Source organism: Arachis stenosperma, chromosome 4, assembly GCF_014773155.1.
Source record: "Arachis stenosperma cultivar V10309 chromosome 4, arast.V10309.gnm1.PFL2, whole genome shotgun sequence".
NCBI classification, from domain to species: Eukaryota; Viridiplantae; Streptophyta; class Magnoliopsida; order Fabales; family Fabaceae; genus Arachis; species Arachis stenosperma.
In genome coordinates, this window is record NC_080380.1 from 106,914,307 (window position 1) to 106,986,395 (window position 72,089).

A 72,089-nucleotide genomic window follows, 5' to 3' on the forward strand; every position below is an offset into this window, starting at 1 on the left:
TAAGGATTTATGTCAAAGTATTCAAAACCACCCATCCAACAATGGGATTTTATAACAAAAGCTTCTTGGCAGAGTCCCAAGTCTTTAGGGAAGGTTAAACTATATCAATTCTTTAAAATTCATTGAAACTCTTAAAATCATAAATCCTCGGTTCAAGTAAATAAAACTGAATTTATTATAAAACCGATCATACAAAATCACAAGTTCCAACCCGGTCCAAAAATCAACTCATTTGAAACGGAACCGGTTCATTTGAATCAAACCACTTTCAGGTTTCTTTTTGGAACCCATTTTTCCAACTCTTCCAAAATGCCTCAAACTTGATTACTCAATCAAAAGTCTAGGTTCCTTTAAAAATCACTAAAAATCCTTTTTTATATTGAAATCAATATTAAAGCATCATTCTTTCCTTCAGTGATTCAAACTGTACAAATAGTTCATTTCTAAATGAGCTGAACTCAACGCATAAAGTTCATTAAATAAATTAAGCTTGAAAACATAAATATTCTCTTAATAAATCAAATAATACAATTTCTCAAATCCAACCCTTTTTAAATAACTTTACAAACAAGAGTAGAATTTTGTAGAAATTTCGGCAGCACCTCCCCTAAAACTTGGACTTTTGCCACCCGGTTCGGGTCCCAACTAAACCGTTTCTCATCCCTTTTCAACAGCTCAAACCAGAAATCAGTTTAAAGCAAGCTAAATCCAACAATCGCCTCAGTGGCGTATCTCAAGGATACCATTTCAAAAACAACTCAATATCAATCAATATAACTCATTTCCAAAGCTTTAAAGAAACGGTTCAATAACAAATTATTTGTCCAAAACCAAGTCAATTAAAGTAAACCAGGCTGAATTCAAAAGTGCATTCGACTTTTCAAATCATCAAATAATTAACTCAAATCAAATCAATCCTCAACGGATTAAACTCAGATTCAAATCTTTAAAGAATCAACTTCAAACATTACATTTCACAAAGCCGCACAACAATTCAGCCAAACCAACATCCATAATCATTCGAGTCAAACAAATAATACATAAGGCAGATACAATCACCAAATACACAATATCTCACATCAGTATCCATATGTAATAATTCCAATACATAAAACATAGTTTTTGAAAAGCGCCCCTACCTCAAAACGCAATTCCATAACCCAAATGCCTCATCAAGTCCTTTCCGTCTCAAGCCGAACTGACGGCAACCAAAACCTCAGCTCCAAGCCACTTTCGCAACAGCCTCAACACTCTAATCGCAACATACAACAACCGAAACTCAATCGTATAGCAATTAACGCCACAAACCCCAGCGTGAGATAACAGAATAGTAACCAAAAGACTTTCAAACCGAAAATGCTTACCGAACCGAAGGAGGAACGGCTGAACCAAAACAGCGGCGGTCTCCGAACCGATTCGGCGGCAGCTTTAATCTTGACCCGCAATAACCAGAGCTTGACCCTATGTTACAAAACCTCAGAATCTGCGGCCAAATATAGCAGCATATTGATTTTCAAGAGCTCCGGAATGAAGATGCTTACCGTGAGAAAGGATTGAAGACTGAATCAAACCGCAGAAGTTCCGGTGATGGTTCCGGTGGCCACAACAGCTTCTCCGGCAGCCATACACGATAGGAGGCAACCCCTGTAGCAGCTGGTTGGGCAGAAGCTCAGCCTGAAGCTCCGGCGGCCATGGTGGCAGATTCTGACGGCACGGCAGCAAGGGCGGCGGAACCACCCACCATCATCGTGCGACCTCTCTCTCTCCTTTGGACTCTCTCCTCTGCGACGGGAAGGGCAGCGACAGCCCGGCTCCTGACGCGTGGCGGTCCGGCGCGGTTCCAGATGACAGAGGCGATAGGGAGCACTGTGGGTTCAACAAACAGCGGCGGTGGCTCCCCGTCTTGCCTTCTGTTCATGTTCTCCCTCTCTCGGACCAGATCGGCGGCAGCTGGGCTCATCAGCGACGGCGGCGAGGCGACACTCCTCGCGACGGCGTCCTCCTTCCTCGCGTATCTCCCCTCTGTTCACAGACCTCCATTAACGGCGATGGCGAGGACCTCAACGGCGGTGACAAAGCGACTCCGACGGTGCACAAATCTTCTCCCTCTCGCCCTCCATTTCTCCCTCACTCTCCCATATGGCCACAAACAGCAGTGACAGTGCCTGTGGTACCCACCGGTGTTGCTCCCCCCTTTTTCCTTTTCCCTCTACAGCTTGCTCTCGATCTCTCTTCCCTTGCTTTCTCTCATTCCCATACTTTCATTTTCCTTTCTTTCAGTGAGCTGAGTGTCTGTGTTCAGGGTAAGGAGGTTGCGACTGCTGATTGGGTTAAGGGAAGAGAGCAACAGGTTAGGGTTTAGCTGGGGGGTTAATTTGGTAATTTAGACAACAAGAATTAGGGTAATAGGGTTAGTTTTGTAATTTCAAATAAAGGTAGGGATAGTATAGTAATTAGATATAAATTCTAATCCATTAATAAGAATGTATAAAAATACTATTTGCTCATCAATTTTACAAATTATTTTCAATAAAATGTCCCCACCAAATAATTAGAAATAATATACTCATTTTCTTTATTTTCCAATATAGTAATATCAATATTCTAAAATATTAATTATTTAGTCCAAAATCATATAAAAATCCTTATTATTTCATAACTATCAACCTTATACTTTAAATATAGAAAATAATCCAATAATTATAAAATTGGATAATAATCATAACTTATCTCAAATCCAATAAATCAAAACTTGCCTTAATTATCTTTAATAAAATAATCTCTGAAATTAAGGCTATAAATAACTGTAGGATTTGAGAGCTGATCATAATAAGACTTTTCAAAGATTCTGGGTCTTACATTCTACCCACCTTATAAAAATTTTCGCCCTCGAAAATTGATACAAAATGAAAGAAATTCTATAACGGTTCACCCTCGAACACGTTTAAGGAAGAAGCAAAAATATCTCAAAATATAATCATATATACGATTTTCAAATACTTTGATTGTCATAAGCATAAGGATGTAAAGGTAGGAGTGTGATTGCAAAGCAAACGTTTCAAGGTAGGCTCAATGCAAAAGATAACATGGGTCAATTATGTGATAGAAGGGCAAGGCATCAAGGCTATCAAACAGGATGGAGTTAAAACGACGCGCTTAACCTCCGCACACTAATCTCATATCAACCTCAAAGTTTCAACTTCCCAATTCCATCAAGCACTTTACAAACCCCAATTTCGATCGTTAGCCTGACAACCACAAATCCGTTCGCAAGGAACAAAACGCCTACAACTCATACGTTGCACACCTACCGCTTCAACTTCCGTATACACATCACGTCTTAAAGAACTAACATATCGCGTTACTACGCCTACAAGTCGCACGTGATATCAAAACAATTCTCGAGTTTACTCAGAAGGATACAAGATTTAGAAAGGAGAGTCAAATGTCAAGGATAGTACTCATAGATTAGAAAGAATATATCCAATCCCAGACAAACAAGGATGCTCAAGCAATGAAGTTTGCTAGAAATAAATCAATTGACAACTTCAAAGATAACCCTTGGATCAAAGAAGTTCAATAGGATCAACAAGAAAACCAGCGCATCAGTTTCAAACAAACTCAAACCGAGTCGATGAAGTATGAGGTTTACAGAAGAGAATATTTCAAACCCAAGACAAAGCCCACAGAACTCAAGAGCACGATTACAAATACTTTCGTATACATTATTTTTAAAAGAATCGAAAAACTTGCAAGAAAGTCACCTCGCAGTCTGAAAGAGAAGTTAAGCAACAAACATCCTTCAAGAGAGTAACAAAAGCATAAATGTGGCTTTACTTCAGTACAATTTCATGTTGAAAACAGATCATGTAGAATTTTAAAAACGAGGTGTACACAAGTTTGGATAAAGGCTAAAATATCTTCTCAAATATTTTAGAAAAATAAATAGGTGCACAACTTAACCAAAAGCAGTTCATAAAAACTCGGAAGTAATCAAATGCTTGTTCATAATTCTCAAAATTTCATATTCAAACAAGCGTGTATAACATTTATAGCAAGTACAAAAGAGGAAGTTAAACTCTTTTTAGAAAAGAAACTCCGAAGTAAAAATTTGCTTACAATTTGGTAAAGGAAATAAGTGGTGCGTTACAAACGAACCGGTTTCCTCTAAACAAGGAAACTTTTCAAAACCTCATTTAAAATAGCGCATGCCAACTTTAAGAACAATTTCATCAAAATCGAATAATGGTTTCACTCTCAATCAAGTAACAGGGAATAGATTCAGTTTAGAATTTCTTCAAAGAGAATTCAAAACTTCTTTAAAAATTCAAAACAAGACTCCAAAAGTATAGTTGAAATCACCATTTCAAAAGGATATTCAAGGATATTAGGATGTACTTGAAAAGGAGTCAAGCCATACAAGAAAGGATCTTAAACCAAAGTAGTTCAAACAAGATTCACTAGGCATGAGTCATCAAACAAGCTTTCAATTGATCCAAAAGAATATAAAAGTCATAAGGAAAAGACAACTCAATTATTAGTAATTTCTCAAGGATAAATCTTTAACTAAAAACTTTTGTAAAGATAATGAGAGGATATATAAATGATGCACTAATTTGAAACAAATTAAACTGACTCATATAAGAATGAGATTCACCAGAGAAGAAAAACCAAGATCAATGGCAATGCTCACAAAATGTAAAAGATTAGTTAAAATAAAGTCAAGTATGACATTCATAGAAATGGAAGGTTTACTAGAGGATTTAGTCCGTTCATAGGAAGAAAGCTATGAGTCCAACATTTTCAAAAGAACAATAATGGCATAAACCATATAGCCTGCTGAATCAAACTCAATTCAAAATGAATTAAGTAAAGTTTATCAAACGAAACTCAACCGGGATAAAAGCGAGGAATCCCCTTTCTTTCCAGAATTTTGAAAAACACCCCAAATACATAATCAAATGAGGACGTGCATTGGAACTATAGTAAAATTGCTAGAAAGTCAAACTGTAATTTTAAAGTAAATGTAGTTCCGTAAACCAGTAAAAGTACAGGCAAGATAGTAGAGATAAATAGTTGTTAAACTGTATAAGAAATCCTCAAATTCCACATGTGTAGATAAGTATATATCAAATCTTTGCGCAACTTTTGTGAAAATCTCAAAATTAGCTGTAATAACTGTCAAATAAGAGGAAAACTGAATCAACCAGTTCTTTAAGAATGAATTCGGAACCCGAAGTTAAAAGTCACAGCACGTCAAGACAAGTTCAAAACTATATCAAGGAATATTGGAATCTGGAAGGACTCAAACGGAGAAAGACAGATGCAACAAGGATTCCAAACAAGTATATGCAATTGAGATCAAACAAGAATGCATATGAATAGAGAAATAGGGTGGAAGCATCAAACTACTTTTCAAAAGGAGTAGCAAACAAGAACTTCAGGTTAGGACATGAAAGAACAGGTCGACTCGAACAAAATCCAAAACACACAACTGAATAGCCTCGAGAAATAGTTTCCAACGTTCCCAAAACCCGCGATTCGCTTTGCTCAAAACTCGTATATCGCCTATGATAACCCATTAGTGCTTTCATAGACATAATTCACTAGTATTAAGCCGGCTAAACTTAATACCAAGAATTATGCAATGCAAGACTAACGGCGTTAATCAATAGACCGTCATGTGCATAAAGCTCTAATTCTCATCATTCGACAAGACCTAATACATGACAAACGCTCAGAGCATGCAATTGAAGCATAGTCGGTCCATTCCTCAGGCTCTACAGGAAGGACTGCTCTGATACCATAATGTAACACCCTAACTACCAAAGCTCACGCTTCCGGCTGCGCAACTCTGATAGCTCGGACATTACGACAACACTTATACTATTTAATACTAAAATATGAGCCTGTTTGAAACTTTAAACCGCAAATACCGTTCCCAAAAATGCTTTCGTTCGATAACGTACATCCATAGAAACCATACAACTTACAAAAACTCATAAAGAGTACATCCATATATACATACATATATAAATAATATTACAGACATTAACCAATACAATTCCTATCCCTCTTACAAAATATATCAAGATAAAGGCGAGGGTACAATAATTAATAATCTAAAGCAATACAGAACATCACAGCAATAACTAAATAAATTCTTCGTAACTTCTGCGCCCAAATCCTGAAAGGGGAAAAATGTAAGGGGGTGAGAACATCATCCTCGAAAGGGTTCTCAGTAGAGGGTTTTTGGGAATTACTGTAATAGGATACATGAAGATAAACCGTACCAATGATTAATAACCGTCCTATGCCTCTTTTCAAAAATAACGGTTTTCAAATAAAGTACAGTCAGAAATCTTTTCTGAAAGAGAAACTGTTCAATTCTCAAAACATCAAAGCATTTCAAAAGGTTTATCTATACTGAACCAAAATAACCTTTCATATCTTATTCCGAACCAGAACCACAAAACCGAAATCAACCATCGGTCCATCTCATTCAACCACGGCCCTAGGCCCAAACAATCCAACCACAACCAATCCACCACAATCCAACAGAGTTCCATATGCAAACACAAGTAGGAAGACGCAAACACAAACAAACAGTTATTGCAAGTAGAACAATTAGCAGTTAATCACATAGGCAAACCAAGTACAATATGCATACCCAAACAATGTCACATAGATGCATATGATGCATGCCTGTCCCTAGTGGCTGATGATATCATCTGTCGGTTACCAAGCCAACCCGACGTGTCCGGTAGCTAACCCAGACACAGTCTCTCTGTTGCGCATTAATATCATTAGAGGGTATATGCGCCCTGTCGCCATTAGAGGGTATCTGCGCCCTGTCGCCATTAGAGGGTATCTGCGCCCTGTCGCCATTAGAGGGTATCGGTGCCCTGTCACCCTTACAACCAGAGAGAAAACACAAGCATACTCGCTTACAACTTTCATCTCAGCCATTCGGCTTAAATTCACAAATCATTCAATTGCATACATGCACATATATTCAACCATGGATCACCATCCATCTCAGCCATCCGGCTCACGGTTCAATCCAGAACCAATCAACTTATCGATAAATACAGCCCTTCGGCTTAAATTCATAATTCATGACCGGCCATACGGCTTATAACTCATTCGATAATCAGCCATAAATCAATATCACACACAGCCATTCCGGCTCATAACAAAAACAGTACTTCCTTCATTTAATATCCTCAAATTCATAAAACCGGCATTTAAGCCATAACTCATTTTTCTCAAGCCATTTCACTTTGAAATCAAATTTTAACTTTTTTCAGCCTTGGCTTTAAAGATCTCATTTCCCAAATCATCTCAGGCTCATAAGCCAAATTTACTCAAAGTGAGTTCTCTTTTTAAAACAAAGCCACTCTCGGCATTCTCTTTCCAAAACTTCCAAAACCATGGCAAGTTAAGGATTTATGTCAAAGTATTCAAAACCACCCATCCAACAATGGGATTTTATAACAAAAGCTTCTTGGCAGAGTCCCAAGTCTTTAGGGAAGGTTAAACTATATCAATTCTTTAAAATTCATTGAAACTCTTAAAATCATAAATCCTCGGTTCAAGTAAATAAAACTGAATTTATTATAAAACCGATCATACAAAATCACAAGTTCCAACCCGGTCCAAAAATCAACTCATTTGAAACGGAACCGGTTCATTTGAATCAGACCACTTTCAGGTTTCTTTTTGGAACCCATTTTTCCAACTCTTCCAAAATGCCTCAAACTTGATTACTCAATCAAAAGTCTAGGTTCCTTTAAAAATCACTAAAAATCCTTTTTTATATTGAAATCAATATTAAAGCATCATTCTTTCCTTCAGTGATTCAAACTGTACAAATAGTTCATTTCTAAATGAGCTGAACTCAACGCATAAAGTTCATTAAATAAATTAAGCTTGAAAACATAAATATTCTCTTAATAAATCAAATAATACAATTTCTCAAATCCAACCCTTTTTAAATAACTTTACAAACAAGAGTAGAATTTTGTAGAAATTTCGGCAGCACCTCCCCTAAAACTTGGACTTTTGCCACCCGGTTCGGGTCCCAACTAAACCGTTTCTCATCCCTTTTCAACAGCTCAAACCAGAAATCAGTTTAAAGCAAGCTAAATCCAACAATCGCCTCAGTGGCGTATCTCAAGGATACCATTTCAAAACAACTCAATATCAATCAATATAACTCATTTCCAAAGCTTTAAAGAAACGGTTCAATAACAAATTATTTGTCCAAAACCAAGTCAATTAAAGTAAACCAGGCTGAATTCAAAAGTGCATTCGACTTTTCAAATCATCAAATAATTAACTCAAATCAAATCAATCCTCAACGGATTAAACTCAGATTCAAATCTTTAAAGAATCAACTTCAAACATTACATTTCACAAAGCCGCACAACAATTCAGCCAAACCAACATCCATAATCATTCGAGTCAAACAAATAATACATAAGGCAGATACAATCACCAAATACACAATATCTCACATCAGTATCCATATGTAATAATTCCAATACATAAAACATAGTTTTTGAAAAGCGCCCCTACCTCAAAACGCAATTCCATAACCCAAATGCCTCATCAAGTCCTTTCCGTCTCAAGCCGAACTGACGGCAACCAAAACCTCAGCTCCAAGCCACTTTCGCAACAGCCTCAACACTCTAATCGCAACATACAACAACCGAAACTCAATCGTATAGCAATTAACGCCACAAACCCCAGCGTGAGATAACAGAATAGTAACCAAAAGACTTTCAAACCGAAAATGCTTACCGAACCGAAGGAGGAACGGCTGAACCAAAACAGCGGCGGTCTCCGAACCGATTCGGCGGCAGCTTTAATCTTGACCCGCAATAACCAGAGCTTGACCCTATGTTACAAAACCTCAGAATCTGCGGCCAAATATAGCAGCATATTGATTTTCAAGAGCTCCGGAATGAAGATGCTTACCGTGAGAAAGGATTGAAGACTGAATCAAACCGCAGAAGTTCCGGTGATGGTTCCGGTGGCCACAACAGCTTCTCCGGCAGCCATACACGATAGGAGGCAACCCCTGTAGCAGCTGGTTGGGCAGAAGCTCAGCCCGAAGCTCCGGCGGCCATGGTGGCAGATTCTGACGGCACGGCAGCAAGGGCGGCGGAACCACCCACCATCATCGTGCGACCTCTCTCTCTCCTTTGGACTCTCTCCTCTGCGACGGGAAGGGCAGCGACAGCCCGGCTCCTGACGCGTGGCGGTCCGGCGCGGTTCCAGATGACAGAGGCGATAGGGAGCACTGTGGGTTCAACAAACAGCGGCGGTGGCTCCCCGTCTTGCCTTCTGTTCATGTTCTCCCTCTCTCGGACCAGATCGGCGGCAGCTGGGCTCATCAGCGACGGCGGCGAGGCGACACTCCTCGCGACGGCGTCCTCCTTCCTCGCGTATCTCCCCTCTGTTCACAGACCTCCATTAACGGCGATGGCGAGGACCTCAACGGCGGTGACAAAGCGACTCCGACGGTGCACAAATCTTCTCCCTCTCGCCCTCCATTTCTCCCTCACTCTCCCATATGGCCACAAACAGCAGTGACAGTGCCTGTGGTACCCACCGGTGTTGCTCCCCCCTTTTCCCTTTTCCCTCTACAGCTTGCTCTCGATCTCTCTTCCCTTGCTTTCTCTCATTCCCATACTTTCATTTTCCTTTCTTTCAGTGAGCTGAGTGTCTGTGTTCAGGGTAAGGAGGTTGCGGCTGCTGATTGGGTTAAGGGAAGAGAGCAACAGGTTAGGGTTTAGCTGGGGGGTTAATTTGGTAATTTAGATAACAAGAATTAGGGTAATAGGGTTAGTTTTGTAATTTCAAATAAAGGTAGGGATAGTATAGTAATTAGATATAAATTCTAATCCATTAATAAGAATGTATAAAAATACTATTTGCTCATCAATTTTACAAATTATTTTCAATAAAATGTCCCCACCAAATAATTAGAAATAATATACTCATTTTCTTTATTTTCCAATATAGTAATATCAATATTCTAAAATATTAATTATTTAGTCCAAAATCATATAAAAATCCTTATTATTTCATAACTATCAACCTTATACTTTAAATATAGAAAATAATCCAATAATTATAAAATTGGATAATAATCATAACTTATCTCAAATCCAATAAATCAAAACTTGCCTTAATTATCTTTAATAAAATAATCTCTGAAATTAAGGCTATAAATAACTGTAGGATTTGAGAGCTGATCATAATAAGACTTTTCAAAGATTCTGGGTCTTACAGAGTAGGCGTCCATGAAGCTCAGATACCAGTATCCCGCCGCAGCATCGACGAGTGCGTCTATGTTAGGGAGGGGGAAGCAATCCTTTGGACAAGCTTTGTTGAGGTCAGAGTAGTCTACGCACATTCTCCACTTGCCGTTGTGCTTTTTTACCAGGACTACATTCGAGAGCCATGTCGAGTAGTCTACTTCTCGTATAAAGCCTGCCTCAAGGATGCTGGCCGTCTGCTTGGCCACCTCCTCTGCCCTCTCCGCCGACATTTTTCTCCTCCGTTGGGCTACTGGACGCGCTTCCGCCTTGACGGCTAAATGATGCGATATGATTTTTGGGTCTATGCCCGGCATGTCGGCCGGTGTCCAGGCAAACAAGTCCCTATTGACTCTTATCATTTTGACCAAGGGCTCCTTTAGCTCGTGCGGGAGGTTCTTGTTGACGAACGTGAATCTTTCCTCTTCGTCGCCGAACATGAACTTCTCCAGATCTCCTTCTGGTTCCGGTCTGGGTTTGTCGTCTACTCTGGCATCTAGGTCGGCCAGGAACACGCCGGACGCCTCCTTGGACTTCTTTCTTAAGGAGAGGCTGGCATTGTCGCAAGCGACCGCCGTCTCGAGGTCTCCTCTTACGGACCCTATAGATCCGTCATCGGTAACAAACTTCATGACTAGCAGCTTTGTATTGATTATGGCCTCGAAATCGTTGATCGTCTTTCTTCCCAGGATGATATTATAGGCGGTGGAGTCTCGGAGGATCGCGAACTCGGCCATCGCCGATCTTCGGCCTTGGGATTGTCCCAATGAGATTGCCAGGGATATTACTCCGTCTGGTTTAATGAAATGATCCCCTAGCCCAATGACCCCGTGTTGGTGAGTCGTCAGATCGGCATCCCTTAGTCCCAGTGCGTCGAATACATTGCGAAACATGATGTTCGAGTCCGCCCCCGTATCAACAAGGATGCGTTTGACGAGACCGGTTCCCACTCGGGCCGTGATGACCATGGGTGGATTTTCCGGGGCGTCGTCGAACCATTGGTCTTCTGGGCCGAAGGAGACGAGTGGAGGCTTCTTAGAGTTTCGCATCGATGAGGAGGAGATCGACAGTATCTTTGCGTCTTTCTTGTGTGCGGATCTGGATCTTGGTGCGGCGTTTTTGGCCGTCACTACGTTTATCACAGTGAGGCCGTGATCTCCGCCTTCTGGCTCTGGTCGCCGCTTTGCCGAACGGGTTTTGCTTTCTTCGTCTTGGTCACGATAACGTCTCCTTGGCTCCCTGATAAGGTGGGAGAATGCTGCTAGTTTACCTTCCCTTATCGCTTGTTCTAGTGCATCCTTTAGGTCAAAACAGTCCTGCGTTAGGTGACCGTAACCTTTGTGGTAATCGCAATAGAGGTTTTTGTTCCCTCCAGTGCGGTCCTTGAGTGGTCGGGCCTTCGGCAGGATTCCTTTCTCGGCTATTTGTTGGTATACTTCTACGATGGGAAGCGTGAGTGGGGTGTAGTTGGTGAATTTCCCGACTCGGGGGAATGTCCTCGGTGTCTTGCTTGGCGCCTCTTCCCTGGTTTGTTCCTTTGGCCTATCCCCGTGCCCGTGTTGCCGGGGTTGATTGTAGCCGGACTGCCGTTTGTTGGCAGCCACAACTCGGCTGACTTCCTCGTCATTTATGTACTCTTTGGCTACCGTCTGGATCTCGTGCATCGTCCAAACCGGTTTCGTGGTAAGGTGTTTTCGGAAGTTCTCGTTGAGGAGGCCGTTCGTTAAGCAAAGACTGGCCACCGAATCGGTTAAGCCGTCGATTTCAAGGCATTCGTCGTTGAACCGATCTAGGTACCTCCTGGTCGGCTCTCCTTGTCTCTGAGTTACCCCCAGAAGGTTGATCGGGTGCTTTGCCTTTGCTATTCGTGTTGTAAATTGGGCCAGGAACGCGCGGCTGATGTCCGAGAAGCTGTAGATGGACCCCTGTGGAAGGCCGTTAAACCACCTGATCGCGGGTCCCGCTAAGGTTACCGGGAAGGCACGGCATCTTACCTCGTCCCCTACCCCCTCCAGATTCATCCTGGCCTCGAAGGCCGTGAGGTGTTCTAGAGGGTCTTAGGTTCCGTCGTACCTCATGTCCGTTGGTTAGTCGAAGTGTTTCGGCAACCGGACTTCGAGGATAGATCGGTGGAATGGGGTGGCGCCCATTATCACAGGTTGTCGTGTCCTCGCGGATCTCCCGTCCCCGTCTTCGCGATCTCGCGCGGCTCAGCGAGTTGACCTTCCCCGGGAATAGATGATCGTGTCATTTCGTCTTCTCGGGATGGGTGATTCCTCGCGCGAGCTCTCCGCTTCCGTTCGGGATGCGGAGGTACGCCGCGGGTGGCTTCGGTGGGAGTCTTCCTCTTCGCTTTCGGGGGATGGGGTGTAGCTGGGATCGGTGGTTCGTCCGTCCTACTCCCGGTCGGCCAACTGTCGTTCTAGGTTCTGGACCCTATGGCGTAGCTCCTGCATTATTATGGCGCTGTCGCCGCCCGTTCCCCCGAAGGGTCGTGTTCTCGTGCGCTGTTCTGTGTGTTGTCGGGGGGACCTCCGCCGCCCCCTTAGTGAGGGGACGGAGGCTGTCCCTTCCGCTCCGGCTCCTCGAGCTTGGTCTCCGGGACCCAACGCGACTTCCATTCAAGCATTGTCCCCACAGACGGCGCCAATGTTCGGTAGTCGGTTGTCGGACAAGTCGGGTGATCCTTTATGCGGGTGATAACGCGTCGATCGTGGAAGTGTTGGGCTTGGATCTGCCGGGTAGCCGAGCTCTCGTTATGGGAGGAAAGAGAAAAAGGGGGGGTGCCACCTGCAAAGACACTCAGACGCTCAAGTCAGTTGGTGTGCAGGTGGGTAATGTGACAGGTGTAAAAGTGACGTACCTTGGGGGAAGGGCAGGTCCTTCCCCATTTATACCGTGTCAGAGGTGGGCCATGCAAGGACAGGCCCACCTTCCTCGAAACTTCCTCACAGCTGCAGTGGAGAGCTGTCAGGGACGCGTGTCCGGGTCGCGTGGTAAGCTGCATGCACCCGACCGCTCGGGTCGGGTACTCATTGGATCGGGTTGACCCGTGGTAGCCTGGGCCAGGCCGTTACAAAAATTATATTTATGTAATCATCATAATTTGACTTTTGAACTTAAAATCTCAGGATATAAAATTATTGAATTATTTAAATTTATTATTAAGAGTATTTTTTTCAAATTCAAAGATACTCTAAAAGCTTGAATTTAAAAACAAACTGTATAGCAATGTGTTCTTGCAGCTTATTAGTCCAAGCTATAGGTCGGTAATCCGCGGGACTGGTCTCTATAATTCCGCTGAAACTCCTCAGACAATATGGGTACCTGCTAAAGAAATTCCATCCAAATTAGTATTTTTTTTAAAGTGAATTCTTTAGTAGTAATCAGGGAATAATAATTTTTTTTTATTTCACTTCCGACAACCTTATATTTGACATCCGAAATATAATCTGTCACAAAATGTGAGATATTCAGCTATAACTCGAAATTCATATATAAGCCAGTAATAAAATATTCGTAAAATTAGAGAACAGATCAAGGATCCTAAAATTCAGAATCAAGAAGAGTATTGACGTTTGCAAAATAAGCCTTTTTCAATTTTTTTTGATAATTTCTCGAAAGACATATCGAAAAGAAGGATGCATAAATGACATATATTTATCAAGAAAATAAAAAAGTGACCGTCTATATATTTTTGCGTTTATACAGTACACTGCGAAAAGAGGGGCCTTGAATACTAGAACAGAAATGAATCGTATAAAATTAAGAGGTAAGATTGTTTTTGTGGGAGAAACAAAATACAGAAAAATATCAGATACGGAAGGACACGAAGAAGATACGGCCAGAAAGTGACAATTGATATGCAATGATTTGCCAACCGCAATGAGAACGAGAAGTGGCTCAGAAAATCTCAAATATTAACATAAAAAATTTGAGGAAGGAGAAAACGGACCAAGATCCACATATGAATGGGTGGACAAAGAAGGTGAAAATATCTATGGCGAAGGAAAACGTGGACTGGTTGTAAAAAAGTTCAGTAGGTGGAACGATGACGGCTATATTGACTTTAGGTCCTTGAATGAAATGGTTGCGAAGAACTTGCCTCAAGTTATATACGAGAAGTGGGAGCGTATAAAGCTCTTTTGACTTTTGACAGTTTATTGAGTGCTGAAGAGACATACTCGTTCAAAATGAATAGCCTGCTACAGTTATTTCATAGTGTATGGAGGTAGGAAGAGTCGGAGCGAAGTAAAACTTGAAGAGTGTAGTTATAATGTTTTGGAGTTCCGTTACATATATGGTCAGTGGATACTTTCAGTGTGATAGGAAGTCAATGGGGTGAGGTAGTTGCGTGTGATAAAGTGACGGAATCGTACATGCATTTCCTTCGGTGTCGGCCGTATGCAAATTGATACCTGTTATGGATGTGATCAATGAAGGGGTTCATATCACAATAGGTACTAGTGATTTTGATGTATTGATAAAAAAGGTGGGACATGAAACATATGGATTGCATTGTAACTTGAAAATATGGGGGATGGTGTTGCAAGATGTGATTAACGTAAGAACGAAACAACAAGAGATTGCATAGATATAACTATAAGGCTAACAACGCTAACGAAACTCAATAGATTATGGAGATTAGATAGCGGAAGTGGTTATAGAGGTGCTATAGGAAGAGGTTAAAGATGAGGTTAGATTGGTAAATTCATATTTAATTTTGAATGAGTGGAGTTATGATCATTCAAGACTCTATCAAAGAAAATTGGTAACATATCAATCATTTTATTGCGACATTGAAGGCAGTGTAGATTTTGTGGGATATCAAGTGAGCAATGAAGTGCATTATGAAATTACTGTTTTATAAAACTATAATTGTAAACATAAGTGGTTAGAAAAGGAGGTTATAGTGGATAAAAGAAATAAGATTAATATATGGACAACTAATGAAAACATTTGCAATAAGAATGACCTAGGCCAAGTAAGCTCATTAGAAGGGTAATGCTGCTGAAGAGTCTCTTGGGCCGAGTCCATTGCAGTTGGATCGGGTTAGAAGGGAACTGGTGAGATGTAATGGGTCTGCCAAAGTTACTTCGGCGTCAAGGAGTTCATGCGGATTGTGGGACACTGGTTTAACACAGTGTGAAGGAGACACCCGTATTGGAGGAGCTAGAGTAGCGCATGGTGGCAGAGGAGTTTTCAAATAGTTCTCTATCCAGCAGTTATAGACAGCGGACCGGACTGTTTTACTGTCGGTTTCCAATTGAACCGGTTTGACTGATTAGTCCGGTCTAATTTTCAGAACCATGGTATTTTGGATGGAATCATGTGAATTCTTTTATATTCGTCCAACCAACGCTAACACATTGTTTGGTATAAAAGAATTTGGAGGGAAAGAAAATAGAAGAGAAGAAAATGGATAGAAAAATGGATTTTCCATTGTTTGGGTAAAAAAAGAAATTGAATAGAAAATACAAAAGTATACGTGACCCATATTAAAATTTTCTCTCCAAAGTTGCAAAAAAAACTTGGATTAAAGTGAAAAAATGGATAAAAATACATATTTGCCTTTTCAATTTTGTATTAGAAAAATAATTTAAATACATTAGTATATTATAATTTATATATAATATATATAAGAATATTAATGTAATTTCACTTGAGTATGATTTTCTCTCTTTTTATTTTTGTTTTCATCCAACAAAAGAAAAACTCCATCCTACTCTCTTTTCTTTTATTTTCTCTTCATAAAAAAATTAATTTTTCTTTTTTCTTCTCATTTTCATTCCTCTATTTTTTTCTTCCATTTTCTTTCCTCCAGTGACGGATCCAGAAAATTTTAATAGTGGGGCAAAATATATATAATATAATGAAAATTTTTATAATAAAAATATTATGTGTACATAAAAATCAGTTATCAAATTATTCATTAATTGTTAGATATTTATATATAAATATATGTATTTTTAATTTGTATTTTTTATTTCAATATGTATACATGTGATTATTTTTTATGTACATATAATATGATTAGTCTTTAAAACATATAATTTACAAATTAAAATACTAAAATAGTAATTTAAATGATAACAAATAATTTAAAATTGGGTAAAGTATACTTTTATTCCTAAAATTTGGCAAAAATTTTAAAAATACCTCTAAGTTTTATTTTGTTTCAGTTTTGTCCCAAAAATTTTTATTTGCATCAAATATACCATTGACAGCTAAATTTTCAAAAAATTTAAGACTAATCTAACAATAATGCATGAAAATTATGCTTGATTTGCTTGTGTTGAGAGTTGCTCTTATGAAATTGTTATTGAATTAGTCTTAAATTTTTTGAAAAATTAGCCGTCAGGGGATATATATTTGATGCAAATCGAAAACTTTTGGAACAAAATTGAAACAAAATAAAACTTAAGGGTATTTTTGAAACTTTTGTCAAACTTCAGGGACAAAAAATATACTTTACCCTTTAAAATTTTATTATTTAGGTTTTATATTTTAAAAAAATTGAATAATATTTTTCTTAATAATACAATCGAAATATCTCTCTTTTTATGTAGAATAATACTACATATTCAAGTTTTTTGTTAACTAAGTCCAACCAAATTAGTCTAAGATAACAAAAATCAGTTATGACTAACATTATTCAAAGTCTTATTGTTTAACTTGATTAGAGTTAGTTCATAAAAAAACTTGAATGTATAGTATTACTCTTACGCACGCATGCACGCATACACATATATATTTAAAAATTTATTTTTCATACAATTAGAAGCCAATTTTTATTTAAATTCATAGTTGAAAAGTTCTTTCAATTAATGCAGTTGTTACAGAAAAAAATAATTAAAACTAATATAAAAAAATAAATAATACTCTTTCGAATCAATTTTTAAAAAAAAATAATAAATTTTATTTAAATTGAGAATTGATCATTCTAGTAATATCTAATATAAAATTCTTAAATTGATTATAAAATATCAAAAATTAAATAAAAAATTATTGTGAGATTAAATTCAATAATTTAATAAGAACAAATAAATTTTATTATTATATACTACTAAAAAAATTTTAAATTGTAATAGGAACGCCCTGCTTAATGTGTAAAAGAGGCAGTAACTAGCCTCGAAGTATGTCAACTTACCCTAGTCTTTATATCTCTTGGACTAACTCTTTTAAGTGTTGAAATTTTTTATAATACTCCTACCAATCAGTACAAAGCCAAGATTCAATGGAAGTTTCTGTTTCTCCTTCATGAAGGATTCAAAGCGTGGCCACAAGCCCTTTTTTTTAGTGCACACATGTGCGTGTATGCCTACACAGGCATATATATATATATATATATATATATATATATATATATATATATATATATATTAACTTGCATATCAATTAGATAAATTATAAATTAGCAGGTTTCATTCCCAAAAAGAATATGAACTAATTTTTTAAAATTGTTAGTAAAAAAAAAATTAAAGATTTGTTGTATTTTAGAAAAATGTTATCATCATTTCAATAGTAACATAGTGTAAGAAACCAATATCTCTCTAAAAATAATAATTCAGACATGTCTTAAAATCTCACTAAATTAAAGTTTGTTATTTTTTTATTCATCATTTTTTTCACACCACGATGTATAAACGCCAATCGTCAAATATATCATACATATAAACGCCATGACCATTACGCCAACATTCAATGTATTATAAAAGGATCCCGCTAGGAAAACAATGAAATTTGTATACAATAGCTATAATGGGCTCTTTATTAAGCCCAAATTAATATTAAAGCAGAAAATTAATCCTAATTTTATTATGGTTGTTTACTTTAACATACTACCATATTTTTACTATTTACAATTTTCTCCCAAATCTCCAATCCATTTTATTTCGCTGATTGTTTCCCCATATCCCCAATCCCTTTAGTTTCGCTGATTATTTCCCCATATCCCCATTCGCCATTTCTCCTCCCACTATTCAAACCCTCCTAATTTCTTGCAGAGACCCGTGAGAGCGTTAGAACCCTGAACCCCGCAACCTGCAAGCAAGGAAGGTCACAGGCGAGCAAGTGACTTGTTCGTTGCCCACCAGCACGGCGCCGTCGCTGAACAACCTGCATTCGCTGCAACCCACCTGCCGGGCGAGAAGTCGTCGATCAGAACAGCGGCATGGGAGATCTCACCGCCGAACTAAACATCTTCCGAGTATTCCGCGACCGGGCCCCGTTGTCTCTGAACAAAGAAGCAACCGACCTTCAAGAAATACCCGCCTGCTACTGAACGGGTCACCGGAAAGACATCGAACATCTTGACCGGAAGAATCCTAACCATCCAAGGTAAGTGGGTGAGGTTGTTCAGTTTCTGATTAGTAATTGCGGTTGCATGTTTGATTAGTGATAGATTTTGTTGATGAAATACGTGATTAGCCATGGTGGTATAGCAGTAGGAGCCATTTTTGTATTTAGTTTATGTTGTTGAATTTCTTCATGATTTTATTTTAGCGCGGAAAAGGTCAGAAAAATTTGGGATCATGTTTATATATGAGTTAATTTTGAATATTTTTTTGTCTTTTTTCGTGTGGACCATGTACATGTAACGTGACATATAATGGCTGACCATCGTTGAATATTGGTTGATATTTGTTGGATGATTACTTTAATAGAAATTTGGATGGTTAGTTTTGCAAATTTTCTCCATCTTTTGATCAGGATTAATGTTATTTTTATATATGAATGAGTGGAGATTACTGTAATGGTTTATTCCAATTTTATCAACTTTGACAACAATACCAATGAATGCTAATTTAAAATTTCAAAATGTGAAATTGTACTGGGGAGTGGCTTTGATAAAAGTAGTATTAGTATTGGGAAAATGCAATAAGAATAAAGCACGTGTAACCAAAAATTAAAGGATAGAAATTGTGAGTTGGTCTAATTGCATTTTGGATAAAAAAATATTTATGATGAATAATACAAATTATGTCTACTTATTAGATGGTAGTGGTCTTCATATATTAGTTAGTTTTGTTTTAATTGATTTAATTGGGAGTATTTTCCTAATTTTTAATTTTGTGTTCGCTTGCAGATTAGTGAGTGTTATTGTCTTTCAGATTGATTGATTATTATTGTTACAAAGAGCAGTATTTTGTAGTTGTTATGTCTTAGCTTCATCTCCAAGCTTCCTAGAATTGGATGCCAATTTGTTAGTTGTAACCCACTTTGATTATTGTGCCCTCTTTGTTCTTTATCTCGCTAAACTCTATCATTTTCTCTCTAGTTTCTAAATCAATAAAATGGTGTGCCATATACTAGTCCTATATCTAGAGAATCTAGCAATAGAGAATTATTCATTAGTGTTTTGGAGATTTCGCTTTCTTTTATTAAGGTTTTATGAATTGTGAGTGCCTTGTGACGAGGATAGTTGTGGTTAAATGGGGTCTGATGAAGCATTGCCAAACTGAAATAATGTGATGGGAGTTTCTTGTGGATTTTGTATATATATATATATATATCGTGGGAGTTAGGGAATGTTATATCAGCCCATTGATTTTTGTTGCTCATGATTCATCACCAGCACTATATACCAGAACTAACACTTCATGAGAGTCATTATTTGATCATGTGATTGACTCTTGAGAATTGTGTGGTGTATATGTTTACTATATACTTGCTCCTTCATATTACTTAATCTTATTCCTATGATTACTTTGTATGTTGTTGATCTTATTTATTTATTTATTTGTTTGTTTATTTTTTCATATTCATTGGTCCTGGTTATTGGATAAAATTAATGTGGCTGACCTTGTTACTTACTTTGGATGAACAATCAGTGTGTGATTTTACATGACAATTTTGGTATAATTTTTTTCACAGTGTGAATTCAGCACGACAGAGCACTGCTAGATGCTGGCATATTAAATTACATGGCTTGCATTATAAACAGAATTATTTTCTTTTCTGCAATACGAAAAATTATATATGTATTTCTTTTGTGGCTTTCTGAAGTTAAATTTTATCCACAAATCTATAAGTTTGTTGGTGTGCTTGATATAATTAATGATCAGTCCATGCATAAATTTAACCAGTGTTATCCATATATGCCACTATACCAAATATTTAGAGAATGTCTACCAATTCAGTTTGCTTGGAATTCGATTATCTCTGTATCAAGACTTCACATTTTTTAGTTCACTCCCTGTATACCATATTCTTAATTTGGTTATCCTTATTACATGGCGACTTTGGTAGAATTTTTCTAATGGAATTCTATCAATTGTGTAACTTTATTCATATAAAACAGGTTGAATGTTTAATATCATTTGGTCCATAAAATAATTGAATGCTCGTCTTTGAATTTTTTTATGTCACTATATATATAGTATTAACCATTTTTTTATTATTAACTGCCCTTGGAATTGATTTTGAGACCATCTTGGATTGTTGCTCGAATTGAGGGTAGAACGAGAGTCGAGTGTTAGAAGTGAGGGGATTTTGTTTTATTTCTTTTCCTGTAAGTAATTAGTGATTGCAATAATGCAGCAAGTTGAAAACAACAACTACAGCTGACCAAGCAAAAGACAAACCTATCTCTAAACCGGCCGAAGACAAAACCAGATGGGTAAAAAGATATCCCGTTGATTACAAGATTAAATGACCATATATGGGTATTTATTACCACCTTCTGCTGATCCATATTTGTTTTGCTCAACAGAAACTAGTGGAGACGCGTTGCTCACCTTGCTACATTAACAACTTATTTACCCAAGGGGGCAATGCGCAAAGGCAGGAAGAAGTTGCTTACTTAAGATTAGTTTCAATGAATTGAACTACCACATTATACTGAGTTTACCTACTCCTGAGATGCTTAGGGATTTGTTTTTGTTAAATTAGAAAGACTTGATTCCAGGACATCTTTTGTTTTTCTACAGTACAATGATTTATTGGTTATGTTACCTAAAAATTATCTATCTTTTTCTATATATTAGAATCCCGGATTTATCAAGATTTTTTGGTACAGTTGGCATAATTGTGCATGTTGAAATAGGTGACAACTAACCATCCACCAATATAGCTAAACTGAACATCTCATACCTTATTATACTGAACATCCAGTTTAACTAGATAAAATTCAAAACATAACAATAAAGTGCAACATAGACAAGTACTAACGGGTAACTATCCATGCTTAGAGTAAAAATGAACATCTGATTACCTATGGGAATGAACATCCACTTTAGATCATTAAGAATACTTGTAAACAGTGTATATAACAAACAGCTACGTACCAAAAGACTATACAGGGAAGCATGTAGAAATAAGGTACAACTTTATTAAACTATCTGGTATATTACAGAATAACCACCAAATATACTCGTTATGCATTAAGTATACACGAAATAAAAATAGTAAAATGGTTTGTTCTAACTAATGAAAAAAGGGTTCTTGCAATTAATAACATATGGACCTTTGCAACAGCTGCCTTAGAACCTTGAAACTAACATGAATCCTAAAAACACAGAGATGAGAAAATATACAATCTCACAACCTCGTCCAACTAATCCCACTTTTTGTTGAAGAAGCTTAACAAAGACATGAAACCACCAGCTTGTTCGGGACCATTCAGGCGAGAAACAGCACAATGGTTTATATCTTGAAGTGTGTGCGGACGAACCACCTGCCAAAAAAAAAAAGAAAAAGTCCAAATAGTTATGTTATAGGATAGTATTTACCAAATAAACAATGAACGTTGAGATTAAGCCAAAGATATACCGGGGGTGAATTCTTTTGTTTTCTCCGTCTTGAATTCTTGATGGACTTCTCAAGGGCAGAGCCAAGCCTCTTACTCTTTGGTTGCAAATCCAGCTTTCTTTGCATAGATCACATAAAAGTCATGCACCATCTGTAACTGAACAAACCGCATTTCAACTCTTGGTATCTCGTCTTCTTGTAGGTTACCATGATCTGGTAACTGTATTTTATATTAATCCGAAAGAAAAATTAAATACCATTAGTTATCAAATCAAACATGAACATTATGACTACACAAAAGTAAGCTATTCTACAATACCTCATCACCAAGCTCCTTCTCTTCACTTCCAACATCTGTAACATCCAATAACTGCGTGGCCTAAAATTCCAAAACAAACAGAGTAACCAAAAGGAGGAAGATCCTTATCAAAACTCATTTCAATAAAATCTCTAAAACAATCACCGAAAACACATCAACGGCTACAAATCCAGCTAAGAGAATTATTTTTTCATTTCATGTATTATTTAATTAATTTCCCCCCTTTATTTGTTTTTTTTTATTCAATAAAAATCATGAGGAATTATTTACTCCATTTTGGCTATTATTTAAGGGCTTTAATCACCCTTTAGTGGCTTCTTTTTTTACTCCATAAACAAAATTATTTTAATGTATATTTACATACACACACTTTTTTCTTCAGATGCAGGAAGAACATAAGCACATCATTCATTATAAACCACTCAAATAACTTCATAATTGGTTAATCTATGCAAATTCAGCATAAACATAACCATATAATCCCATAAGCATGAAAAATATTAAAATAACATGCAGAAAACATATGAGCATATAACTAAAAAATATGCAGTGAGCATATAACCATATCATTACATGATTACAACACTCATATAAGCATTCCATGGTTAGCATGTTGCAAATACAAGTAGCATTCACTTCAATTCAGTAAACAAATTTAGCCACTGCATCACCCTATGGTTATTTATTTTATATACTTGCATGATCATCATGTAGGGATAATATACGCACACTTTAGATAAAAATAAATTCATATAAGCATACCAAAAAATTAAATTATGATATCCCATCATCCATATAAGCACATAAGTCCCAGATAGAATGATTAGCAAATAAAGATGCCATTTAACATGAAGACAGCTACATTCATATAAAAAAACATGTACGAAAATATGCTTCCTGGATATAATCATATAAACATGCAATAATTAATTAATTTCATCTAATCCTCAATGCATGTAATGATACCATTAAATATAAAACAAACATAAATTTCTTTGCATCTCAACTCATCGATTACACTTGCATGTTTCAATAACCATACAATTAAAGAACTCATTTACATTGTGACTAAACATAAAAATTACACTCAAAATAAACATCCATGGCAGAATTTGAGGATCCTAATTGCTCACCTTGTTCGACTTGTGACCGTGGCCTGCGACATCACCGGCTAAATTTTCTAGTTCGTCTGATAAATTTTTTGAAATGTCAGAGGCTACACAAACTAACGGTTCAACTATATCGACCTCCATTAATGAATTTTGGCAAGGTGATGTGCATAAAGGAGGACCCTCACTTGAAACACGTTCTTCTTGTGATTCTGCCATTTTGAAGGAGTCAAAACCGGGTGCGTTCTGTGCGGAGGAGAGGGCGGCGCTAGTTGTGGACTGTTCGATGGTAGACGAAGGAGAAAGCCAATCAAAGGGACGCAGTGCTGGGCAATGGACTGCTCTGGGAGCTGGAAAGATACGTATGGGGCAGCCGCTTGATCAAAGAGGAGATGACACGGGGAGAGAGATTCTCGTTCTAACCTAATTATTTGATTTGTTTCTATAATTAAGAGTGATTCTATTAATTTCAAATTTCAAATAAAAGATAATATAAAATTAATTAATAACCCATAATTTATTTTTAATTTCAATTAAACCCCCTATTGTACACATTGTACAATAAATCTATTGTTTCCTCATACTTTTCCATTATAAAAACGTTATATACATATCAAAAATAATAATTAAATCAGTATTATATATATTTATAAATAAATATATTGAAAAGAGTAATGTTAAAGAATCAAAAGGGTATTAGCCAAAAATCAGTTAAAAAAGTTTGGGTAAATCAAAAATTTATACGAGTTAATATATATAGATGTTTCTTCGGCTAAGTATTAGAATGTTTCTTTTTCATACTAAATGGATGTTCTTTTATATATTTTTTGAATTTTTTTGTATTACAAATGTGAATGTCTCTATTTCTTTAAAATTTCATAATTTTTTTTAAATTATAACTGAATATGTCATTTTTTAAGTATTAGGATGTTTTTTTTCATATTAAATGAATATTTTTTTTATATTTATGTAATTGTTTAAAAATTCCTTTTGACTAAGATTAAGTGTGTAATTTGCAGTCAACACCCTTCTCTTCAACCACCCATTCATTCTTTTAAAACCACATCCGAAACTAAATCCCCACCCCAACCGAGAGCCTCCCTCTTCTGTCCGTCCACCTCCCTTCATCTCTTACACTTCTTCTTTTGTTTAGTTCAGCCCAAAAAAAAAAAAAACCAGAAACGAAAAAAGAAAAATTTAGCATTATTTTTTATTTTCTTTTATTTAAATTTTTGCATCTCTTTTTTGGTTGCTGGCGGTGTCCGAAAATACATTGTTGCAGTGCTGGCAACAAGTTTTATAGACTTTGCGGTAGAGATTTGGACGAGATGATAACTGACACTTTGCAGCATATACTCCATTACAAAAGAATGAGTTTCGATGAGACGGTGAAAAGGCAGAAAAATTCTGAAAGAGAAAGAAATTTGTGTGTAATTATTGGAAGTGAGTAGATTAATATAAAAAAAATATTTTTATAATTTTAATTAAATTTAAAATTTAAAATTTAAAATATTTAAAATTAATTAATTATTAATATAAATTAATATAATTTTATTTAATTTTTCGCTAATAACTTTTGGTTCATATACTTTTCCTTGAAAAGTGATTTTGGGGACTAATGAATAATGATGCATTACAAGTTAGATAGGAGAGTTAATTTCTTCCGTGCAATGCATGTGCCCATGACTCATGAATCATCACATAATGCAAAAATAAATAAAAAAATAAATAAAGTTGTGGAGACTGTATTCTTGGACGATATCCATATCCTCATCTCAGCGTGAAACATCCTTAATAAAGATCTCTCTCTCTCTTCTCTCTTCTCTCTGTCTCTCTCTCTCTCTCTCTCTCTCTCTTCATAAACTTCTCTACATTAGTATCTGTGCTTTGATCAGCGTCTTTGATTCTTAGTAGATCTAGATGGAGGAAACTGAGGAGAGCCCATCTCAAATGAACAGGTTTATATATGGATCTTCTAGATCTTCGTCCCTTCTTGCTTTTGGTTTTCGTCTCTGTTTTCATTTTTATTTTTCGTTTCTTCTCTTTATTTTTCTGCATTATTATGCTAAGAAATTTGATGCTAATGTTGTTTTGAATCAATTATGGTATATCAGAAGCTAGATAAATGATTTTGTTTTTGCTTAATTGAACTTAGTAAGTAAGTAAATAGATATTTGTAGCTATCATCTGTTTGAGCAGAATTTTATTTAATACCAAAGGTTAAATGGTAAAGTAATTGTAGATGCAAGTGTTTTAGATTGCATATTGGTGCACAATATATGAGTTTTACTGTTCTGTTCAGTGAAAATTCAGCTTCAAACTCCAGAATTGTTCTATATTTTGGGGGAAATATCTCCTTAAAAATTCAATCTATGAATTACCCCTATTTTTCTTATAAGACCTTCTCGGAGAAATAATTACGAATTTACAATGCTTTGTTATGGAGTTCAAGAATCCTTCACTGTGTAGAACTGGAACTAGTAGATAAAAAAACCATTAGTGTGCACTCAGCATAACTTAGAGTGATTTTCATTTTTAGTACTTTTTGTTTTCAGAATTTCGTAAAGGAAAAAGAAAAAATAGTAAAAACAATAAAATCATGTTATTTGTTTTTACCTTTTTTTTTCATAAAATGTTTCAAACAAAAAACACTGAAATTGAAATCGCAAACCAAACACACCCTTAAGCTTTTGGAAAAGATGGTTTATAGTTATGACATAGAACAAAAGCTTATATGGCCAAGATGTTTTACGCACTATCCACACTTCAAGCCCAAACGAGGCTCTTATGTGGGGAAGTATATTAGATATATAATTATTGTGTCTCTAACCAATTGTTTAAGCATTTTTGATAGATGGTTCTTGTCAAGAACCAATAACCGATTTTGAATTCCAAGTATGTAATTCAAGAAGCCTGGTTTCTTGAAAAATAAATGGCAGCTATAACAATAGCCTCTTTTTTACTGTGTAGGGATCAGCTCATGAATCAAACCACTAAATTGGGTTCTATCAAAAAGGATTTTCAGAAAGTCTATTAAAGATTTTGAAACAGCTTTTAGATTGTTCAGATTATAACTGATTATTTCTTGCGACGATTCTAACATTTTCGGTGCTGTATGGTGTCAGTTGTGGCTAGTGTTCTCAGTACTTAGTGATTAAGCTTTTCTCTTAACACAAACTATTTAGTGACTAGGGTATGTTTGGCTACGGTAAAAACTGTTACAGAAACTTTCATCGACGAGAACAATTAGGAATTTTACACATCAAATTCATCAATGAAATTTTTACCCTCTTTCAGATAGGTAAGTAAATTTGACCAATGTTGCATTGACAAAATTTGAATGATTGATAACAATATATAATTCAGCTGAAAAATGAAATTGTGTAATTTCTAGTACCATTGTTTATTTCATTCTTTTTTTTTTTTTTTATCATCTTATTGTTTCATTGTCCTTTGATTCTCATTGACATTTGTCTATTCTTTTAGACTCCAGGTGGACGGAATGTATGGTATCAGTTTTGCTGAGTTTAACAAGAAAAGAAAACTTCAGAGTGATCAATTGGATCTAGTTAGACCAAAACATAAATGCTGGGTTGGGAGCTTCTGTTCCGAACATGCTTCAATGTCTGATGAAAATCAAGTTTTAGAGAGTGTGCACAACCAGATGGTCAAGATTCGAACAGATGCAGCATTCCTTGATGAAAGGTCTGAACCTGAATCCGCAAAAGACAGCAATAGTTTTATGGAGGATTCTGATACTGCCATATCTGTGAATAAAGAAGCCAAACTCGATGCGGACACTTACCTATATGGTAGGCCTTCCACTTGTTTTGTTAATTGGAATCACCATAATATTTAGGATAATCACTCTCTTTGCATGTATCAACAGAAAGAGAAGGTAAGCTCTAATGAATAAGGATACATATGTCGACAGTTAATTTTCACTCCATCTTATTGTGGATCTTATTTACAAGTTTTCAATGATAATAAGGAGCACCTTCTGGAATTAGAAAACTATGCAGGCCATGCGTACTCGGAAGATGGTAAAGATGGCGCAGAGCTTGCCATAGAAGAAGAATTCGAAGATTTTCTTTTGTCTAATGGAGTGGATCCCAACATGTATGTCCTTTCATCTGGAAGGCGGAATGTCAACCGAGGTATATTCAGCATGCTCAAGATAGTTCTTGCTACAATTTTCAAGATAAATTTCTCCTCTAGATATATTTGGTTAATATTGTTAGGTTATGTTTGGTTGAGGGTAAAAAGCTGGTGAAAACTTTCATGGTATTTCTAAATTTACACATCAAACTCATAGGTGAAAATTCAAAAATGCCATGTGCACCCCAAAAATCAACTACCATGTATTTGTGTATAAATCCATGTGTTGTGTAACTCATTTTCCATGTGTATTTTGTATTATAACATGTATTTTATACGAGTGACCATTTTGGTGGCTGGTTTTTGGTTTACATCTAATATGGTTGGTGAAAATTTCCACCACATTATTACTCCTCAACCAAACATACCCTTGGACTAATTGCAAGGTTGAGACATAATAGTACTCTGGTTTGAATGCAGAAGCTCAATCAAGCACAAGGCCACCAACAATTGATCAAGAATTTGAGGAGTACTTTTCCATGCTTATGCTTTAGCATAGCACTTAGCAGGAGGTTAACGATAATAAATAAAGGGTATAGTCATTTGATGTATATATAATGGTGAAAATGGCTATTGTATGTATTTCTTGTATGAAGATTTACAAGACTAATTAACCTTAGGCAGCTTTAAAGTCTTCATAAGACAATGTGAGCGTTCTTTTTTAAAACTTTTCCTCCTCTGTTTATTTCCCTCTTGATTTCCTTGCTGCTTCACTTTCTTGGCATCATTTTATATGATCCCATTTTTTATTTATTCGTTTCTTTGGTATAGCCGTATAGTTTTGTCTCTTGGTTTCCTTAGCTTCGTTATTTATACCGTGGACCACGATTTGTAGAAAAGCGTGGCCTCTGTTATGTTATGTTGTTAGAATAATTGTAAATGCAGCAGAATTGAAAAACAGGGAAAAGTGAAGACCTGAATTATCAACTGTATTTTTCAGAATGCTCATTAGTTCAACCCTAGCTATAGCAGACCTTTTTATATATACAGCAGATGAGAGTCATAGGGATAAATAAAAAGGAAAGCTCAGTCTCGTGGAAGAGAAGAAACTGAGCTTAAAAACAGAAATAACAGTACAGTAGTTATAAGTTTGTTATATTAGTTTGTTTCCTATCATTATCATTAATACCCCCCCAAACTTAGAGTCCTAGGTGCAAATACTCTGAGTTTGGCTCTGAATTTAACAAAAAGAGATAGAGAGAGAGGCTTGGTTAGAAGCTTTGCAATTTGCGAGTTGGAGGGTGTATGAACTACTAACAATTGTTTCTTGTTAACTCGTTCTCTCACAAAGTGTAAGTCCACTTCAAAATGCTTGGAGCGACTATGAAGGACTGAATTTGCTGCAAGGAGGACAGTACTGAGGTTGTCGCAATGGTTGGAGGAACTCTCAATTCAAGGAGTAAATTGTGCATCCAAATTGTATCTGTAGTGGCTTCAGCTAAGCATCTGAATTCGGCCTCTGTGGATGAGCGACTTACAGTGCTTTGTTTCTTACTGGACCATAAAATTGGATTGCAACCAAGATAAAGGCAATGTCCACTTGTGGATCGATGATCCTTCAGTTCAGTTGCCCAATCTGAATCTGCAAAAACTAGAATTCTACAATAAGTGTTCTTGGAAGAATGTATATCTAGATAGATATCTCAGAATTCTTTTAAGAGCAATCCAATGAGATTGAAGAGGGTTTTCAAGAAATTGACTCATTCGGTTTACAGAATATGTAATTTCAGGATGAGTAAGTACAACATATTGTGATCCTCCAACTAAGGATCTGTAAAAGGTAGGATTTTAATATTGCTTACCATAGGAGTAGGGGTTGGTTTGCAGTGTTGCATTCCAACTTTAGCTTAAAGGTCTCATATGTATTTAGTTTGAGTAATATAGAGATAATGAGGTGAAGCTTTATTAAATTCTAATCAAGAAAATAAATAACACTGCCAAGATCTTTTAACAGAAAAAGAGAATTAAACTAATGAACTATCCTCTAAAGAGTAACCAGGAGGCTGTTGCATGTACACAATTTCATCCAAGTCTACATTCAAGAAAGCATTATTGAAATTAAACTGTTTTATTGGCTAGCCCTTGGACAAAGCTATAGATAGAACAGTTCTAATAGTTGCAGGCTTTATCAAAGGGCTAAAAATTTGGGCATAATCAACACCCTGTTGTTGATGACAACCTTTGGCTACTAGATCCAAAACTGGTCACTTAAAGCCACGAGTTTTCAGTGAGGAATGTAGAACAATGGCAGCATCATCTGCCTCACGGGGAGCTGCACCCGGGTTCGAATCTTCAGTGAGGAATATAGAACCCATGTTAGTAATACCCATGTAGTGTGTGTGAGTGTGTTGTGTGAGTGTGTAATACATGGGTATAATGCCTAGGATTGGGGGTTGTCCAATCCACTTGACCAAAAAAAAAAAAAAAAAAAAAGCCACGAGTTTGAAATACAATTGATAATTCAGTTCTTCACTTTTCCCTGTTTTTCAATTCTGTTTCATTTGCAATTATTCTAACATGATATCAAGAGTTTGAATCTTGATTACTCGATCCTTCCTTCATTTATCATGGCCATCTTACCTTCAAATCTTATTGCCTCTACCCAAAAATCTCTTCTCTATTCCATCCCTGATAAACTTCATGAAAACAATTTTTCTACTTGGAAGTAACTTGCTTTTTTTACAATTCAAAGTCAGAATCTGCAAGATCATCTTCAAATCAACAAACAAGCACCCGAATTTGAGTCTGATGCCAGATAAGCTTGCTGGAAAAACATCCATCAAACATCAAGAATGGCTACTTCAAGACTATAATCTCTGCTCCTGGCTTTTATCATCAATGGATGATGAATTCAAGAATCAAATGGTAAAATGTGCTTCTGCTTATCAGATTTGGGATCAAATACAGCAATATTTCATCTCTTCGAACAAAACAAAATTGAGGCAATTCAAGAATCAACTCAAGAATGTGAAGAAGCTAAATCTTTCTGCTAAAGATTACTTAATCAAAGTCAAGAAACTTGTAAGATTCACTCTCAGCCATAGGCCACACTTTGAGTTCAGAAGATCACATTGAAGCAATTTGTGAAGGTCTGCTTGAAGAGTATTCTTCAGTCATCACTACTGTACACAGCAGGGGAAGTTGAAGCTTTGCTAATGTCTCATGAGGATCTTCTTGAGAAATTCAAACAAACTCTTGGTCTTGCACAATCAAACTATGCTCAATCAGCATCTTTCAATTCTTTTTCTTCCACTTGAGGCTTTGATACCATGTTAGAATAATTGCAAATGCAGCAGAATTGAAAAATAGGGAAAAGTGAAGAACTGATTATCAATTGTATTTTCAGAATGCTCATTAGTTCAACCTAACTATAACATACCCTTTTATATGTATAGCAGATAATAGTCGTAGGAAAAAATAGAAAAGAGAGCTCAGTCACGTGGCAAAGAAGAAACTGAGCTTAAAAATAAAAATAATAGTAAAGTAGTTATAAGTTTGTTAGGTTAGTTTCTTTCCAATCATTATCATTAATATATGTCAATTCTAGTCAAGATTCTAAAAATTGGACTCGTCATTGAACCAGTAAAATAGATATTTAAAGATTAAATTAAAGTTCAACTTGAGATGAACATGATATAATTAAATGATATGCTTATATATATATATTCCGAAAAATGATTATTCTTTCTTTGAAAAGATTAAAATTTTAATTTGTTTTTTAATAAAGAATCAGATCAATTCAAGTGGTGCTAATTGCAGCTGCCTAAAAATATTTAAGAATACTAGTCTTATTAAATATATTTCTTGTAATTTTCTCAAGAAGATGTTCTACAAGATGAGAAATTACAAACATTATCATTCTTTTCACATAACTTTCAAAAGCAAAATTTTGAATTTGCCCCCATGTTCACTTCTAGTGAATATAATGTTTAAGTTCTGTTCATTTTGAATAACTTCTGCAAGCTTTTTAAATCAACAGAATGTCTCATTCTTGTTTGCAAGAAATAATGTCCATGTATAAAACAGAAAGTTAGAGATCCCTCCTTCACACAACGTTTAGCTATGCATCTTTCTGGTGGAGCCTTGTCACGAAAAATCTAGAAATCATTAAGGCTGCGCTTGTTTACAAGAGCAGGACTCTGAGACATGGACACAGAGACACAAAATCATGTTTGACAGATAATATATAGACAGAGACATGAAATTAGTATATTTTGTATCCATCCTAATAGGAAGGACACTGCGAATAACACAATTTATTTTTTATTTTTTCTTTTATTATTCTTATTAATTTTTCATAATTATACTTTTTATTATAATATTTTTCATCCTAAACTTTTTGAATGAAAAAAAATGAGAATAAATTAGATTTTTATAATTTGTTCTCGTTTATCACTAAACAAAATACAAGAACACTAATTTTAATATTTCTGTTCTTTGTATCTTGTTCTCAGTGTCTTGTCTTATCCTGTTTTTAGAACCAAACGCAGCCTAAGGCTTTTACAAAACATGAGCCATCTAAATAAGAGTAACAACTTACCTTTTAACAGGATATATCCATCTATATTGAATTGTACTAGTAATCGTTGTTTCCTTCTCAAGATGAATGACCAGCTAAACCATAACAGTGAAAAAGAATAGAGGAAATATCTCTTTCACATGACAAAATACCAAAGTAATTCGTTGTTGGAGCTTATATATATTATTAAGCTCCAGAGATTTTCTTGAGACTTTTTTAAATAGTTATACAACTCATTTAGCACATATGTAACCACTTTAGGAAAGCATTTTCTATGAAAAATTGGCAAAAAGTGTTCCATGAGAATATAAGAATTATGGCTCTTTAGGCCAAATATCTTTCTCCTCTTGAGATTGATAAATTTAGAAATGTTTGTTGGGTAACCATATGAAAAGGCACACTTTTGAGAACATAAAAGAATATGTCTTAGGACTAGGAATTACTATGTACATTTAAGAGATATTTTCTTCACACACAGAATAATTGTAAACATATAGCCGAATGTAAACTGACGTATATTCAGCATGCTCAACATAGTTCTTGCTACGACTTTTAAGATAAATTTCTCGTCTTGATACATTTGGTTAAAAATATTCTTTTAGGTTATGTTTGGTAGAGGGTAAAAAACGCGTGAAAATTTTTATCTCATTATTACTGCTCAACCAAACATACCCTTGGTAATTGCAAGGTTGAGACATAATAGGTTTGAATGCAGAAGCTCAATCAAGCACAAGTTCGCCAACAATTTAGGATCCAGAATTTGAAAATGGCTATTGTATGTACTTCTTGTATGAAGATTTACAAGACTAATGGTGAGCGTTCTTTTTAATACTTTTCTTCCTGTGTTTATTTCCCTCTTGATTTCCTTGCTGCTTCACTTTCTTGGCCTCTTTTTTCAATATATTCTATATGATTCTATTTATTCGTTTCTTTGGTATATGTAGCTTTATTCTCTTGTTTTCCTTAGCTCCATTTATTCTCAAGTTAAATTATTTTTCTTTCTTGGCAGTTGATTGAACTCCCTTTATTACGAAGACAAAGATGGAAAGGCTAACAATGGAGTTAAGAAAGATAGCAGTAAGGTAAAAATAAAATATCTATCTGATGTGTTTTTTCTTGTTTGGATGCATAAATATGATTTTGAATGGATTAAGAATTTTTTCTCCTTAATTCCAAGAAATAATTGATTGTAAGAATATATTCAAAACAGAATTTTCTGGTGTTGTGTATTTGATGTTCTAAGAGCAACTTCAATGAAGAGTCCCTATCTCACTTTTTTCTGACACAAAGCGACTCTAACCATTGGAAAAAAGGATAAGAAAGTCCTCTCATAAGTCCCAAGAAAGAAGAATTCCTCCTCAGAGGGACTCTATCCTACCAATGATAACTTGCCATGTGACAAGTTATCTTTAAAATAATAATTAATTAAATAATTATATTAAATAATTAAATTATAATTAATTAATTAATTATATTAATTAATTAATTATAATTTAATTATTTAATATAATTATTTAATTAATTATTATTTTAATAATTATATTGAATTATAGTTAATATTATTAAAATAATTAAATTATAATTAATCATAATAAATAATTATATTATTATTTAATTAATAATTTATATTAATGATTTAAATCATAATTAAAATAATTATACTCAATTATAATTAATTAAATTTATTTACATAAAAAATTAAATTTAACTTTTATATATTATAAAATAATTTTTAGTGAGTTATTTATTTTTATTTATAAAATTTAAATGTTAACCACACTACAAAATAATAGAATTTAACTATATTTTATATTAATTAATTTTACAAATTAATATAATTTTAAATTATATATTGTGTATTATTTTTATATATAAATTTATTTAATATTAATATTTTTTAATAGTGAATTTTTTTAAATTTATAAATTTAAATTATATTATTAAAAAAAATTAATTACATTAATTTTAAGAATTTTAATTAATTAATTAAGTGGGACCACAACAGGAATTACAGTTAGTTCCTTCTAACGGAGAAGAAAGAGATGTTTTGAGTTTCTATTTACTATTTATGACGCAAAAGCTAATGTGGAGTTACTTTTTATGACAAGTAGGCCATAAACAAGAATTGGGATGAGTTCTCTATTGGAGATAGTCTAAAATCATATATACATTATGTGATTCTAACTTCTAAGCTGATGATGACTTGACAAAGCAGCAATACTTTTTTTATCTCAGTTTTTGTCCCCTATTTTTCTAGAGGTAACATATTTGTATTATAATTGTACAGTATTTATTAAAAAAACTAAATTATAATTAATCAGATCCACTTTATCGACTCTATTTTGGAGATATTTTCTATCAATGTTTTTGGAGAGTGGGGTGACAAGAGTTAAGTGAGCGTAGTTTTAGAACATTTTTTCTCTTGCATATGCTCCATTTTTAGAGACTGTTTTATTCTTCATTAGTTATAACTTTGTTCTGTTTCAGCTGGCTATTAATTGGTTTGGCTGCAGATGAGAACCTATTCAGTGTCGTTTTTGGAGGAATTCTATAAGTTTATACTCTTAATTTTTTTGTCTATAATTTAATATCCACCTTTTTTTTTTTGAAGATTTTGATATTTTTTTTGTTTTCCATTATAGGATATGCTTTCTGAATATTATGCTAAAATTATGCATAGACATAATTTTTGTAAATATATTTATATAAACAATATATTCCACACCTGTGAACCTAAAATTTCTTAGGATGATTAAAGTTTTTCAATTTTTTTTAGGGGACAAGCCCTGTTCACTGCTACTAGTGCTGTTATCGAAGGAAAGAGTTTAGCATCTCAAATATCTAAGAAAATGGTAGTAGTTTCTGTTTCTTTTTATCTATTTAGTTTGTAGAGATTAAGTTATAAACTTGTAATGTGTAATTCTAAATGTTGTACTTCAATACTTTTCAGGTTGCACTATCAAGTGAATTGCTTTTCATTGTTTTTTGTATCCAATCATTCTTCTCTCTGCTGGAATAATGAAGGCTTTCTATTGGTTAGTAATTGTTGATTGTTCTTAATGTATGTGAGATTGTAGCAAACTAGTTCTTTAGCACGTTGGGTTGGCTGCCAATCCAACTGCCAATAAACAAATCATTGTAGTACAAACACCAAATTCATCATAAAAAGTTAAATTAAATAGATTGTTCAATTTTTACATGTAGAAACAATTCAAATTTCTATTTTTGTCTTGTTTCATGCATATGTAAATTTGATTGATGTAATTTGTTCAAATTTTTGTTCATTTCATATCAATTACTAATTTTTTTAAGTTAAATAATCTTTAGTATGATTGATGTAATTTGTTCAATCAATAATAATAGTTTATAGTTTTAAAATCTATTTAGTTTCAATTTTAAATGGTTTGTAACCGTTCAATTTATTGCAATTTTTTTATTTAAAATTTCATTTTTTGTGGTGGTTTTAAACTTCTACAAAAATTTCAAATAAATTATCAAAAAATTTAACTAAAAACCCCACAAAAGCAGACAAAAAATTGTCACTAAATTATGAATTGAAACTTCTACAAAATCATCACAAATAAGAACCTCAAATTTTGGAAGTTTGAGAAACTCCCACTAATTAGTGGGAGTTTCAAACTGCCACAAATCGGCTTGAATCTTATAGTGGCACATTATCAAAAGCATTCATCTTTATATATAGCTTGTCAAGACAATGAAAGAAGAGATTATCCTTTTAATATGGCGAATTCCAAAAAATATTCTTTTTTATTCTTTTAAGCCTTTAAATCGTCGACTGCTTTGCAAGGATATTTTTCGAGTTCTCTTAATTTGGAAAAATAACTGTACCCAATAGTCACTAAGGAGGACTTCTCAGTCATGTGAAACTATCATAGAAGTACTTATTTGTGTCTATATTCGTGGTTATGTGGTGACCATCGAAGATGTTTCATAGATCTATTATTCCACCCTAACAAGTTCTCAAAGCTTGGAAAATCATTATTAGCAAAAAATAATATAGCATGTAAGGCAAAATATTTTACCGTCAATAGAACCATGATTATCAACTAATGCATTCTCATAATTTCCTTAAGCAGCAATTGCTAAAAAATATCAATAAATTTTTTCAAACATCTTAAGAGTAGGAATTACCATAGACGTTTAAGAGATATTTTCTCACACAGTATTAGAAAGAAAAATTATAAATATATAGCATCACTGGTGATAGATATACTAAGGGTGAAACTTAAAATCTCAAATGGATTGAAACCATTAGTTGTTAAACCAAGGTATATGTTACGAAAATCTTTAACAAATTTTGGATACTTTATATCAAACTGCTTCCATGTTCTACTATCTCTCAAATGTCTTAATTTCTATGCGGATAACTTTAGTCAAAATGTCATTATACGAGTCCTATTATTTTAGAAAACATGTATAACCTTCTCAACAGTCGAGTAAAATGGAAGTATCGTCTTAACACGTTTGCGAGTATTAGTTTTTTTTTCTCGTTATCCTTGATCACAACTCTTGTATTGTTATTATTGTTCTTTTCTACTTTATATCGAGATGTATTATAAAAACGTGCACTTACAAACTAAATAACTCTTACTTAAATAATTTATAATCAATTTTATCCACACTTAAATCTTTCATAGTCACAAATAATTATTTACTTTTAATAGTAATTACTAATATACCCAAACCAAATATGTTTAAGCAACAGCTAGTACGTGCAATTGTTTGAGTATCTCTATCCAAGTGTAAGATTAAACCAAGTTTCAAGAAATGATCATGTTATTGCCTGTAATTTGAAGCCTAATTACTTGATTTGTAGCTTATATAAACTTTGAGTAGAAGCAAAACAAATAGCAAATTAAGAGAACATTATAATAAGAAAAGTTGAGATCATCAAAATTTAATCATCACATGATTGCTTTTGATTATTCAAAAAGAAAGCATTGCAAATTCCTCCTTTGACTAACACTTGTGAACTGCTTCTTAATTATCCCTAATCCAATTCAATCCCACCCAACCAACCAAACATGACTACCGACCGAACAGTTTCTACTCTCCACATAACAAACCCCAAAATACACATTCTTTATTTTCCCCTCTCACGTCATCAACACATCAAAAGAATCTCACAATTAAATTTTTTATTTGACATAAAAAGGGGAAAAATCTTATTGGAGGAGAAAAGCCCAATAATGAATCCAGACACACAAAGTCAACATTTTGGAAGATCAGACGGTGGTGGTTGGAGCTTCTGGTTGGGCTCAGGTCCATCTAATACTAGCCATGCCATTATCAATCCCCAGCTTGTATGAATGTCTAGGTGACAGTGCATGAACCATACGCCTATTCATCACACGGCAAAGAAAATGAACATGAAATCACATTGAATCAATTATGACATAGCAAATGAGGCAAAAAAAGAAAAAAAAAGAAAAAAAAAAGAAACAACACTGATGTCTATTTTTAATTTTTTAGAAATACAAGAAGCCAAAGACAAATTTTAAACACTATATCTCAGTAAATAATGATATTATACCATTTTCTAAAAATAATCAAATCCAAAATTATATATAAATTAAAAAATAAATTATTAAAATGATACTAAAAAATTTATATCACTGACAAAAAAATTCTAAAAACTGCTAACGACAAATAAACTCCTGAAATATTAAAAAATGTAATTAAAAATTAGATATTAAATATATATTCAAAAAAAATTAGAGATCAAATTTTGATATAAATTTTTACAATTATTATTAGATTTTCATCCTTAAATTTTAATAAATTTATATCAAGTGAATTGTTTTAAAAAGTTTTTTATTGTGAATTACTATATCTATTTAGAGATTAAATTTTGTTCTAAATTTTTTTGTGTATTGTTTAAATATTTATTTTAATATTATCACAAAAATTTAAATTAAATGAATAAATTATTTGTTAAATATAATTTTTTTGTTATTTATAAAAATATAATAATTATTGATTATTTATATCATATTTTTAAATCATTCAAAAATTATTTATTCAATAATATATTTTAATAATATTTTTGTTAGCGGTTGAATTTTTTAGATACGAAATTAGTAGTTGATGCCAAATTAAAAAGCGACAACACTGATGTGAACTAATAACTAATGTACAATGATAATGTCACTCTATCTAGTTCTTTGTTACAGAAAGTGACAATGCCCAATTACGTGTTACATTCGTGAATTTTGGACTAGAGATACGTGTCTTAAATTTGACCTGATTATTATAAGAAAGCATAAAGTGTGCGATTTAATTATTCACTTCCATTAAATGTTGAATCTTGGATTTATGAATATCACTCTACCGCAGCCTTTATCTCGAAGAAACTGGTAAGATTCAATAAAGTAAGTAACAGCTATTGCCTTTTTTAACTTGCTTGAAACAATAAGTTAATTAAGGTTGCAAAGGTATACAGGAATTAAATAGATGCACCTAGCCTTTCCTTCCTTTATTTATTAACAGTGTCATTTTAATTTATTCTTTGTTAAAAAGTGAAAAACAGTAAAAATAATAAAATTTTACTTTCTATTTTCACTTCTTATTTTTACTGTTTTTTTTATAAAATTAAGAAAATAAAAAACACTAAAAATAAAAATAAAAAAATGCAAACTAAATGCAATTTTAATTTTTTAAAATTTTTAAAACACGAATTGAATTTTTTGATTTATGATTATCTCCATACTAAATTAAAACACATCACTTTTCTACAATTGAGAATAATAATACAACAATAATTTTTATATAAAAAAAAATCAGCCACTAGCTATTCCTGCTCTTGCTCTTATATAAGGACTACAATTTCAAAATGTTCATAAATTTATTGGATAATATAGGAAAATGAAAAATATCACATAAAACTATAAAAGAGATCATAGAGATGCTACTTATGTCAGCATCATTTTAAAGTTTAAGGTGATACCGCAATGTCAATCATTTTTTTCTTGTAATCATAGATTATGACAGACGTTCAAAGTCATTCAACAACCACCAAATATATGTATTATGTATGCACCTATATCATGCTCAACCTAGAATTTGAAGGTTATAGAATAATATTTTTCTTCACAATTTAAAGTTGATTATAAAGAGGGTTTTACTTTACTATCATCATTAATAAACAAATTGTCTTACGATAAACAGTAATTTAAATAACAATATCCTTTACTTATAAATTAAAATTGTAAAAAGTTAATTTATTTATGTAATATAATGAAATTATAATATTTTTTACAAAGAAATTGTGATTTCTCTAGATAAATTGAATAATGAAGATATCTATATATTGAAAAGTTTTGATTTTAGAGTTACATTATGTATTTATTGAAAAAATTAATTAATCTATGTAGTACTGGTAAACTAAAATAGTATGATTTAGTAATTTACTTTTTATATACAAGCATGATTGATTTCTCTTATTAACAGAGTATAATTTCAAATACATAGACCAGGAGAGTATAAAATGCTGCAGCTAGCGAGCACCTAATTAATGAACACATGCATGCATGCGCACGTGGATTTGATAATACGTGTGATGAAATCATTTTTTTAAAAAAAATTAAATTGATAAAAAAACATGTAAATTATTATATCTTTAATAATTTGTGTAGTACTAGGAAACTAACCGGGGTTATCTGCTTGAAACCGAATTGCAATCCATCCGGCTGCTGGAACTCCAGCAGTGTTCCTCTGAACAGGATCCACAAGATTAAACTTCTCAGGGTCTTTGTTTTCATCATAGTTCCCGAAACCTTGCCCAACAACAAAGAAATCATAGCCATGAAGATGAAGAGGGTGGCTCTCAGCACCAAGAATACTAGTACCCTGCAACACCACCTGTACACTAGTGTTGAAATTCAGAACCACCAACTTCGTATCATTTGTAACCATTGTGTTATTCGGTGGAGTTCCTGTGTAATTGAAAGGGTTGATTGGAACGGAAGGAAAATCTGTCTTGAAAACACCGTTTGATCGTTTTGAATAGTAGGCTTGGATTAAAGACAACGAATGCGGAAGCGCGAAAGAGATGTTGTTTACGGAAGCTGCGAATTTCGTGTTGTTGGTTGGTCCTTGGCATGTTGTGTTCTTAGGGCAAGGACTAGTCCCTAATCCTACAGTGAAGAAGAATTTCTTGTCCACCATTTTAGGTACCTTTGAAGGGAACTTATCATTCCCTAAGCTTTTAAACTTCGCGGTGAATTTTGTAACGAAATCTGTTGCGTTTATTGGTGGAAGTGTTGGTTGAAGAAGGGGGAGGTTTTGAGGAGTGGGTTTGTGAGAAGGGTGGGTGTATTCGAGGATGGCGGCGGCAGTGGAGTTGTCGAAGGTGCCGCTGCCGGTGAAATAGGGCCTAACAGCCATGAGGAAAGTGGCGTTGGGGAATTTGGGTTTGGTCTTTAGGAGAACGTTTGTGGTTTGGCCTGGGGCTATTAGGATTGTGTGTGTTTCAAATGGTTTTGTGTATGAAGCATCTGCTTCAACAACTACGAGTGTGTGATTTGCTATGCTGAAGAAGAGTTCTTCGTTGAGTGCAGCGTTGATTATCCTTAGAAGATATGTTTTTCCGGCCTTCACCTTTAGCTTTAATGTATCTGCATACAAATAAAACTACATGATTATGGATTTATTAATTTGTGATAATATATCAAAATGAAGAATCACGGTCTAAGTTTTGTTATTTGATAATTGATACTATCGAATAAATTTTTATTCATAACAAATTTTATTAATTCAACTGTAAAATTATGTCATATATTATCTTAATAATTAAAAAAATACAATGTACATATAAAAAATTAGACACTAAATTAATTAATTATTATATATTTATGTATAAAAATATATAATTTTATTTATTTTTAATATATATTTTATATTAATAATTAATTTTAGTATATATTTAATACGTTTGTATAATCAAATTTATCAAGTTTTAGAAAATTTGAATATTAATAAATATATAATTTAATAATCATATTCACTTATATATATTTTAATATATATAATTAAAATATTATATTTTGACATGTCAAACTGTGTAAACTGATCTCTTATAAAATGTCATATTTCTCTTTATAATAGGTTTGAATGAAAGAATTGAACCTGACAATTGACAAGTTTGTTGTGGTTAATTATTAAACATTGTACTTCAGTTAAAATGAGAAGGCAAAAAGCAAAAGATCTAAATATTTAGCGAAGTCATCATTGATCCACTGCGGCTAAAATGCCTTGTCAATTCCACGCTCTATCTTTTCAACTTCAAATTAACTTTAATTATTTAATTTTCAAATTGCACCTTTTAATTTCATTTTTTGTTTGGTTATACCTTTATTAGAGGAACAATTATAGAAAGGCCCCGGAAGACCATTGATGGTGTAAGCATCTGAAACATTGGGTCCCCCTCCTGTTTGAAGGGCCTGACTTATAACTGCTTCTGGGTCAACGTTGAACCATTCCCCTGAAGTCCCACAACTTTGCCAGTTAGTTAATAATTATATTGTTTACCAAAAAAATAAAATAATTATATTACACGACAATAAAAAAATAATGTAAATTTAAACTAGATCTTGAATTCTTGATACATTAATTAATTTAATATATCATAAAAAAAAAGTGACGTTTATTTTAAAATCCTCCATTTTAAATAAATATCACTTCGACTTTTTTGATATATTTAAAAATTAATGTATATAAATTTAAGATAGTTCTAAATTCAGATACCTTAATTTTTAATGTATTATAAAATAAAAACGACATTTAGTTTAAAATAGAGGGAGTTGGTTAGAATATATGATTTTTCAAATAATAGATATAAAATACATATATGAGGTGTGATGCTATATATAAATAATACCGAAAATGATAGGGATTTCTTTATGTGGTTTCTCAAACGGATAAGGGTCTTTTTGCTTAGGGAGGATTATGATGGGTCCATAAATGGTGGCTCTAAGCCATGAAATGTGAGCATGCCAAAGAAGGGTTCCCCTTTGGCCAGTAATGGTAAAATTGTATGTGTAGGACTGATTGCTTTGTATGGGACACTGTGTCACATATGCTGGTCCATCTGCCCAACCACTTGTTATCTGCCGAATCCCATGCCTGCAAAATTAAACTCGTGTGTAATTATAGTTTTAAATTACAGTTATAATTATGAGTGCAGTTGTACTTATGCTCTAATTATTCTAATTTGTGAATAAATCATATATATGTAAGGCAGTTAGAGTCATTATGATATTATTACAAATAATGTAATGGGCATCATCCCAGTTCACAATAGCAATATTAGAAGAGTCGCAACTATTGTTTTAATTAATCAGCAATTTGGGTTGGCTTCAAAATAAACAATGAGAACAAAAAGCAAACATACCAATGAATGGTTACATTGTTGGAGACATGGTTAACCACCTTAACCAACACCCTATCACCTTCCCTTGCCACTAATGGTGGTCCTGGGAATTTGCCATTCACACTCAGAATAGGCCTTGTGTGGCACAATCTTGTGACGTTCAAATACTCAATCTTAACATGGAAAAGGGTAGCATAAAAAATTAGTATGGTGTATGCAGTGATGAATAAAATAATGCAATTGATAGAAAGAACTAATAAACTTTCAGAAGCTAAGCATGAGTTTGTTAAATATTGTACATTGAATGTATAGTGCCTTGTTATGCCAACTGCAAACTCAGAAAATAAAGTTACAACCCAAAAACCAAAGACAAGAACTCTCATAGATGCAAATGATGGGAGCTGGAGAAAGTCCATTATGCAATTTCTTGTGTATGTGTTTTATGGTTGGGATGACTGAGCTCACTTCCGACTTCATATATATAGAGAGGATATTCCAAAAATAACGAGACACTTTAATTTGATCTTTGTTATTTTATTTTATTTTTTTTGTTTTGTGGTGGTAATGTCTGGTGGACATAACTTTAGGTCTAGCTGAATTTTAGAGTGGATGTGAAGTAATAATTTTGAGGTGCATGCCATCTAGTACATACTTAAGATTTTTGATATCACAATGACTCATAACATTGGATGAGTGTATACACGGTCTTGTCTCCAAAAACAGTATATAACATAAAAAGTTTGCTTTTAGTGTCAAGACTAAAGTGCTTAACGTGGATGCACTTGGAGTGCACCGTACCGTCCTTGTACAATAACTTAATACCGTTCATTTTTATTTTAGTGAGAATAAAAATAGTCGTTAAAAAATATTTTATTGACAATTTAATATTAGTCATTTTATATTTTATATTTAAAAAATTTTAATGGCAATTGTATAATTGTATAATTATACAATTGTCAATAAAAATATTTTTAATAGTCATAAAAAAAATATAATTACTATTATAATATATAATAATAACAACAAATATATAATTGTTGTAAAAACATAAATTAAATAAGTTTTATAATAATTATTATATGGTAAATTCTATCAAACTCTATAAATTAAAAAGTAAGTTATTCTTTATAACATGTCTTTTTATTATTAAATGAAATGAATTGATTTATCATGATTAATTTTAATAACTTTTAATCTAGTATAAATTTTGTTAATTTAATTAATTAATTATGATGTAACTTTTTTTCAAAATATAAAAATTGTTAAAAAAGTTAATTTTGTAATTTTTTAAATTATACATTTATTAATCAATTTCAATCACAAAATATAAAAAATTTCGAAAGACAAAGAATAAATAAAAAAATTCAAGAGGCACACAAAATTTAAAATTTTCAAAATTTTTTCTTTTGTTTTCTTAAATTTTTTTGAAAAAGAATAATAAAATATAAAATAAAACCTCTCTAATAATTTTTAGTTATAGTATAACTTTTCTTAATTTAACCGAAATTTTATTAACCTAATCAATTAACTATGATAGAACCTTTTTACAAATTATAAAAATAATTAGAGAAGTTTTGTTTTATATTTTATTATTTTTTTCAAAAATTTAAGAAAGCAAGAGAGAGAAAATTTTGAAAATTTTAAATTTTTTTGTGCCTCTTGAATGTTTTTTATTTATTCTGTCTTTTTTGAGATATTTTTGCGATTGAAATTGATTAATAAATATATAATTTGAAAAAAATAAAAAATTATAAAATTAAATTTTTTAATAATTTTTATAATTTACAAAAAAAGTTATATCATGGTTAATTAATTAAATTAATAAAATTTAGATTAAATTAAAGTTAAAGTTAATCATGATAAGTCAATTAATTTTATTTCAGTTAATAATAAAAAAGATATATCACAAAGAGTAATTTATCCTCTAATTTAAAGAGAGTTAGATAGTATTCACCTATATATATATATATATATATATATTATCACTAAAAATTTATCACTAAAAATAATTTTTATTATAGTGTGTTAAATTATGAAAGTGTATATATCAGAATAAAAAAATAGAAAAACAGAAGATGATGATAAAAAAGAAGAAGAAGAAGTAGCAGAAGATGATGAGGAGAAAGAAGAAGAATTTTAAATTATATAGAACTTATCAGAATAAAAATACACCAAAATTTATTAATACATACACATAAATTTTTTAGTTTTTACACCAAAACTTTGCTACAAAAATACAAAAATGTCTTCTTTAATGCTGTATTTTGTTATTCTACTTTTTTTCCTTATTTTTTTATTTTTTTTAGTTGAATTAATGTAGTTTTATCCTTTTGCTAGTAATTTTGTAGCATTATGTGTTTTTTTTTTTTTTTATTTGATTTTTTTATTTTTATTCTTGTTAAGAGTGTAAAACAAGAAAAAACTTGAGATGGTAAAATAAGAAGAAAAAATAAATAAGAAAAAAAAGAAGATGACAATGAAAAAGAAGCAGCAATAGAAGATGAAGAGGAGGAAGATAAAGAATTTTGATTTATGTAAAAGTTATCAAAATAAAAATACACCAAAAAAATTTCTTAACAAAAATACATAAATTTCTTAGTTTTTATATCGAGACTTTGTTACAAAAGCAAAAAATGTCTTTTTAATGCTGCATTTTTGTTCTTTTTTAATTTCTTTTTTTTAGTTAAATAAATGTCGGTTCATTGTTTTTATTCTTGTTAAGAGAGTAAAAACAAGAAAAAACTTAAAAAAATAAAACAAGAAGAAAACGATGCGTAAGAAAAAAAAAGATGATGACGATGAATAAGAAGAAGTAGTTGCAAGATCTAGAGTAATTTATTATGGCCTAACACAAGTAGTTATGAAATGAATAACACTTTAGTACTGTGACATCTCATTAGCAAGTTAATGTGCAGGAATAATCGGATAAATTGTCTTCATTTTGGTCAGATTGTAAATAATATTCTCCCTCACCTTGAAGAAGGAAGGGTTGGACCCCTCATCGTTGTGCTGAATTTTGAATTAAGCAGAACTTATCAGAATAAAATACACCAAAATTTCTTAACAAATACATATAAATTTTTTAATTTTTACACCGAAATTATTTAATAATTGTGACACACAAATTTAATTCGAAAACAAGCACATAAACAAAACTGAATCATGAATAAAAACACATAAATTAATTTTATTTGGATCAGATAATGTCATTAATATGACAAAAATTCAACGATAACGATAAAGAAAATGACGATGACCAGGGACGGATTCAGAAAGTTAAGTATGGAGGGGCCAAATTTTAGATAAATTTATTTTCATTTCATAAAAATAATTAACATATAGTTATTATAGTTAGTTTTCCAAAAAATTTATCAAATATATATAATTATAAATTTTTTTCACAATTTTATTTTTAATATGATAGTTACATAAAAAAATATAACAATATCAATAGTACATTATAAAATTATAAAGTACCAATAATTTATAGTGTGCTTAGTTAAAAATGATCACATATCTTATTAATTAAAATTAATTATTTTTAAAAATTTTAAAAATTTGAAAATAAATGATAAATTATTAATTATTTGAAAAACACAATACCTTTATAGAATACAAGATATAAGATATTTTTATAAAAAATTTTCTTTCAACAACGTAAATTTAGAAGAAAAATAAATATTTTTTATAAGAAAAAAATATCTAAAGTACATAATATGATTACCAAAATATAACTACGTAGATTATTATTAATATAATAATATAAATTTTAAAGATGTTAATATAAAATAAACAAATGATTTTTTTAAAATAAATATAGAGATTATTATATAAAAACTAATTTGAAAGTTACAAAAACTTGAGGGTATGATATTAAATTAGTTAAGTTAAAATTATTAGTGAATTAAACAATTAAGACATAAATCTATCACATAATAAAAAATAATACATATGAAAATACTAAATTATATAATATTTTTTATTTTTTTAAATACATATCTCATATATAAATATAGTTTCTAAAAATTTTGGGAGGCCGAGGCCACTACTCGCCCCCTCTAGGTCCGTCTTTGACGATAACGATAACAATAATAACGATGATGATGATGATGATGATAGAGAAGGACTAGGAGGAAAATGAATGAAAAGGATAAATCACATGAAAACATGGAAGAGGAGGAGGAGAAGGTAGTAATGGTCGTGGTGACGACAACAATGAAAAAGAAAAAAAAAATAAAAAAAGAAGAAGAAAAAATAATAACCGAAATGATAGTAAGAAGAAGAAAAAGAAGAAGCATAATTTGAAAAGCAGTTAAGAAAAAGAGGAAGAAGTTGCGTGATTCAAAAAGCGATTATAACAAATTTGGGTAGTCTTGGTTAAATATTTTATTTGAATATAGAGTTAAATTTGGTTAGACTTTATTAAGTATTTTATTTTAATGTTAAAATTTATTCTTAGAAGTATACACATTAAAGTAGTGGATTACCTTTTTAAAATTGGATTAACACTAAATCAATTTAAATTTAAAACTACCCACTAATTTTAGCGTCTTTACTTTTCAATTTTTTTATTCTAAGTTCAGTTACTAATATTACGTCACGGTTACTTAACATCTTTAAAAAGTTTTATTTGATATACAACAATTGTTTAAAATCAATATATAACAATTGTTCAAAATAAATTTGACTAGACTAATTTAAATAATAATAAATTATACTAATTTTATTTTTTAAATCGATCCAAATTATATTATAAAGAATTTTTTTTATCTCGTTTACACTATAAACGAGATATATTTTTTTTATAAATTCTTTATATTTCGTTTGTAAACAAAATTTAGTCAATTAAAATTTTATCATCTACAATATAACCGAGATACAATCATATACTTATTTTATTTACACTATACATAAAATATATAATATGATTTAAAATATAAAATTACTTTCTAAATTACATATGTTATTAAATAAAGTATTTAATTTATATATTTACATAAAAAATCCGGTCAAAAATATATGTTACACTATTTTATTCGGTTTTACGTGAGTTTTACTAAGCTATGAATTAATTTTTTACTTTTTAGAAAACATAAAATGGCACCAGTATTTTGACTATAGAAATTTTTTAAATTTAATTTAAAAAATGTCATTGACCATTTTATTAAAAAATACTTTTTTTTAAAAGAATTTAACAATACTAAATGGCATTGTCGTTTTGTCTTTTATTTTTTTTCAATTTTAAAAAATAAAAAACGACATCGCTGTTTCGTTATTTAAATAAATAAAAAAAATTATGACATTCTTATATTTCGGTATACATAATGAATTATTTTAGGAGATAATATTCTTCTGAATTCAATATTAAAAAAAAATATTATTCTTTCTACATTTCGAGTTCTACTTACAATTAACGTCTTTTCACCGAAAAAAAAAAGAAAAAAATTACACCCAACGTCGTCGAAATTCCTTGTACCTTGAGCTTAAGCTTATATGTATGTGTATATGTTGCCTTTAATCTTAATTTTCTCGTCTTGTGCTTCGTCAAGTTCAATTCCTCAAAAAGGCGGGTCACATCAGTTTATTTCAACTTTACAATTTGTATTTAATTTATGTATTTATTTCGTTCACTGTGTGGCCTTTTTGTTTTTAAGTTATAACAAGGTTTAAAAAAATGATTAGATCGACTGATTGAATTGATCCGATCGAAAATCACTAACAGTTCGATTTTGATTTGATGGTTAAAACTGTCACTGTAAAAATCAACTTAAAATTGTTGAATTGACTGAGAATCGATCGGTCAAACCGAATCAGAATATGGTCAATTTTTAATTTTCAACCAAAAAAATAAAAAAGAAGCCTTTCTTTCTATCTTCCACACCACGCATCTCCTTTCTTCTCTAAAACAAACCTAGCCTCCAATATTGCTCTCTTCTTTAAGCTATGTCACCGCCATCATCGTGATCTGCACCGCCACCATTTGCATTGCGCCCATAGTTGTCGACACACGTCTGCTCGCCATACTTTCTTGTCAGTTTTGAGTTTCTATGTCTGTGCTAAGCTTCTACTGCTTATGTATCACCGTGCTTTCGCCGCTGTCCTCCCTCTTCGTTGCTTCATCGAGCTTGTCTCAAGCTCTCGTTTCTACTCCACTCCGCTGTTATTGCCATGCTTTGGTCTCTGTTTTGGTCGAGCTTCTACCGTTGTTCAGCCCTTATTTGAGCTCCTTCTCCGACACGTGTTCGAGGCTTCGAGCGTCCACATCATTTGTTCGAGTTTCAAAACGTGGGAAGTGATTTCTTTTTCTTGTTCTTGTTCTTTTTTGTATTTGGATTGCTGCCTCTTCTTTCTTGCTATTGTTACTGGATTTTAATTATTTTAAATGTTGTTGTGGTGCTGATTATTGTTATTGTTAATTTGGTAATTTATAAAATTGTTGTTGTGGTGCTGATTATTGTTATTGTCCAATTGTTAATTTGAATAATTATTTTGATCTTACTTGATATTTTTGATCATGTTAATTTGGTAATTTGATAAATTGTTATTGATGTGCTATTTTTTGGCTCTATGATTGTTAGGTTACTGTATTTTTGTCCAATTATCAATTTAAATAATTATTTTGATTTGAGTTTATTTTTCTAATCTTGCTAATTTGTTAATTTGATAAATTATTGTTCTTATGGTGCTATTTTGATTTTCTAATTCACAAAAAAATATTAAATACCGTTAGATTTACTATCAGAATTAGCGTCAGACGTTAGTAGTGGATTTACCGGCAGATATGACAATAAATTCGTCGGATAAAAAGGTTACTGTTGGTGTACGAAATTGTGATCTCAATGGCGCCAACAACTTGGTACGCACAATTGTAATATCACTCTTTTTCACAACTTCGCACAACTAACCAGCAAGTGCACTAGGTCGTCCAAGTAATAAACCTTACATGAGTAAGGGTCGATCCCACGGAGATTGTCGGCTTGAAGCAAGCTATGGTCATCTTGTAAATCTCAGTCAGGCGGATTCTAATGGTTATAATGGTTTTTGAATATAAAGATAAATAAAACGTAGAATAAAGATAGAGATACTTATGTAAATCATTGGTGGAAATTTCAGATAAGTGTATGGAGATGCTTTATCCCTCTTGAATCTCTGCTTTCCTACTGCTTTCACCCAACCATTCTTACTCGTTTCCATGGCAAGCTGTATGTTGGGTTTCACCGTTATCAATGGCTACCTCCCGTCCTCTCAGTGAAAATGGTCCAAATGCGCTGTCACAGCACGGCTAATCATCTGTCGGTTCTCGATCATGTTGGAATAGAATCCAGTGATTCTTTTGCGTCTGTCACTACGCCCAACACTCGCGAGTTTGAAGCTCGTCACAGTCATCCCATCTCAGATCCTACTTGGAATACCACAGACAAGGTTTAGATTTGCGGATCTTAGGAATGGCCGCCAATAATTCTAGCTTATACCACGAAGACTTTGATCTCACGGAACGGGAGGCTCGGTTGTCAGGCGAGGCAACCATGCGTCGTGGGTCAGGAATCCAAGAGATACACACTCTAGCTTTCGCAGGTAGAACAGAAGTGTTTGTCAGGCACGCGTTCATAAGTGATAATAGTGATGAGTGTCACGGATCATCACATTTATCAGGTTGAAGTGCGAATGAATATCTTAGAATAAGAATAAGCGTGAATTGAATAGAAGAACAATAGTACTTTGCATTAATACTCGAGGTACAGCAGAGCTCCACACCTTAATCTATGGTGTGTAGAAACTCCACCGTTGAAAATACATAAGAACAAGATCTAGGCATGGCCGAATGGCCAGCCTCCCCAAATAGCCTGTGAATACAAAAATAGGGAATCAGACTAAAATGGTAAAAAAGAGACCCCTAATACAATAGTAAAAAGTTCTATTTATACTAAACTAGTTACTAGGGTTTACAGAAATAAGTCTATGTGCAGAAATCTACTTCCGGGGCCCACTTTAGTGTGTGCTTGGGCTGAGCTTGAGCTTTACACGTGCAGAGGCTTCTCTTGGGGTTAAACGCCAAGTTGTAACATGTTTTTGGCGTTTAACTCTGGTTTGTGACGTGTTTCTAGCGTTTTACTCCATAATGCAGCATGGAACTGGCGTTGAACGCCAGTTTGCATAATCTAATTTCGAATAAAGTATGAACTATTATATATTTCTGGAAAGGCCTGGATGTCTACTTTCCAATACAATTTAGAGCGCGCAATTTGGAGTTCTGTAGCTCCAGAAAATCCATTTCGAGTGCAGAGAGGTCAGAATTCAACAGCATCTGTAGTTCTTTTTCAGCCTCCTATCAGATTTTTGCTCAGGTCCCTCAATTTCAGCCAAAAAATACCTGAAATCACAAAAAAACACACAAACTCATAGTAAAGTCTAGAAATGTGAATTTTGCATAAAAACTAATAAAAACATCCATAAAAGTAGCTAGATCCTACTAAAAACTACCTAAAAACAATGCCAAAAAGCGTATAAATTATCCGCTCATCACAACACCAAACTTAAATTGTTGCTTGTCCCCAAGCAACTGAAAATCAAATAGGATAAAAAGAAGAGAATATACTATAAATCTCAAAATATCAATGAATATTAGTTCTAATTAGATGAGTGGGACTTGTAGCTTTTTGCTTCTGAACAGTTTTGGCATCTCACTTTATCCTTAGAAGTTTAGAATGATTGGCATCCATAGGAACTCAGAGTTTAGATAGTATTATTGATTCTCCTAGTTTAGTATGTTTATTCTTGAATACAACTACTTTTATGAGTCTTGGCCGTTGCCCTAAGCACTTTGTTTTCCAGTATTTCCACCGGATACATAAATGCCATAGACACACGACTGGGTGAACCTTTTCAGATTGTGACTCAGCTTTGCTAAAGTCCACAGTTAGAGGTGTCCAGAGCTCTTAAGCACACTCTTTTTGCTTTGGATCACGACTTTAACCACTCAGTCTCAAGCTTTTCACTTGGACCTTCATGCCACAAGCATATGGTTAGGGACAGCTTGATTTAGCCGCTTAGGCCTGGATTTTATTTCCTTGGGCCCTGCTATCCATTGATGGTCAAAGCCTTGGATCCTTTTTACCCTTGCCTTTTGGTTTTAAGGGCTATTGGCTTTTTCTGCTTGCTTTTTCTTTCTCTTTCTCTTTTTTTTACGCCAAAAATTTTTTTTTCGCAAGCTTCTTCTTTTTCACTGCTTTTTCTTGCTTCAAGAATCAATTTCATGATTTTTCAGATTATCAATAACATTTCTCTTTGTTCATCATTCTTTCAAGAGCCAACAATGTTAACATTCATAAACAACAAGATAAAAAATATGCACTGTTCAAGCATTCATTCAGAAAACAAAAAGTATTGTCACCACATCAGTATAATTAAACCAATTTCAAGGATGAATTTGAAACTCATGTACTTCTTGTTCTTTTGTATTTAAATAATTTTTTCATTTAAGAAAGATGAAGGATTCATGGAATTATTCATAGCCTTAAGACATAGTTACTAAATACTAATGATCATGTAGTAAAGACTCAAAACATAGACAAACATATAGCATAAAATCGAAAAACAGAGAGGACGGCGCCTTAGTGAGGATGGCGCCTTCTTCTTGAAGGACCAATGGTGTTCTTGAGCTCCTCTATGTCTCTTCCTTGCCTTTGTTGTTCCTCCCTCATAGCTCTTTGATCTTCTTTAATCTCATTGAGAATGATGGAGTGCTCTTGGTGTTCCACCCTTAATTGGTTCATGTTATGACTCAATCCTTCTAGAGAAGTGTTGAGTTGTTCCCAATAGTTATTTGGAGGAAAATGCATCCCTTGAGGCATCTCAGGGATTTATTGATGATGAGCTTCCTCATGCGTCTCTTGAGATCCATGAATGGGCTCTCTTGTTTGCTCTATCCTCTTCTTAGTGATGGGCTTGTCCTCTTCAATGAGGATGTCTCCTTCTATGACAACTCCAGCTAAGTTGCATAGATGGCAAATGAGATGAGGAAAAGCTAGACTTGCCAAGGTGGAGGGCTTTTCGGCCACCTTGTAGGGTTCTAGAGGGATGACTTCATGAACTTCTACTTCCTCTCCAATCATGATGCAATGGATCATGATGGCCCGATCCACAGTTACTTCGGATCGGTTGCTAGTGGGGATGATGGAGCGTTGGATGAACTCCAACCATCCTCTAGCCACATGCTTAAGGTCCAGTCTTCTCAGTTGAACCGGCTTGGGCTCCTTCCACACATATGTCCATGAGGACTTGGTCCAACCTTTTATCAAAGTTGACCCTTCTAGTGTAGGGGCGTGCGTCTTCTTGCATCATAGGCAAGTTGAACGTCAACCTTACGTTCTCTGGACTGAAATCTAAGCATTTCTCCCGAACTATTGTAAGCTAATTCTTTGGGTTTGGGTTCATGCTTTGATCATGGTTCCTAGTGATCCATGCGTTTACATAGAACTCTTGAACCATTAAGATTCTGACTTGTTGAATGGGATTGGAGAGAACTTCCCATCCTCTTGTTATAATCTCTTGTCGGATCTCCAGATATTCGCCCTTTTTGAGCTTAAAAGGGACCTCAGGGATCACCTTTTTCTTGGCCACAACTTCATAGAAGTGGTCTTGATGGGCTTTTGAGATGAATCTCTCCATCTCCCATGGCTCAGAGGTGAAAGCTATTGCCTTCCCTTTCCTCTTTCTTGAGGTTTCTCTGGCCTTAGGTGCCATCAATGGTTATGGAAAAACAAAAAAGCTATGCTTTTACCACACCAAACTTAGAATGTTGCTCGCCCTCGAGCAAAAGAAGAAAGAATAGAAGAAGAAGAAGAAGATATGGAGGAGAGGAAGAGATGTGTGGGTTTCGGCCAAGGGTGAGAAGAGAGGGTAGTGTTGTGTGAAAATGAAGAAGGATGGAGGGGTTTATATAGTGGAGGGAGAGGGGTGTAGGTTCGGTCATTTAGGGTGGGATTGGGTGGGAGAGAGATTTGAATTTGAAGGTAGGTAGGGTTTATGGGAAAGAGTGGATGGATGTGATTGGTTAAGGGGTAATGGGGAAGAGAGATTGAGGTGATTGGTGAAGGGTATAGTGTTATTGGATTGTGTGAAGAAGAGAGAAGTGGGGTAGATGGGGATCCTATGGGGTCTACAGATCCTGAGGTGATCCTGTGGGGTCCATAGATCTTGAGGTGTCAAGGATTTCTCATCTCTGCACCTTTTAGGCGTGTAAAACTCCCTCTGTATGCAATCCTGTCGTTTAACGCCAGATTGGTGCTTGTTTCTGGCGTTAAACACCAGATGTAGCTTGTTTCTGGCGTTTAACACCAGCCTGATGCTTGTTTCTAGCGTTAAACGCCAGCTTGGTGCTTGTTTCTGGCGTTAAACGCTAGACAGATGCTTGTTTCTAGCGTTTAAATGCCAGACAGCTCTTCCTCCAGGGTGTGCTTTTTCTTTTGCTGCTTTTTGATTCTGTTTTTAATTTTTGCAATTGTTTTGTGACTCCACATGATCATAAACCTAATAAAACATAAAAGAACAATAGAAATATAGATAAATAAAAATTGGGTTGCCTCCTAATAAGCGCTTCTTTAATGTCAATAGCTTGACAGTGAGCTCTCATGGAGCTTCACAAATGTTCAGAGCATTGTTGGGACCTCCCAACACCAAACTTGAGTTTGAATGTGGGGGTTCAACACCAAATTTAGAGTTTGGTTGTGGCCTCCCAACACCAAACTTAGAGTTTGATTGTGGGGGATTTGTTTAACTCTGTATTGAGAGAAGCTTTTCATGCTTCCTCTCCATGGTTGCAGAGGAAAATCCTTGAGCTTTAAACATAAGGTAGTCCTGATGAGCGGATAATTTATACGCTTTTTGGCATTGTTTTTAGGTAGTTTTCAGTAGCTTCTAACTACTTTTTAGTATATTTTTATTAGTTTTTAGGCAAAAATCATATTTCTGGACTTTACTATGAGTTTGTGTGTTTTTCTGCGATTTCAAGTATTTTCTGGCTGAAATTGAGGGAGCTGAGCAAAAATCTGATTTAGGCTGAAAAAGGACTGCTGATGCTGTTGGATTCTGACCTCACTGCACTCGGAATAGATTTTTTGGAGCTATAGGAGTTCAATTGGCGCGCTCCCAATTGGGTTGAAAGTAGACATCCAGGGCTTTCCAGCAATATATAATAGTCCATACTTTGCGTGAAAATAGACGACGTAAACGGGCGTTGAACGCTAGTTCCATGTTGCAGTCTGGCGTTCAGCGCCAGAAACAGGTTGCAAGTTGGAGTTCAACGCCAGAAACAGGTTACAACCTGGCGTTCAATTCTAGAAACAGCCCAGGCACGTGAGAAGCTTAAGTCTCAACCACAGCACACACCATGTGGGCCCCAGAAGTGGATTTCTGCACTATCCATCCTAGTTTACTCATTTTCTGTAAACCTAGGTTACTAGTTTAGTATTTAAACAACTTTTAGAGATTTATTTTGTATCTCATGACATTTTTAGATCTGAATTTTATAATCTTTGACGGCATGAGTCTCTAAACTCCATTGTTGGGGGTGAGGAGCTCTGCAGCGTCTCGATGAATTAATGCAATTATTTCTGTTTTCCATTCAAACATGCTTGTTCCTATCTAAGATGTTCATTCGCGCTTCATTATGAAGAAGGTGATGATCTGTAACACTCATCACCTTCCTCAATCCACGAACGTGTACCTGACAACCACCTCCGTTCTACATCAGATTGAATGAGTATCTCTTAGATTTCTTAATTAGAATCTTCGTGGTATAAGCTAGAATTGATGGCGGCATTCATGAGAATCCGGAAAGTCTAAACCTTGTCTGTGGTATTCTGAGTAGGATTCAAGGATTGAATGGCTGTGACGAGCTTCAAACTCGCGATTGTTGGGCGTGATGACAAACGCAAAAGAATCAATGGATTCTATTCCGATATGATCGAGAACCAACAGATGATTAGCCGTGCTGTGACAGAGCATTTGGACCATTTTCACTGAGAGGATGGGAAGTAGCCATTGACAACAGTGACGCCCTACATACAGCTTGCCATGGAAGGAACTTTGCACTTTTGAAAGTGAGGAAGCATTATGTTACACGAATTCAGAAGACAAAGCATCTCTAAAACTCCAACATATTCTCCATTACTGCATAATAAGTATTTATTTCATGCTCTTTTATATTTTACAATCGAGGCTAAAGAATCCTATTGGTATCTTGACTAAGATTAATAAGATAACCATAGCTTACTTCAAACCGACAATCTCCGTGGGATTCGACCCTTACTCACGTAAGGTATTACTTGGACGACCCAGTGCACTTGCTGGTTAGCTGTGCGGATTGCAAAAGTGTGATTGCAATTTCGTGCACCAAGTTTTTGGCGCCGTTGCCGGGGATTGTTTGAGTTTGGACAACTAAAGGTTTATTTTGTTGCTTAGATTAGGAATAATTTATTTTTGATGCTATAGAGTCATTAAATCTGAGTTCTTTATTTTCTGTTCAAAAATTTTTCAAAATTATTATTTTTCCTTTTTAATTTTTAATTTTTATGTGAGTTTAATTTTATATTTTAAGTTTGGTGTCAATTGCATATTTTATATCTTTCTTTAAAATTTTGAATTTGTGTTCTTTATTCTTCCTTGATCTTCAAGTTGTTCTTGTTTATTTTTCTTGTTTGATCTTTGGTTTTTCCTATTTTGTGTATTTTTCTTGTTTTCCTTGTGCTTTTTCAAGATATTAGTTTTCAAAAGAATATTTTTTATACAACATTAAAACACATTACATTTATAGCTCAGTTGGCTAGAGCGTTGGCTTATGTTCTTGGCAATTAGGTATCTTCCTTTTAATTTTTTTTTCTTTCAAAAATAATTTTTCTTTGATTAAATCTTGTGCCAAACTTTAAGTTTGGTGTTTTCTTGTTAATCTTTCTTTAATTTTCAAAAATTTTATTGTGATTTTCTAAGAATTTTAAGTTTGGTGTTCTTTCTTTTGTTCTTGGTGTTCTTGTGAATCTTCAAGGTGTTCTTGAGTCTTCCTTGTGTTTTGATATTAAAATTTTTAAGTTTGGTGTTCCTTAGTGTTTTCCCTCCAAAATTTTCGAAAACAAGGAGCATTAGATCTAAAAATTTTAAGTCTTGTGTCTTTTGTGTGTTTTTTCTCTTTCATCATAAAATTCAAAATTCAAAAAAATATCTTTTCTAACTAATTTTAAGCCATATTTTCGAATTTTTTATATAAAAATTCAGATTTCAATTTCAAAATTTTTCAAATCTTATCCTTTTAAGATTTTAAAAATTTTTTTAATCTTTTTCAAAAATATCCTAACCACTTTCTCTCTCCTCACTTTTTCGAAAATCTTCATAAAATATTTTTAAATTCTTTTATTTTATTTTATTTTATTTTTATTTTTATTTATTTTTAATTTTATTGTCGTCTTTATTTTATTTTATTTTATTCTTATTACTTCAAAATTTTTATATATAATAAAATAAATAAAATAAATCCACATCATCTCCCTTTCTCCATTATGAACTTAAGTGGAAATGAACAGTCTAGAAAGACTCTAGGGTCATATGCTAACCCCACTACTGCTTCATACGAGAGTAGTATCTGTATACCCTCCATCGGAGTCAGCAGCTTTGAGTTGAACCCTCAACTCATTATCATGGTACAGCAAAGTTACCAGTATTCCGTCTTCCACAGGAAGAACCTACAAAGTTTCTGGCACAGTTTTTACAAATTGCTGACATAGTACATGATAAGGAAGTAGATCAGGATGTCTATAGACTGTTACTGTTTCCATTTGCCGTAAAAGACCAAGCTAAGAGGTGGTTAAATAACCAACTTAAGGACAGCATAAAGACATGGAAACAGTTGTCAGAAAAATTCCTGAATCACTATTTTCCTCCAAAACGGATGACACAACTAAGGCTGAGCATCCAAGGCTTTAAACAAGGAGATAATGAATCCCTTTATGATGCCTGGGAGAGATACAGAGAGATGCTAAGAAAATGTCCCTCTGAAATGTTTTCATAGTGGGTGCAGTTAAACATCTTCTATTATGGGCTTATAGAGAGAGCTCAGATTTCTCTAGACCACTCATTGATATAGTTGCCAGAAATCAGCATCTGTACCTGAGCAGTGAACCTCCTTTGAAAGAAGAAACCAAAATAGTAACTGCTGAACTCAGTCCTGCAGAACAAGTTACTGAATTCAATCAACAATTGGATTTTCTAACAAAACAGCTAGTCGAATTCAAGGAGATACTACAAGAAACAAGAATGGCTAATATGAATATGGAAGTACAGTTAAAGCAAACAGAACAGCAGCTATCAAAACAAATAACAGAAGAGTGCCAAGCAGTTCAATTAAGAAGTGGAAAAACATTAATTACCTCACTTCAAGGTAGCAGGAAGCCAAAAAATGAGCAAACTACCCAAAATCCATCTGAGGACAGTAAGAGCCCAGAGAGGAATAATTCTGGCGCTCAAACGCCAGAAAATGGGTGAAAAGCTGGCGTTGAACGCCCAAACCATGCTCAGTCCTGGCGTTCAATGCCAGAAACAAGCAAGGAATTGGCGTTGAACGCCAAAGGAAGCATAGTTCTGGCGTTCAAACGCCAGAAACAGGTAAGGAGTTGGCATCTAATGCCACTGCAGCTTCCACCCTTGGCATTCAAACGCCAGTGGGAGATCAGACACATACAAGTGCTGATAGCAACCCCTCTAAAAAGGCTTCTCAACCCACATCTGTAGGCAATAAACCTACAGCAACTAAGGTTGAGGAATACAAAGCCAAAATGCCTTATCCTCAGAAACTCCGCCAAGCGGAACAGGATAAGCAATTTGCTTGCTTTGCAGACAATCTAAGGACTCTTGAAATAAAGATTCCGTTTGCAGAGGCACTTGAGCAAATACCTTCTTATGCTAAGTTCCTGAAGGAGATCTTAAGTCATAAGAAGGATTGGAGGGAAACTGAGAAAGTTTACGTCACTGAAGAATGCAGTGCAGTCATTTTGAAAAGCTTACCTGAGAAGCTTAAAGATCCAGGAAGCTTTATGATACCATGCACATTAGAAGGTACTTGTACCAAGCAAGCTCTATGTGATCTTGGGGCAAGTATCAACCTAATACCTGCATCTATTATCAGAAAGCTTGGTTTGACTGAAGAAGTCAAACCAACCCGGATATATCTCCAACTTGCTGATGGCTCCATCAAATACCCATCAGGCGTGATTGAAGACATGATTGTCAAGGTTGGGCCATTTGCCTTTCCCAACTGACTTTGTGGTGCTGGAAATGGAGGAGCACAAAAGTGCAACTCTCATTCTAGGAAGACCTTTCCTAACAACTGGATGAACCCTCATTGACGTCCAAAAAGGGGAATTAACCCTGAGAGTCAATGAGGATGAGTTTAAGTTGAATGTTGTCAAAGCTATGCAGCATCCAAACACCTCAGACGACTGCATGAGTATTCATATTATTGACTATCTCATAGAAGAGGTCAATATTATTGAGAGTCTTAAATCAGAGATAGAGAATATCTTTAAAGATGTTCAACCTGATCTGGAGGAACCAGAGAGAATAATAGAACCTCTGAAAATCCCTCAGGAAGAGGAGAAACCTCCTAAACCCGAGCTCAAACCATTACCACCATCCCTGAAATATGCATTTTTAGGGGAAGGTGACACTTTTCCTGTAATCATAAGCTCTATCTTAGAGCCACAGGAAGAGGAAGCACTAATTCAAGTGCTGAGGACACACAATACAGCTCTTGGGTGGTCCATCAGTGATCTTAAGGGCATTAGCCCAGCCAGATGCATGCACAAGATCCTATTGGAAGATGATCCTAAGCCAGTGGTTCAACCACAGAGGCGGCTGAATCCAGCCATGAAGGAGGTGGTGCAAAAGGAGGTCACTAAATTACTAGAGACTGGGATTATTTTTCCTATTTCTGATAGCCCCTGGGTGAGCCCTGTCCAAGTTGTCCCCAAAAAGGGAGGTATGACAGTGGTTCATAATGAAAAGAATGAGCTGGTTCCTACAAGAACAGTTACAGGTTGGTGTATGTGTATTGACTACAGAAGACTCAATACAACCACCAGAAAGGATCATTTTCCTTTACCATTCATAGACCAGATGCTAGAAAGACTAGCAGGTCATGATTACTACTACTTTTTGGATGGTTATTCAGGTTACAACCAGATTGCAGTAGATCCCCAGGATTAAGACAAAACAGCATTCACATGTCCATCTGGAGTATTTGCATACAGAAGGATGCCATTTGGCCTGTGCAATGCACCTACAACCTTTCAAAGGTGCATGCTCTCTATTTTCTCTGATATGGTGGAAAATTTTTCTGGAAGTCTTCATGGATGACTTTTCAGTATTTGGAGACTCATTCAGCTCCTGTCTTGACCATCTAGCACTTGTTCTAAAGAGGTGCCAAGAGACTAACTTGGTTTTAAACTGGAATAAATGTCATTTTATGGTGACTGAAGGAATTGTCCTTGGGCACAAAATTTCGAACAAGGAAATAGAGGTGGATCAAGCCAAGGTAGAGGTAATTGAAAAATTACCACCACCTGCCAATGTTAAAGCAATCAGAAGCTTTCTAGGGCATGCAGGATTCTATAGGAGGTTTATAAAAGATTTTTCAAGAATTGCAAAACCTCTGAGTAATCTGCTAGCTGCTGACATGCCATTTATCTTTGATAAGGAGTGTCTGCAGGCTTTTGAGACTCTGAAAGCTAAGCTAGTCACAGCACCAGTCATCTCTGTACCAAACTGGACATTACCATTTGAATTAATGTGTGATGCCAGTGATCATGCCATTGGTGCAGTATTGGGACAGAGGCATGACAAGCTTCTGCACGTCATTTATTATGCCAGCCGTGTTCTAAATGATGCGTGATGAGCGGATATTTTGTACGCTTTTTGGGGGTAATTTCATGTAGATTTTAGCATGTTTCAGTTAGTTTTTAGTAAAATAATATTAGTTTTTAGGCAAAAATCATATTTCTGGACTTTACTATGAGTGTGTGTATTTTTCTGTGATTTCAGGTATTTTCTGGCTGAAATTGAGGGAGCTGAGCAAAAATCTGACTTAGGCTGAAAAAGGACTGCTGATGCTGTTGGATCCTGACCTCCCTGCACTCGAAATGGATTTTCTGGAGCTACAGGAGTCCAATTGGCGCGCTCTCAACGGCGTTGGAAAGTAGACATCCAGGGCTTTCCAGCAATATATAATAGTCCATACTTTGCGCGAAGATAGACGACGTAACTTGGCGTTGAACGCCAAGTACATGCTGCTGTCTGGAGTTAAACGCCAGAAAAACGTCATGATCCGGAGTTGAACGCCCAAAACACGTCAAAACCTGGAGTTTGACGCCAAGAAAGGCCTTTACACGTGGAAAGCTTTAGTCTCAGCCCCAGCACACACCAAGTGGGCCCCAGAAGTGGATTTCTGCACCAATTATCTTAGTTTACTCATTTTTCTGTAAACCTAGGTCACTAGTTTACTATTTAAACAACTTTTACAGACTTATCTTGTACCTCATGCTATTTTCAGATCTGAATTACATACTTTGTGACGGCATGAGTCTCTAAACTCCATTGTTGGGGGTGAGGAGCTCTGCAGCGTCTCGATGATTTAATACAATTCCTTTGTTTTCCATTCAAACACGCTTGTTCTTATCTAAGATGTTTATTCGCGCTTAACTGTGGAGAAGGTGATGATCCGTGACACTCATCACCTTCCTCAATCCATGAACGTGTGCCTGACAACCACCTCCGTTCTACATCAGATTGAATGAATGTCTCTTAGCTTCCCTAATCAGAATCTTCGTGGTATAAGCTGGATTGATGGCGGCATTCATGAGAATCCGGAAAGTCTAAACCTTGTCTGTGGTATTCCGAGTAGGATTCCGGGATTGAATGACTGTGACGTGCTTCAGACTTTAACCTGCTGGGCGTTAGTGACAGACGCAAAAGAGGGATTCTATTCCAGTAGGAGCGGGAACCAACCGGTGATTGGCCGTACTGTGACAGAGTGCGTGCATAGCTTTCATTGCGAGGATGGGAAGTAGCCATTGACAACGGTGACACCCTACATAGAGCTTGCCATGGAAGGAACAATGCGTGTGAGAAAAGGACGCCTAGGGAAAGTAGAAATTCAAAGACAAAGCATCTCCAAAACTCCAACATATTCGTCATTACTGCACAACAAGTAACGCTTTTATTCTCTATTATTAAAGTAATAACTACTTATTCTACGCTCTAATTGGCAACGAAAATACGAGGCTAAAGAATCCTATTGGTATCCTGACTAAGCCAAATAAAATAACATTGATTGCTTCAAACCAATAATCTCTGTGGATTCGACCCTTACTCACGTAAGGTATTACTTGGACGACCCAGTACACTTGCTGGTTAGTTGAACGGAGTTGTGAATTCAACCAGTGCCCCAAGGGTACATGCCAAAGCTCAAAAGATAGAATAATATATTAAGAATATTGAATCACAATTTCGTCCACCAAGTTTTTGGCGCCGTTGCCGGGGATTATTGAGTTTGAACAATTGAAGGCTTATTTTATTTCTTAGATTAGGAATAATTTATTTTTATTTTTATTGTTATAGAGTCATTAAATTTATATTGATAGGATAGGATAGTTTCTTTTCAAAAATTATTATTTTTCTTTTAATTAATTGTTAATTTTCGTGAGTTTAGTGTCTTGTTCTAAGTTTGGTGTCAATTGCATATCTCATATTTTTCTTTAAAATTTTCGACTTGTGTTCTTTGTTCTTCATTGATCTTCAAGTTGTTCTTGTTTATTTTTCTTGTTTGATCTTTAATTTTTCTTGTTTTGTGTCTTTTCTTGTTTCTCTTGTGCTTTTTCAAAACATTAGTTTTCAAAAATTTATTTTATTCATAAAAAATAATACATCTTTAAAATACATTACATTTTTAATTCAGTTGGTTATAGTGTTGGCTTATGTTCTTGGCAATTGGGCACCAGTTCTTTTGAAAATCTTTTTCAAAAATAATTTTTCTTGGTTTAATCTGTGCCAAACTTTAAGTTTGGTGTTTTCTTGTTAATTTTAATATAATTTTCGAAAACTTGTCTTGATTTTCTAAAAATTTTAAGTTTGGTGTTCTTTCTTTTGTCCTTGGTGTTCTTGTGAATCTTCAAAGTGTTCTTGAGTTTTTCTTGTGTCTTGATCTTAAAATTTTTAAGTTTGGTGTTCCTTGGTGTTTTCCCTCCAAAAATTTTCGAAAATAAGGAGTACTAGATCTAAAAATTTTAAGTCTTGTGTCTTTTGTGTGTTTTTCTCTTTCATCATAAAATTCAAAATTCAAAAATTTTATATTTTCTAACTAATTTTGAACCACTTTTTCGAAATTTTTATATAAGTTTCAGATTTTAATTTCAATTTTTTTCGAAAAGTTTTCAAAAAAAAAAAAAATTTTATTATCATATTTTCTTTTTATATATTTTGTTTTACTTATTCCATTTTTCTAAATCAACATATAAATTATCTCTTGTATTCCAATTCTAAAGTAAGTATGAATGGACAAGACAAGAGGACTCTGGGGTCATATGCTAACCCCACTACTGCTTCATATGGGAGTAGTATTTGTATACCCTCCATTGGAGTTAGTAGCTTTGAGCTGAATCCTCAGCTCATTATCATGGTGCAGCAAAACTGCCAGTATTCTGGTCTTCCACATGAAGAACCTACAGAGTTTCTGGCACAATTTCTGCAAATTGCTGATACAGTACATGATAAGGAAGTGGATCAGGATATCTACAGATTACTACTGTTTCCATTTGCTGTAAAAGATCAAGCTAAGAGGTGGTTAAATAACCAGCCTAAGAACAGCATAAAAACATGGAAACAGCTGTCAGAAAAATTCCTGAATCACTATTTCCCTCCCAAACGGATGACACAGCTAAGGCTAAACATCCAAGGCTTCAAACAAGGAGATAATGAATCCCTTTATGATGCTTGGGAGAGATACAGAGAGATGCTAAGAAAATGCCCCTCTGAAATGTTTTCAGAATGGGTGCAATTAGACATCTTCTACTATGGGCTTACAGAAAAAGCTCAGATTTCTCTAGACCACTCAGCTGGTGGATCTATACACATGAGAAAAACAATTGAAGAAGCTCAAGAGCTTATTGATACAGTTGCCAGAAATCAACATATGTATCTAAGCAGTGAATCTTCTAAGAAAGGAGAAGCTAAAACAGTAACTGCAAAACTCAGTCCGGTGGATCAGGCTAATGAATTTAATCAGCAATTAGACTTTCTAACTCAGCAGCTAGCCGAATTCAATGAGATATTACAGGAAACAAGAATGGCAAACAGGAACATGAAAGTGCAATTAAAGCAAACAGAAAAACGACTGTCAAAACAAATAGTAGAAGAATGCCAAGCAGTTCAATTAAGAAGTGGGAAAACATTAAATACCTCACTTCAAAGCAGCAAGAAGCAAGGACATGAACGAATAGCTAATCAAAATCCCTCTGAGGACAAGCAGAGCCCAGAAAGGGATAAAGCTGGCGCTGAACGCCCAGACCATGCTGATTCCTGGCGTTCAACGCCAGAAACAAGCTTGAATCTGGCGTTGAACGCCCAAAAGGAGCATGGTTCTGGCGTTCAAACGCCAGTAACAAGCAAGGAAGTGGCGTCTAACGCCACTCCAGCTCCTACCTCTGGCATTCAAATGCCAGTAGGGAATCAGTCACATACAAGTGCTGATAACAAGGCTTCCCAACCCACTTCTGTAGGTAATAAACCTGCAGCAACTAAGGTTGAGGAATACAGAGCCAAAATGCCTTATCCTCAAAAACTCCGCCAAGCGGAACAAGATAAGCAATTTGCCCGCTTTGCAGACTATCTCAGGACTCTTGAAATAAAGATTCCGTTTGCAGAAGCACTTGAGCAAATACCCTCTTATGCTAAGTTCATGAAAGAGATCTTAAGTCATAAGAAGGATTGGAGGGAGACTGAAAAGGTTTACCTCACTGAAGAATGCAGTGCAGTCATTCTAAAAAGCTTACCTGAGAAGCTTAAAGATCCTGGGAGCTTTATGATACCATGCACATTAGAAGGTAATTGCACCAAGCAAGCTTTATGTGACCTTGGGGCAAGTATCAACCTAATACCTGCATCTACTATCAGAAAGCTTGGTTTAACTGAAGAAATCAAACCAACCAGGATATGTCTTCAACTTGCTGATGGCTCCATTAAATACCCATCAGGCGTGATTGAAGACATGATTGTCAAGGTTGGGCCATTTGCCTTTCCTACTGACTTTGTGGTGCTGGAAATGGAGGAGCACAAGAGTGCAACTCTCATTCTAGGAAGACCTTTCCTAGCAACTGGCCGAACCCTCATTGATGTCCAAAAAGGGGAAGTAACCTTGAGAGTCAATGAGGAGGAATTCAAGTTGAATGTGGTCAAAGCCATGCAACATCCAGACACCCCAAATGACTGCATGAGTGTTGACATGATTGATTCTCTGGTAAGAGAGGTCAATATGGCTGAGAGTCTCGAATCAGAGCTAGAGGACATCTTTAAAGATGTTCAGCCTGATTTGGAGGAGTCAGAGAAGATAATAGAACCTCTGAAAATCCCTCAGGAAGAGGAGAAACCTCCAAAACCCGAGCTCAAACCATTACCACCATCCCTGAAATATGCATTTCTGGGAGAAGGTGAAACCTTTCCTGTAATTATAAGCTCTACCTTGGAGCCACAGGAAGAGGAAGCACTAATTCAAGTGCTAAGGACGCACAAGACAGCTCTTGGGTGGTCCATTAGTGATCTTAAGGGCATTAGCCCAGCCAGGTGCATGCACAAAATCTTGTTGGAAGATGACGCCAAGCCAGTGGTTCAACCACAAAGGCGGCTGAATCCAGCTATGAAAGAAGTGGTGCAGAAAGAGGTCACTAAATTACTAGAGGCTGGGATTATTTATCCTATTTCTGACAGCCCCTGGGTGAGCCCTGTCCAAGTTGTCCCTAAGAAAGGAGGCATGACAGTAGTTCACAATGAAAAAAATGAACTGGTTCCTACAAGGACAGTTACAGGGTGGCGTATGTGTATTGATTATAGAAGGCTCAATACAGCCACCAGAAAGGATCATTTTCCTTTACCATTCATAGACCAGATGCTAGAAAGACTAGCAGGTCATGAATACTACTGCTTTCTGGATGGATATTCAGGTTATAATCAAATTGCAGTAGATCCCCAGGATCAAGAGAAAACGGCATTCACAAGCCCTTCTGGAGTATTTGCATACAGAAGGATGCCATTTGGCTTATGCAATGCACCTGCAACCTTTCAGAGGTGCATGCTCTCAATTTTCTCTGATATGGTGGAAAAATTCCTTGAAGTCTTCATGGATGACTTTTCAGTATTTGGAGACTCATTCAGCTCCTGCCTTAACCATTTAGCACTTGTTCTGAAAAGATGCCAAGAGACTAACCTGGTTTTAAACTGGGAAAAATGTCACTTTATGGTGACTGAAGGAATTGTCCTTGGACACAAAATTTCGAACAAGGGGATAGAGGTGGACCAAGCTAAGGTAGAAGTAATTGAAAAATTACCACCACCTGCTAATGTTAAGGCAATCAGAAGTTTTCTGGGACATGCAGGGTTTTATAGGAGGTTTATAAAGGATTTTTCAAAAATCGCCAAACCCCTGAGCAACCTGCTAGCTGCAGACATGCCATTTATCTTTGATGAGGAGTGTCTGCAGGCATTTGAAACTCTGAAAGCTAAATTGGTCACAGCACCAATCATCTCTGCACCAGACTGGACATTACCATTTGAACTAATGTGTGATGCCAGTGACCATGCCATTGGTGCAGTGTTGGGGCAAAGGCATGACAAGCTTCTGCATGTCATTTACTATGCCAGCCGTGTGCTAAATGATGCACAGAAGAATTACACAACCACAGAAAAAGAGCTACTTGCAGTGGTTTACGCCATTGACAAATTCAGATCCTACTTAGTAGGATCAAAAGTGATTGTGTACACTGATCATGCTGCTCTTAAATATCTACTCACAAAGCAAGATTCAAAACCCAGACTCATCAGATGGGTGCTGCTTCTGCAAGAGTTTGATATAGAAATAAGAGACAGAAAAGGGACAGAAAATCAAGTAGCAGATCACCTGTCCCGAATAGAACCATTGGAAGGGGCGTCCCTCCCTCTCACTGAAATTTCTGAAACCTTTCCGGATGAGCAATTACTAGCCGTCCAGGAAGTGCCATGGTTTGCAGACATTGCAAACTACAAGGCAGTGAGATTCATACCCAAGGAGTACAGTAAGGTGCAATCAAAGAAATTAATCACAGATGCAAAATACTATCTCTGGGATGAACCATATCTCTTTAAGAGATGCGCAGACGGAGTAATCCGTAGATGTGTGCCTAAAGAAGAAGCACAGAAGATCCTTTGGCATTGCCATGGATCACAGTATGGAGGACATTTTGGAAGTGAACGAACAGCCACAAGAGTCCTCCAGAGTGGCTTCTACTGGCCTACTCTCTATAAAGATTCCCGAGCATTTGTGCTTAACTGTGATAGTTGCCAGAGATCAGGCAACCTGCCCCACAGTTATGCTATGCCTCAACAAGGAATCTTGGAAATTGAGTTGTTTGATGTATGGGGTATTGACTTCATGGGACCTTTCCCACCATCATACTCAAACACCTATATTCTGGTGGCAGTGGATTATGTATCCAAATGGGTGGAGGCTATTGCAACACCCACTAATGACACTAAAACAGTGTTAAAATTCCTCCAGAAACATATCTTCAGCAGATTTGGTATCCCCAGAGTGTTAATCAGTGATGGGGGTACTCATTTCTGTAATAAGCAGCTCTACTCTGCTCTAGTCCGTTATGGAGTCAACCACAGGGTGGCTACTCCATATCACCCACAGACTAATGGGCAGGCAGAAGTCTCAAATAGAGAACTTAAAAGAATCCTGGAACGGACTGTAATTAACCGCAGAAAGGATTGGGCAAGAAGCTTGGATGATGCTCTGTGGGCATACAGAACAGCATTTAAGACCCCTATAGGGACCTCTCCATACCAGCTTGTGTATGGAAAGGCGTGTCACTTGCCAGTGGAACTGGAACACAAGGCCTACTGGGCAACCAGATTCCTGAACCTTGATGCCAAATTAGCTGGAGAAAAACGATTGCTCCAGTTAAATGAGCTAGAAGAGTTTAGACTCAATGCTTTTGAAAATGCAAAAATTTACAAGGAAAAAGCAAAAAAATGGCATGATAAGAAATTGTCATCCAGAGTCTTTAAACCAGGGCAGAAAGTTCTGCTATTTAACTCTAGGCTCAAATTATTCCCCGGGAAATTAAAATCCCGGTGGAGAGGTCCATATGTAATTACAAGTGTATCACCATATGGCTACATAGAGCTTCAAGATAATGACTCTAACAAAAAGTTCATTGTCAATGGACAAAGAGTTAAACATTATCTTGAAGGCAATTTTGAGCAAGAATGCTCAAGACTGAGACTTAATTGAAGAATCAGTGATAGTCCAGCTAATGACATTAAAGAAGCGCTTGCTGGGAGGCAACCCAGCCATATACAAAGTTTAATTACTAATTAAATAAATTTTCTTTCTTTACAGGTTTAGGTATAAGTATCTTCAAAGGTGAAATAACAAATTAACTGAAGTCCCAAGAGTTACAGAGAAATTTGGAAGTTCACTGGCATGAAAAAGCCAGTAAGAAACACTTTGGGCGTTAAACGCCCAAAAGAAGCACCCACTGGGCGTTTAACGCCAGTAAGGGTAGCCTTCTGGGCGTTAAACGCCAGAAAGGAGCATCTTCTGGGCGTTAAACGCCAGAAAGATGCACCTTCTGGGCGTTTAACGCCAATCTGCTAGCATTCTGGGCGTTTAGAAAAACGCCCAGTAAAGAAGGACTTCCTGGCGTTCAACGCCAGAAAGAAGCATCACATGGGCGTTGAACGCCCAGGAGAAGCATCACATGGGCGTTAAACGCCCAAACCATGCACCATGTGGGCGTTTAACGCCAGGATGGTGGGAGGAGGTACAATTTCGTTTTTCTTTATATTTTTTCCAAATTTTTATGTTTCAACTCATGATTTCTTGCATCAACATATTTCAAATTATCATCTCTCATCCCAAATTAGAGTTCTAAAAATCCTAATTTCTAATATCCCTTTTTCAAAATATCAAAGGTATCTTAATCCATAAAGGACAAATTAATTTTCAATCCAATCAAACTCTTTTAAAAATTTGTTTTCAAAACTCAATTATCTTTTTAAAAAAAAAAAAAATATCTTTTTCAAAATTAAATTTTTCAGATTTGTCTTTTAAATTCTTATTCATATCTTTCTCTTTTAAAAATTATATCTTTTTCTAATCATATCTTTTAAAATCATATCTTTTATCTTATCTTTTTCTTATTTTTCGAAAAATAACCCACCCCCCCTCCCTATATCTTGTGTTCGGCGCCCTCCTCATCATCCAAACTGCTCTCCTCCTATCCCTCTTCTTTCTTCTCTTTTTGCTTGAGGACAAGCAAAGCTCTAAGTTTGGTGTGGATATCCGTGATCATCAAATTCATGGCCCCAAGAGGAAAACAACCCACCCAAAAGGGCAAGAAAGAAAGCGCTCCAAAGCCACTTTGGAATCAAGGGAAGTTCTTATCTAAAGAACATTCAGATCATTATTATAAAATAATGAGTCACAGATCAGTGATCCCGGAAGTCAGATTTGATTTGAAAGAAGATGAATATCCGGAGATCCAAGAGCAAATCAGAAACAGGCATTGGGAAATTCTGGCCAATCCTGAAACAAAAGTGGGAAGAAACATGGTTCAAGAGTTCTATGCTAATCTATGGCAGACAGAAAGGCAAAGAATCGTTGGAGCTGCTATCTTTGATCATAAAACTGTGGTCAGAGGAAAGATCATTCATACCAATCCTGACAGGATCAGGGAGATATTCAAGATTCCTCAACTAAAAGACGACCCAGACTCCTTTAATAGGAGAATGATGAGGGTCAATAAAGGATTGGACAGGATCTTGGAAGATATATGCGTTCCTGGAGCCAAGTGGACTACCAGCACAACTGGCGACCCAGTTCAACTAAAAAGGGAGGATCTAAAACCAGTAGCCAGAGGCTGGCTGGATTTCGTAGGGCGTTCCATATTGCCCACCAGCAACCGTTCTGAAGTAACCATCAAAAGAGCTGTCATGATTCACTACATCATGTTGGGAAAAGAGGTAGAAGTCCATCAACTGATCTCATGTGAGCTATACAAAGTAGCAAACAGGAACTCTAAAGACGCCAGATTGGCCTATCCAAGCTTAATTTCTATGCTCTGCAAAGATGCCGGAGTGAAGATGGGAATAACAGAGTACATCCCAGTTGAAAAGCCAATTACTGGAATATCAATGGTCAGACAGCAACAAGATGATTCAACCAGGAAGAGAGCACAAGAAGCTCTCCCAGAACTGCCTCAATTCGAATATTGGGAACATCTTGAAGCCTCTATTTCCAGATTGCAAGAAGCTATGGATCAAATAAAGGAAGAACAGAATAATCAAAGTAGCATGCTTTGCAAACTGCTCAAAGAACAGGAGGAGCAAGGGCGTGATCTAAGGGAGCTGAAGCGCCAAAAATTAATCCTTGAACAACACCCCAGAGATTAGAAGAACACGTCCTTCCTCAAAACAAAAGGTTGCTGAGTTCCAATTTTCCTGCTTTAATTTAGTGATAGCATTTTTTATTTGAAATTCACCTTAGGAGATATTTAGTAGTAATTAGTATGTCTATTTTGATTTTATTTCCAATTAAGCTATAGTTTATTTTTCTCATCATCATCAGGCATGAATAAAGTAGTAGATTTTATTTTAGAATAAAGAAGTAATCTATATTTTTCGAGTTCCTAATAATAAAATTTATAATTAATTATATGTGGTGGCAATACTTTTGTTCTCTGAATGAATGCTTGAACAGTGCATAAATTGTATTTTGAATTTGATGAATATTGGCTCCTGAAAGGATGAGGAACACGAAAAATATTATTGATGATCTGAAAAATCATGAAATTGATTCTTGAAGCAAGAAAAAGCAGTTCAAAAAAAAAAAAAAAAAAAAAATTTACAATCAAAAGGAATAAAAGCCAAGCAGCCCTTAAAACCAAAAGGCAAGGGTAAAAAGGATCCAAGGCTTTGAGCATCAATGGAGAGGAGGGCCCAAGGAAATAAAATCCAGGCCTAAGCGGCTAAACCAAGCTGTCCCTAACCATGTGCTTGTGGCATGCATGTCCAAGTTACAAGCTTGAGACTGAGTGGTTAAAGTCGTGATCCAAAGCAAAAGAGTGTGCTTAAGAGCTCTGGACACCACTAACTGGGGACTCTAGCAAAGCTGAGTCACAATCTGAAAAGGTTCACCCAGTTATGTGTCTGTGGCATTTATGTATCCGGTGGTAATACTGGAAGACAAAATGCTTAGGGCCACGGCCAAGACTCATAAATAGCTGTGTTCAAGAATCAACATACTACACTAGGAGAGTCAATAATACTATCTGAATTCTGAGTTCCTAAGGATGCCAATTATTCTGAAATTCTAAAGATACAGGGAGATGCCAAAACTGTTCAGAGACAAAAAGCTACAAGCCCCGCTCATCTAATAAGAATCTGAGCTTCATTTAAAACTCTAAAATATATATTACTTCTTAATTTCTGTTAGAGCCTATTTTATTCATCTAGTTGCTTGAGGACAAGCAACAGTTTAAGTTTGGTGTTGTGATGAGCGGATATTTTGTACGCTTTTTGGGGGTAATTTCATGTAGATTTTAGCATGTTTCAGTTAGTTTTTAGTAAAATAATATTAGTTTTTAGGCAAAAATCATATTTCTGGACTTTACTATGAGTGTGTGTATTTTTCTGTGATTTCAGGTATTTTCTGGCTGAAATTGAGGGAGCTGAGCAAAAATCTGACTTAGGCTGAAAAAGGACTGCTGATGCTGTTGGATCCTGACCTCCCTGCACTCGAAATGGATTTTCTGGAGCTACAGGAGTCCAATTGGCGCGCTCTCAACGGCGTTGGAAAGTAGACATCCAGGGCTTTCCAGCAATATATAATAGTCCATACTTTGCGCGAAGATAGACGACGTAACTTGGCGTTGAACGCCAAGTACATGCTGCTGTCTGGAGTTAAACGCCAGAAAAACGTCATGATCCGGAGTTGAACGCCCAAAACACGTCAAAACCTGGAGTTTGACGCCAAGAAAGGCCTTTACACGTGGAAAGCTTTAGTCTCAGCCCCAGCACACACCAAGTGGGCCCCAGAAGTGGATTTCTGCACCAATTATCTTAGTTTACTCATTTTTCTGTAAACCTAGGTCACTAGTTTACTATTTAAACAACTTTTACAGACTTATCTTGTACCTCATGCTATTTTCAGATCTGAATTACA

At 34.8% G+C, this 72,089-nt stretch overlaps 2 protein-coding genes across 4 annotated transcripts; one reads left to right on the forward strand and one right to left on the reverse strand.

The window, feature by feature from the left end:
• Positions 1-25,205: 25,205 nt before the first annotated feature.
• On the forward strand, positions 25,206-28,433 carry LOC130976569 (protein FAR-RED ELONGATED HYPOCOTYL 1-like). 3 transcript variants are annotated; one of them, XM_057901456.1, is made up of 4 exons: positions 25,206-25,465; positions 26,994-27,319; positions 27,518-27,664; positions 28,086-28,433. In XM_057901456.1, exons 1-4 carry the CDS (start codon positions 25,428-25,430, stop codon positions 28,157-28,159), a joined length of 585 nt encoding a protein of 194 aa, XP_057757439.1. In that variant the 5' UTR covers positions 25,206-25,427; the 3' UTR covers positions 28,160-28,433. The 3 variants fall into 3 exon arrangements, with proteins under 3 accessions (XP_057757439.1, XP_057757440.1, XP_057757441.1); XM_057901457.1 differs by having other exon boundaries at positions 27,530-27,664; XM_057901458.1 differs by having other exon boundaries at positions 25,238-25,465; positions 27,001-27,319.
• An 8,693-nt stretch (positions 28,434-37,126) lies between these two features.
• LOC130976186 (laccase-2-like) lies at positions 37,127-43,010 on the reverse strand. The gene is made up of 6 exons (XM_057900968.1): positions 42,874-43,010; positions 42,596-42,747; positions 42,083-42,327; positions 41,555-41,686; positions 39,855-40,820; positions 37,127-37,545 (listed from the first exon to the last, which is right to left on the reverse strand). Exons 1-6 carry the CDS (start codon positions 42,988-42,990, stop codon positions 37,415-37,417), a joined length of 1,743 nt encoding a protein of 580 aa, XP_057756951.1. The 5' UTR covers positions 42,991-43,010; the 3' UTR covers positions 37,127-37,414.
• Between the last annotated feature and the right edge of the window lie 29,079 nt (positions 43,011-72,089).

Bases quoted from the DNA above. Each gene is read 5' to 3' on its own strand.
- LOC130976186 (XM_057900968.1), bottom strand. From the start codon at position 42,990: ATGGACTTTCTCCAGCTCCCATCATTTGCATCTATGAGAGTTCTTGTC. The intron at 42,748-42,873 runs GTACAATATTTA...TTCCATGTTAAG, and splicing joins CAAGGCACTATACATTCAAT to ATTGAGTATTTGAACGTCAC. The intron at 42,328-42,595 runs GTATGTTTGCTT...TTAATTTTGCAG, and splicing joins AACAATGTAACCATTCATTG to GCATGGGATTCGGCAGATAA.
- LOC130976569 (XM_057901456.1), top strand. From the start codon at position 25,428: ATGGAGGAAACTGAGGAGAGCCCATCTCAAATGAACAG. The intron at 25,466-26,993 runs GTTTATATATGG...CTATTCTTTTAG, and splicing joins AGCCCATCTCAAATGAACAG to ACTCCAGGTGGACGGAATGT. The intron at 27,665-28,085 runs GTATATTCAGCA...GTTTGAATGCAG, and splicing joins AAGGCGGAATGTCAACCGAG to AAGCTCAATCAAGCACAAGG.